Source organism: Saccostrea cucullata, unplaced genomic scaffold (assembly GCF_032062105.1).
Source record: "Saccostrea cucullata isolate Sc308-1 unplaced genomic scaffold, CSIRO_AGI_Scuc_v1 ctg683, whole genome shotgun sequence".
Taxonomy (NCBI): Eukaryota; Metazoa; Mollusca; class Bivalvia; order Ostreida; family Ostreidae; genus Saccostrea; species Saccostrea cuccullata.
This window is the reverse complement of record NW_026930753.1, coordinates 351,663-423,751: the sequence shown is the minus strand read 5'-3', so window position 1 is coordinate 423,751 and position 72,089 is coordinate 351,663. Positions and strand designations below refer to the sequence as shown.

Genomic DNA, 72,089 nt, shown 5'->3' with positions numbered 1-72,089 from the left:
GTCCCTTCTGTCTCGGGTTCCACATGTTAATGTTACTGCATGCTTCAAAATGCGCCCTATAGTCTATCCATGAACCATTTACATCAAATGTAGCCGGTTTCATCACAGTCTTCCCAAACTGTTCACTACTGGTGCTTTGGTTCGGCGTTACTACGGCTCCTCTACTTTGGTATACACTTGCCAGTGGACTACTGTCTTTTGTGAAGCTCCATGTAACACTTGTTGGAGTTGTCGTGGCCTTGGTTTCCGGTAATTCAAAATGTGGCCTAGGTGTAGAAAATCTGTGGTAAAATTGATAATCTTTATCAAGAGAGCCCTTGCTCCAAGTGTCTTTGTGCAGGTCATAACTACCATCCTTTGGTCGATCACCTCGTACCTCTGGATTAACAGACGTATATTTCGGAGTTTCCCATCCTCTGTACTTAGCTGCTGTAGTTCCTGTGTTACGACTGTAGGTACTACTGGTGGGGTAAGACGAACGTAAGTATTTTTGACAAAACTCATCTGCTGTATCGTCTACGTCTTCTTGCTTCATGTCTACACCCGAGTCTCGGATCACAGAAAATGGGGGTTCCTTGGATTTGTGAATGGACGGTGTAGATCTTAAACTCTCTAACGTTTCCCTAAGTTTTTGCCTCTTTTCATCTATCTCCTCGAGATCCCCTAAAATTTCCCTTTCCAATATCGGTATATTCATCTCAATGATAGTACTGGGATTTTCTTAAATCTAACACTTTACACAACAGTTCTGTACACTGTAAACAGATACCCAGTACCCTTAATCATGAAACAGAACACGGTTCCTGATACAAAGTAACCGAGTACACAGGACACAGTACCCTTGAACAAAGTTCTTTCTTCTTTATAGGTACAGTGTCACGGATCCAAAATTGTACGTGGTACCTTCACGGCACTTGGTCTTTTCTGACAGCCTACCCCAAACAAGTAACAATTACAAAAACAAGAATTTTCTACAAAATATCATTAAATCTATAATGAAAATCAAACTAAATTAAATACCCTATCCCTTGACCGGCTGCCAACAAAATGTAACGTGTAAACCTACTGGGTTCTACAAGGGACAAGGGTTCTTTATTAATATATATATATGTTTTTCCTCTTACTCTATCTGAGTTATTATTGATTAGAACTATGTACAATTAATTTCAATGGTAGGCCGTGGTTCATAAGCAAGGTAACCTGCACTGTGTTCCTGGAACAGCCAGAGTTCCTATTGTAAAGTGAAGCACCAGGTTCTTTCACTCTTATGCAGAATTACTTCGCCCTGGTACCTCACCACAATTCCTCTAGACTGTTCTCTTTCCACTACTGCTTCTAACCTTTGCTCTTTTATTTCTCAAATAATGCCTTTATTACCTTGCGCTTTATTCTTCAGTTTTCTTCTGATGATCTCTACAACTGATTCCGTCAGAATAATGCCTTGCAGCTGCGAGCGTCTCATTTATATACCTTTGGAGCATTCTATTTACTCAGAGGGGTGATCAGCCTATTGGAAGAGTCCACTTTCCAATATCCCCTCTGTTTCGACTATAGTAGGCATGGCCAAATACGCTACCTATTGCACAATTACTTCTGACCTTGAGTACGTTTTAAACTTTTAATGCACTTTTAAATATTATTTGTTGAAGCTAATTTATCCAAATATCTGACCTCTGGACACTTCAATACTATTGGTTCTTTCTTCGCCTTAACCAAAAGAATACATTTTTAGACGGTGGCTATATATAGCCACAGGCTATTGCTGCTGCAATCGCATCATCTCGGGTCTTTCCGTTGGAGCTCGGAAAAACAACCTTGAATGTATTAACATCACCGAATGTTAAAAATTTATACATTTCCCTGGTTTATTCAAATACAGGATAGACGGATCTAGAAGCCCCTTCGATAGTATATTCTAAGTAATATCATTACATTGAATAAAGATAAACACCATATTCCACAGATAAAAGGTCTCCATATATTTATTTCAAAGATCGTGAAAAAGGAGGGTTGTCATGGCGGCTACCATATACATTCGAGGTCGTTTTTCCGCTAGTCGGAAAGGCCCGAGAAGTTGCGATTGATTGCTGCTGGTCTGTGTAAACACACGGGGACCCTAGCGGCGAATTTTGCAGAGTCAAAATAATGAAAATGTACATAGTTTACAAATACTTTCAAGTTATTTCAAAGACATTTCGTTGATGGATACAAAGCCTAGTTCATGATATTTGCCGTTATCAATATTTCTCGCCTCATGAATATTCATTGAGTTCAGCCGAACTAAACTAACTCGTACACCAACCGACTCGTATATTCGTATGCAAACTACAGAGGTCAGTTCGTACATTTTTTCCCCGTTTTTTTCTCACATGTTCGAAAAATCCGTTTCGTACGCACATTGTGTTTCTTTAAAATCACCAATGAATTGTTAAAAAATATTTGAAGATTTCATTGTATGATTGTTTCACTTTCTAACTCCGAAATCAAATACTAGTAGTTGCTTAACAACACACGGCTGTTTCTTGAATGCTGCTTTGTGAATTTTTTTTTTTACAATAAAACTTAAAAATAGTTTATTGAAATTTAACAAACTTTGTCTTTTTGTTTGAATTTCTTATATCTGTTTACAATGCTATATTAGTAAAACGAATATATAATGTAATAATATTATGTATTTTAGGAAAGAAGAAAAAAGATCGAGTACCTAGTTACATCTTAATCAGTTAATAAAATGGTTGTTGGAGGTATATGATGCCATAAAATGTGCTAAGTTTATTACAATTCTAGTTTTTAAAAATAAGACTTTGTCTGATTATCTCGGACACAAAAACGACTCAACGGATAAAAAATTGTCAAAGCTCTAATTACAAAGACTATAACGGACAATTTATCCATATATTTCATTCCTATTTAGAAACTCTAAATTACGTGCCTCTAGTAAATTTACCCTTTAAAGGGTGTGCAAAAAAGGTACTCAAATACATGTGCATGAAATAATACTATTGTTAGGATTTTATGCGATTTTAGTGGGCTAAATTCAAGTCAGTCCTCTGGTGTGTTCACAAAGCAGTAAATATGTATTGCGCAATGATTTGCAGGGTTATTGCATAATTATTAGAATATTTAAGGAATGAAGCTAATTTCACCTTATGTTATACGATATAACATAACTTGGGGCAGTTTACGCTTTATAATCCGCGAAGCGGTTTATAAAAAAGCGTAAACTGTCCCAAGTTTTGTTCTATCGTATAACATAAGTTGAAATTAGCTTTATTCTTTATAATTTAATTTCAGTGTAGACAATGAGACAATTTTTCCTCCAGAATAAAGCATTATTATAAAAGTAACGTCAAGCAGAGTAATACGTTTTTGACGTAACTCATTGTGACGTAGGCAAGTTATGTTATACAAAATAGTATATGTTCCTCTGAATGGCTTGATATCAGTGAAATTAAATTATAACGTATGAGAAATACCATCATCGCAAACCTTAGTCAAAATGTACGATCCTCTCCCATTCTGGAGAAAGCTCCGTGCGCATATATACAGACTCCGATCGAGACTTGAGACGACGGAAAATAGAGACAGAAAAATATTTTGTTATTCTTTTTTTCTATCTTTTTTTCTCGAGCAGTATACGAGGGTTGTCGTGTACAAAACGTTTTTCTCGAAAAATAGTAGGCGCTGCAAGTTGACATTTTTCGCAAGTATTTATTTATCAAATTTTAGTGTATATGACTTCTATTGATAAAATATAGACAAAAAATTAATACTTCATTAACATGCGTCAATGTACTTATGCACGGGAAAAAAAACGGTTTTAAAAATAATACATGAGTATTGTTTCGAAATAAAAGTATTAAATAGTAATTTGGAAAACATTATCCTATTTTTTATTCACTATCTATTGTGTCGTCTTTTGGAAAATTTAAGGACATTTGCTTAATTATTTTATCAATTTATCAAACATCCGAAATGGAAAAGTGGTAAATTCAACACACGAAAAACGGCGGCGTTCGATGACGATACTACGCACTGGAAAGCAGTTTAGTTTTTTTCTCTTTAGTGTACTAGAGAAATGCATGGGAGTTTTCTAATTATAAGCGAAACCGTTTTAATCAAATCGAGGGGTAAACAAACAGCTACAGGAATAGCGGAAGGCGTTGTCAATGTTGACAGCCAATATATATATATAAAATTCTTTAGTTGAATTATAGTAAAAATATTGTCCATAACTTTAGTACTTATTAATAAATCTTCACAAGGTCCTATTTGTGCGCGAGATTGATTTCTGGCTGTTATTTGAAGAATTAAGGGAAACTCAACTATGTGCATCAATGAAATTCCTTAATTTAAATTGGAATTAACCAACTTGCTTTTAGCAAAGAGGAAACTTGACGCTGCTTTAGACATTTTAACATCATTATCATCGGTGTGTCGTAAGGCGACATACATATTAAATGAAATCTGATAATTTGCAATTGTTTATTTATGCATATACCTATTTGAAGTTTGCTATGTTTTTTTTAATGAAAATTGTAATAGATAGTTACAAGTGACAATTCATAACACTTTATACTTTTTAGTACAAAAAATATAAATTTATTTATTAAAATACAGGTAGATATATTGTGAAAAATTGAGATAATCTTTCATAATTTCCATATCATTTTACAAAATCTTAAAACTTTTTTTCTTATATACTGCCAGTCGCCATTTGACGAAGCGGGTTTGCTTTGGACTCACGGACCTGAAGAAGTCCATCCTTACCGGCGTCGCGGATTCGACTCCAACTGCGTGACATGGATATCGGCCCTTAATTCAGGTTGAGATCCCGAAAAAATCCTTCGCTGCTAAAACTTTTTATTCTCGAAAGGGGTGTTAAACAAACAAAATCATTCATGCCACCGTCTTTCAGTACTCACAGTACTTTGATTTCATAAACAAGTAGCAGCTGGAATCCCATGATTTCTTCCGTGGGGCCGTCCGGTTTAACAGTTTAATTCCTTTTGATCAGCCTCTTTAATTACTTTTATCTGTAGAGCTCGCGTTCGTTATCTTTTGTCAGACTAAAAGTGCAAACCCATAACATCTGTTTCATTCTTATTTTTACTGCAATTTTTATTTGTTATGATAAATCCTCCTACTGTCAAAAATCTTGTCCCCAAGATTTGTTTAAAGAGCTTATGATTCGGAATAATCTGTCTTGCTGCGAATTTTACATAAAATCGAAAGTTCAACGTGATATTTATTTGATATTATCGCGCCGAATTAAACTTTATTTGAAATTAAAAAAAAAAATCATGTATTTTCAGATGGCTTTAACAAAGGAAATACATATAGACATATATTACTATATATTATGTTATCTAAATGCACACACAAAGACATATTACAAAATACACTTTCTAAAAGAAAAATACAATATTTAAGGACACAAAGGATACGAAAACACTGTGTACAATTGTCTTGTTTTTTTCTCTCTGGACAAAGCAGTGATAACAAGCTTATTCAGAGAATTTGTGTCCCCCGCTTAGGGAAAAAAGTAAACCATGCGCAGGGGGTGGGGGTGTGGGGTGGGGTCGAATCCCCTTGACTGAATTTGTACAATTTTTAAATATATACTGAAGGAAATAAGATATGCCAATATGGATATAAAGGTTTGATTGATTATTCTTTTTTATGTGTGTAGATGATTCTTTTAATATGGAATATTTATCACACTGTAATGATGATTTTATGTGTTTGTACAAGCCAGACCTCATAAATTTTTCATTTCACATGCTGAATACTATCATTTAGTAAAAAAAAAATTGGATTGTTCCGGGATGCGAACCCTGGCCCTCTCAAATGTGAATCGAGTGACGTACCACTAGACCACGGAGCCGCGTTATTAAGGCGAGAATTATATACAAACATTAAGTCACACACATGTAATATATATTCACGTTCGATATATATATTGTCAAAATTTAACACAATGCATGTTGTCTAATTTAACCATTATCAAACAGTTCTAATAGATGGAATAAGAATATAAAGTCCGCCGAGAACCTGTTTTATACGTAACAACTCTCCTTCATTCCCTTGTGCTAACAAGCTAATTCAGAAAATTTGTGTCCCCCGCTTAGGGATAAGTAAACCATGCGCACGGGGTGGGGGTTGGGGTTCGGATCCCTTTGACTGAATTTGTACAATTATTAAATGTATACTGAAGCAACTAAAATATGCCAATATGGATATAAAGGTTTGACTGATTATTCTTTTTAGGTCACCTGAGTAAACTCAGGTGACCTATTGCCATCTGTTTTCGTCCGCCGTCGTGCGTTGTGCGTCGTGCGTTTACATTTGAACATTTTCAGCTTCTCCTCTGCAACCACTATACCAATTTCAACCAAATTTGGCACAAAGCATCTATAGGTAAAGGAAAACAAAAATTGTGAATTTCATGATCCTTGCCCCCCTGGGGCCTGAGGGGTGGGGCCAAAACCACTAAAATTAGTGCAATCTTTGAAAATCTTCTTCTTTACTCATGGACATCAAGCAGTCAAACTGTTTGCATGATTGTAATCAGCATCAAGTCATGTACCAAAATTTTGAAATTCATGGCCCAGGGGTCAAGGGTTCTAGTGCTAGGGCGGGGCTAAATAAGTATATAGTGAAAATGCATTATTTCTTTGAAAATCTTCCTCTCTGGTCCTGGGTATTAAATAAACCAACTAAGTGCATAATTATAATGAGCAAGAGTGCCTCTACCAAAATTGTGAATTTTATGGCCCCAGGGTCAAAGGTTCTGGTGTTAGGGCGGGGCTCTATTGATTATATAGTGAAAATACATGAATTCTTTACAAATCTTTTTCTCTGCTCCTAGGTATTAAATGAATAAACTAAGTGCATAGTTATGATGAGCAAGAGCGCCTCTATCAAAATTGTGAATTTAATGGCCCCAGGGTCAGGGGTTCTGGTGTAAGAGCGGGGGTCTATTGATTATATAGTGAAAATACATGGATTTTTTTATTTTGTTTTCTCTGCTCCTAGGTATTAAATAAACTAAGTATATACTATAGTAATGATGAACAAGAATGCCTCTTCCAAAATTGTGAATTTTATGGCCCCAGGGTCGGGTTTCTGTTGTTAGGGCGGGGCTCTATTGATATTATAGTGAAAATACATGAATTCTTTGAAAATTTTCCTTTCTGCTCCTAGGTATTAAGCAGGTGAACATACCTATATAGTTATGATGAGCAAGGGTCCTAATCTTCTAGAATTGTGAATTTCAAGGCCCCAGGGTCAGGGGTACCATAGACGGGGGGGGGGGGGGTACTTATATACTAAAAATGAATGAATTGTTTGAAATCTGCTCCTTGGTATTAATCAAATATTTTTGAAAAGCAAGGATGCAATTGTGCAATGTTTGGATCTAGGCTAGGCCTAAGGGTCAGGGGTTCACGTGTGAAAGGGGCACTACTGAATAGTTGACATGCATTTTTTGCCTCGATCCCTACCCTGCCTTTGGGTATTCAGTAACCAAACTAAGCAACTTCTAAGTGTATTTTTATAAAGATCAATGGTGCCTCTTTCAAAAATTGTGAATGCCATAGCATCTGGCTTAATACATGAATCAAATTCAGTCACTGGAAAGTTGTTGCATAATGCTCAGGTGACCTATAAGGCCCATGGGCCTCTTGTTTATGTGTGTAGATGATTCTTTTAATATGGAATATTTATCACACTGTAATGATGATTTTATGTGTTTGTAAGCCAGACCTCATACATTTTTCATTTCACATGCTGAATACTATCATTTAGTAAAAAAAAAACAAAAAAAAAAAAACAAAATAAATAGGAATATCCGGGATGCAAACCCTGGCCCTCTCTCATGTGAAGCGAGAGACATACCACTAGACCACGGATCCTCGGTATCATGGCGAAAATTATATATATATATATATATATATTAAGTCACATACATAACATGTATATATTCACTTTCGATATATTGTCAAAATTTAACACAATGCATGTTGTCTAATATAACCTTTATAAAACAGTTCTAATAGATGTAATAAGAATATATGAGAATATGCTTTTTACAGTACCGCTAGGTATACACTTTTATTACAAGACATTATCCCTTTCAAATGCATATAGTCCTACATCTGACGCATACTCTATTGTTTTGTCTGCTTTGAAAAAAAACATCTTTAAGCCTGTATTACTTATGAAAGTAGAAATGATTCTCGTAATTATTTCGGAAGAATGGAAAATAACTTTTTTTCTTCCATTACGATCAATTTCCCTTCAAATTTTTCTCACCAAACCCCTCGTTTCGTTGACTATTAAGTCCTGACTTAACCTTTAACCTGAATGAATGGTATAAGAGTTTCCCTTTACTATCTTTCAAGGCCCTTAAAATTCCCATTTATAGGTTTTAATTAGTTCTCTCGCAAGAGTTTGTGACTTTACTTTCAACCTAAATGAATGGAATCAGGGGTGTTCCTTTACTATCGTTCAAGGCCCTTTCCATGTAGGATTTATTTTTGTAACTTGCTGAACCTGAACAAATGGTCAACGGGGTTTCCTTGACTATCTTTCAAGGCACTTCCAATTTTTAGGTTTTTAACTCTCTCTATAAATCGTTTCATAAATTTAAGAACACTTCATATTATTAGTTACACAGTCAGTTAGTGACCTAATACGGATTCATACAGGGTGTGAAATGGAAATCCTTATTGGGCGAGGCGAAGCCTACGCCTACGGTAGAAAGTATTGTCTTAGGAGTATACCGGTATGGATACCTATGAATCCACTGGACACCTTCTACTTTTATTGTAAACCTGTATTTAACAATCATATAAAAGTGATGATAAAGCAAAGCTTTGTTCTGATATTTGATCATAAACACAATGTAGTGTCAATCTATCTCCGATCCTCGGAATTGTGTTGAGGTGTTTGATAAAAGTAGAAGGTGTCCAGTGGATTCATAGGTATCCATACCGGTATACTCCTAAGACAATACTTTCTTCCGTAGGCGTAGGCTTCGCCTCGCCCAATAAGGATTTCCATTTCACACCCTGTATTAATCCGTATTAGGTCACTAACTGACTGTGTAACTAATGATATGAAGTGTTCTTTTTATGAAACGATTTATAGAGAGAGTTGAAAACCTCGGAATTGTGTTGAGGTGTTTGATAAAAGTAGAAGGTGTCCAGTGGATTCATAGGTATCCATATACTCCTTAGATAATGCTTTCTTCCGTAAGCACATGCTTTCTGGCGAAAAATATCCGTAAAATGAGAAAACGGACAAAGAACATACCTCGGCCCCCTTTCTCTCGCTTCGGAAGCATACACCCCGCGCACAACATAGTATGCACCCCGCATGTTGGGATATACACGGTGTTTTAGGTCCGTCGTCGTGCGTTAACTTTAAGAACATTTTCAGCGTCTTCTCTGCAACCACTTAACCAATTTTAACCAATTTGGCACAAAGCAACTATGGGTGAAGGGGAACAAAAATTGTGAATTTCATGCTTCCTGCCCCCCAGTGCCTGTGGGGTGGGGCCAAAACCACTAAAGTTAATGCAATCTTTAAAAATCCTCTTAATTCTTTACCCCTGGACATCAAGCAGTCAAATTAAACTGTTGGTATGATTGTAATTAGCATTGAGTCCTCTATACCAAAATTGTGAATTTCATGGCCCTGGGATCAGGATTTCTTGTGCTAGGACCGGGCTTAATAGATTATATAGTGAAAATACATGATGTCTTTGAAAATCTTCTTCTTAGCTCCTGGGCATTTAATAAACTATAAAAGTACATAGTTATGTTGATTATCTCTGCCTCTTCCAAACTTGTGAATTTCATGGACCAAGGGTTAGGAGTTCTTAGGTGCTAGGGCGGGACTATATAGATTAAATATTGCATTATTTCTATGAAAATATTCTTCCTTTTTGCCCCTTCGCATCTAATAAACAAACCAAATACGAAGTTTTGTTGAATAAGAGTGCTTTGTCCAAAATTAGGGAACCTCGATGTCCCCGGACCTGATGTTTCTTCGTATATTATCATAAAGTAGGTCTAAAAAAAGGGCCATATCTGGGAAACTAGAGATAGTACCATTACCATTGTTTCAAGGATGTGGTATATACTGACCCCTAGTACCCCAACCTCAAAATTTCAGACCCCGGGGGAGGGGACCTCGATGTCCCCGGATCTGATGTTTATCCGTATAGTATTACATGTATATATAGTAGGGCTAGAAACGGGAGGGCCATTTCTCGGAAACAAGACATGGTACCTTCACCATTGTTTCATAGAAGTGGTAACTGACCCCAAGTACCCCACCCTCAAAATTTCAGACCACGGGGTAGGGGACTTCGTTATCCCCGAGCCCGATGTTTATTCCCAAAGTATTAAATATTAGGGCTATTTATAATAATATATTATAAATTATAAAAATTCAGATCTGGCTTTAAGACCATAAACTCTTAAGTCAAAATTTCAAACCAACATAACATATGAAACAACTTTTATAATCAAACAAAATTGTCATTATATGTTTGAATTTGAATGTTACACAAAATTGCAAATTTTTAAGCAAAAAATTTAGGTGAAATAAAAGATATTTAGAATCAACATTTTGACTTAAGTCCGTTCTCAGTTTATGGTCTTGGGGCCTGGTCACATCCTCTTTTAAGGGTGAAAAATTAATAGTGAAAAATTAATTACAACTTTAAAAAATTTTCTTCTCAAGAACCACTGGGCCAGGAAAGATAATACTTTGGTGGAAGCACCCTTATATTAGGTGGTGTAGAATCAAATTTGTTCTTATCATGACCGCAGGGGGTGGGGGGCACAATGGGGAATCAATTTTTACATAGCAATACATGTCTATAGGAAAAATCTTTAAAATCTTCTTTTGATCCAGTCATGACCCCAAGGGGGTCAGGATGGGGATAGAGCGTAGAGCGGGGCAATATAAAAGAATGGAATTCTTTTTAGAATGTGAAAAATCCTCTTCTGCAGAATGGAAAAGCCAAGTTTAGTTATATTAAAATAGAAGCATCACTATGTATTCACACTTGTTCAAATCATGATTTCAGGGGGTCACAGGGAGGGGCCAAAATGGGGATGAAATTCTTATATATAGGAACAAATAGGACAAGTTCTTATATTAAAGAAAGCCATTGTTATGGATATTGAGGCATACTTTTCAATATGGAACTGATTTGTGCTGATTTTCTAGCCAATATGCGCTGATGAGCGTTGTGACCCATGGGGCTCTTGTAATGATCTTTTTTCTTCATAAAACAAGTCAAAGCTTAAATAATAATATCACAAGAGGCACATCGCTAGCCTGAGAGATTTTTGTGATGTTATTCACCAGATCCCCCTTGTAATATCTATTGTGGTACAGCCCTACCACCACCACCCACCCCAGGCCGGTGTAACGACGAAAAGTGACCCCCGTAGAATATTGACCTGGGGGTCATTTTTCTACGTAGAAAAATGACCCCCGGTCAATATTCTACGACAAGTAGGGTCATTTTTCTACTGTAGAAAAGCATTCCAGACCATTAATTCAACGACTTCACACACGTTGAAAAATGACCCCCATAGAAATTTGACTCCCTACTTTTTTATACTATAACACCTAATATCTGTGTCTCCTGCTATTTTTTTCATACTTTTAAATGCAATTAGAGGGAATTTTTTCTATGTACTTTAATCCTTTCCAACATATATTTGATTGCATATCTTTATAGTAGCATCACAATCAATGTATCTGGTATGGATTTATTTTTGGCTTGCAGAATCACAATAAAAAACTTCAAGAGTACTGTGCAGCAATATATTCAAGAAGTGGTGTGAATCAGATGTGGATATTCAAAAATTCCAAAGAACTTTTGGAAAATTTGAAATCTTAAGATTTTTCAAAAATTAACAGCTTAAAAACTTAAGAATTTTCAAGTTTATACACAACCATTCCCCACTACAAATTAAAGTTCAGGCTTTTGGATATCATTGACAGCTGCTTTTTCAATAAAAATGGAACTCGAATATTTACTTACCTGGTCATTGGTCATTTGCAAAATTATTTTTTTAAAACACATTCTGATTGCACACACTAGTACTCTGAAGTTGACATCAAAGATGCTTGAGTTTCTGATTGACAATATCTACGTGGTTTTCTGAGACCAGGTCTTCCAAATATATAGTGGAATTCCCATGGGTACCGATTGCGCTCCGTATTAGCAGACCTAATTTTGTATTCGTTTGTAGCAAGATTTGTGCAAAATCGTATGCGTGGAAAGAAGAAAACACTTGCTGTGGCCTTCAAATCGACATTTTGATATATCGACGATGCATTGTAAATTAACAGTGGTTATTTACATTCCTAATAGATGTCGATAAGATATATCCTGGTATGCTAGAGATAAAATATACCACAGAGTCTGACATATCTGTTTCATACTTGGATATTTTACTTGAAGAAAGACGTTAATTGTAATCTAACAACCAAGCTATATGATAAACGTGATGACTTGAATATTTCTGTCGTCGACTTCCCTTACTTATACAGCAATATACCTTCATCACCTGCATACAGAGTTTATATATCTCAGTTTTTTTCGATACACAAGAACATATTCTACGTATAAACAATTTCTAAAACGAGGTAAATTATTGACAAGCAAGTCGATGTAACAAGAATATCAGTAGTCTCGTTTAAAGTCATCAATTAGTAAGTTCTATGGCTGATACAATGACCTTGTCAGCAAATACAATTTATCATTGAGTCAAATGCTGACTGACGTTTTTCATACTAATTGTTAGACCATTATTTATACACTGAATTGACGACGGATTTTTCCGTTATTTCCCGATCATGACAAGGAGCACACGGCGGGTGTGAACGGTCAGCAGGGGAGGCACACTCCTCCGTTGTACCTGATCTCACCTCTGATGTTTCAGAGGTCCGTATTTGCTCTGCTCCTATTTTGTATTGTGTAATGGACTTTGATATTGAATACTGTTCGTGGTCTCCATATCCCTTCTTCATTGAGAAGCATACATTTATGATTATATTTTTTGGTGCTTTTTTTATCATTCAAAGGTTTTGTTTCTAAAATGGCGTGATAAGTTTCTGATAACCATAAACGTTTTACAAATCCAAAAGCACTGCATAGAAGTCAGAAAAGAAACGTAATTTAACTATATAAATTCAATTCCCTTAGCTTTACCTTTCAACTTGGATAAACATCTGTATGCTTCTTCTTTAAAATAATACTTTTTAACTACCTTATATAAGGCACTATACTATACCTCTAAAACTAGCAAAAATTTACATCTGAGTGAATCATAGTTCAACCTTCAAAGATATCTATAAATTCAAAAAATACCTTTCCTTTTCAACACTTTTTAGCCCACAGACACGTGTCAAATGGTTGCTGTAACATACCCTTTCTTATAGACAAATTTTATAGACACTAACTTTGCATAGATAAAGTAACTTCGATATCTAAAGCATGTAAAGTCCTAGCACATACCGTCTAAAAGTTAATGTCAAAGTAAAAGTTACTTTACTAGGAATATTTGTGTAAAAGTGTGTCAAACTCCAAGGTAATGGTCAAAAGGTCAAAATTGGTTGTACACAAAAATGGTATTGTAACAAAAATACAACTGAAATATGAAAGTCATAGTCTCATCCAGTCTAAAGTTATGGGCAAGGTTCAAGTTTTTGCGGACATATATACAAACAGACAGACGTACAGGTAAAAAAAAACTATATACCCCCGAAAGCGTATAATATGTATAAAAGTGACAACTTTTTCATCATCCAACATTTGTTTTGTTTTTTCTATTTGTAAAAAACTCCTAAAATCATTATATGTTTGTACATGTGGAACAGTGGAAACGATACTTCATGTGCCAATTTTTGGAAAGACACTCAATCTTTTTTTTTTTTTGTAGTTAATCATGTTTTATGCTACAACCCCATTTTTTAAGGTTTTGTTGACACTAGCAAACGACAAAAGACATTTTACAATTTTGAGCCTACCACTTTTTATATCCTTTGTATCATAGGTCAGAGGCAATTTAATTTCGTACTTATTTTTACAAATTAAACCACCCCTATTTTTTATGAGAAGCTTGAAACTTCAATCAAAGAAAACGATTTTTTTTTTATAAGATCTAATTTTATAAGCTAGCGCCCTTTTTCGCACCAGTTTTAATAGTCTTGTCCCATGATCCCTTGCACAATAACAAAGTCCTGGGACAAGACTACAGTTTTAAAAGTATAGGGATAAAAAACGTTAAACTTTTGAGAAAATAAAACTTTATTTTGAGTTTTGCAAATTATCTATTCAGGGTAAAATCAAAGAGATTTTTAATTAACTAATTATGGAAATTTTCAAACTTTTTTTCAGACTCTAGGGAGAAAATGGCCTTTTTTAAAGATTAAATTGACAACTTTGGAAACTTACTGTATAAAATGTAATAAACGATTTTATGAATGTGTGTATCTTTGCTCTAATAGCCTTAGAACATTTTAATAGATATTGTTTTTCTTTAATGGGGATAAAACGGTTTGTTTTATTAATGTTAGGTATTGTATAACTTTGATTTCGTTATTTAAGCTTAAAAGCTTTCAGAAATCAACACTTCAAAGCATAAGGCAGCTTAATATTACCCGTATGCATTCGCCTAACAAGAATATTCCGTCCAATTCGAAGGTTTTTGCATAAAAAAAAATGACAAGGGGTCATTATTTTACGGGGTCATTTTTCTACAATGCTCACGGACAAAAACGACCCCAAGGCCATAATTTCTACAAAAAAGTGGATCATTTTTCTACGTAGAATATTGACCGGGGGTCAAATTTCTACGTAGAGGGTCACTTTTCGTCGTTACACCGGTTATAATTTAAATAATTTAGAATATATACAATATCCCAGGACGCCTTAACATAACTTTCAGGTTTCTGGCCCAGTGGTTCTTGAGAAGAATATTAAAAAATATTTTCCTTAAATATTTTGGTGTAAGACTTGGATTTCCTATTATGACCCTGCCCTACCTCCAGGAGTTATGATTTTAAGAAATTAGAATCTACACTACTCTAGGCTGCTTCCATATAAGTTTCAGGTTTTCTGACCGAGTGGGTCCTGAGAAGAAGTTGAAAATGTGAGAAGAGGTCAAAGGGTCAAAGTTGCTGATATCCAATAAAATGCCCTGTCAAAAGGATTACATATGAAGTATGAAGCCCTAGCCCTTACCGTTTAAAGTTATGGCCAAGGTTAAACTTTTTTAAAAAGTAGTTCAAACTTCAAGGTCAAGGTGAAAAGGTAGAAATTATTGGTATCCAATGAAAGGTCTTGTATCATGAATTATGTATTTGAAGTATGAAAATCCTAGAACCAAAAGTTCAAAAGTAATAACAAAAGTGAAAGTTTGAAATTTTTGTGGAAAGTGTGTCAAATTCCAAGGTCAAGAAGATTTGGTGGTACCCAGAGAAAGGTCTTGTAAAAAAGAATACACCTGTGAAATATAAGAGAAATGATCCAACCCAGTTAAAAGTTATGGGCGAGGGAAAGTCTTTTGATGACAAACAAACGAACAGACGGATAGACAGACAGACAGCTAGACAGACAGACGGGCAGACATTATAAAAACTCTTAACCTCTGAAACTTCGTTTATGGGGGTATAAAAATAGCATATTTTCACAATTGTGAGATAAAAATTCAAAATCCACGTACATGTCGCCTGTAGATCGAGCAGAGCAATATTTTAGGATCACTTTATCATGCGTTGTTTTCTCTGTAGATCAAACATTATATCTGGAAAACTTTAAAATGAATATTGATTTGATATTTTTCACATTTATTGCTTGACAATATGGCTTGTGTAAATCTACTATAGTTACTGTCGTCATTAGCTGCATATCTATAGCGTTATGGTTTTATATATTTGTCTTTGACCATAACGATACAGATCCCGTAATGCAAAAAAGGTGCAATTTTGAAACTTTTATTTGAGAAAATTACTGCCCTTATATAATGAATGCTAAAGGACCGTAATATCGTTAAAAGCAAGCAAAAGACTCGTATATGTCAAAGAGGTGTCTTTTTCATCAAGGAACCTATTGGCTACTTGAAGACAGATGTTACAACCCCCCCCCCCCTTAAATCGTTTTGGGAAAAGGTAAAGACTAGCAGTTAGATTGTTGATATAAGATTACTGTAACATCTTCGATAATGCTTTCTTATACAACTTATGCCTACCTAATACATCTACATGTACAATGAATCTACAAAGACTTGCCTAGCACGTTTTGTACTGCCACCGTACAAAGAGTTCATTTTCACAATCCCATGGTCCTTACAAATTTCATTCAGAAGTTCGTTTGATGTAAAGATCCAGCAATTGTCTCATAATGTTTTCAAAGACGCAGATAGCAAAAATTTTAACTTTTGCACACGATCTACTTTCTTTCGAGGCATGTCAGTTCATCAACGGTGCTACGTCATCAAGTTATACGTCATCAATTTGAATTGGCAATCATTTATGTAGTTTTGCAGGGGAAGTCTCAAAGTTTTGTTAAAACGAAAGTTGATTGAGATAAATAGAACATCTACATGTATAATTGTGTGATTTGAAATTGGCTTTATCCAACTCGTTGAAATGGTGTAAAATCTTTCGGCAAGCCTCGCGAATACATACACCATTTCAACTCGTTGGACAAAGCCAATATCAAATCACACAATATAGATATCCTCTATATATAAAACTATAACGCTACAGATCTGCAGCTATGGCGTCATGGGCTTTGATGTTTCTTTTTAAAACAGTCCATGGCCATAAGAACCTGGGGGCATGGGGTGTCCATCAATATTTTTGCCGATATACATGTAGAATACGACAGAAAACACTAGGTCCATTGTGCTGTGTTGCAACCACTATTGAAAAAGTAACCACTATTGAAATAATTATTTCAATAGTGGTTGAAAGTCCATTTCAATAACAACTATAGGTTGCTTGCACTATTGAAATACGACCACTATTGAAATAATGTTCACTTTTGAAATTAAGATTTTGATATGGATTAGAATATTGATTTCAATAGTGATTAAAACAATGATTTTAATATATATTAAAGGAATTCTTTTAACAGTTGCTGACAACGATTTTCATACCAAAACCTCATTGCAAGCTTTATAGAAATATCTCATTTTAGTAAAACAAATAAAAGGATGAATTACACATTCGTTTTCAAACACAATAAACGTATTTATTTAGTTTGAAATTTAACTGAATTCGTTTTATGTTTTCTTTTTTTGTAGAAATTTTAATTAATACAAGGACACTTTTAGCTCACCTCAGCCGAAGGCTCACGTGAGCTTTTCTGATCACAATTTGTCCGGCGTACGTCTCTCTAGCTGTCCGTCCATCTGTGTACGTGTCTGTAAACTTTTCACATTTTCGACTTTTTCTCAAAAACCGCTAGGCCAATTTCAACCAAACTTGCCACAAAGCATCCTTGGGGGATTCAAATTTGTTCAAATAAAGGGCCCTCATTCAAGGGGATATAATTGGGAATTAATGAAACTTTGGTGGTATGTTTTAAAAATCTTCTTCTCAAGAACCACTGCGTCAGGAAAGATGAAAATTATGGGAAAACATCCTCAGGTAGTACACTAGATTCAAGTTTGTACAAATAATGCTCCCGGTGTTAGGGCGGGGCCACAATAGCCGACCAAAGTTTTACATAGAAATAAATAGGAAAATTCATTAAAAAACCTTTTTCTCAAGAATAACAAAGCCATAATTGATCATATTTATGTGGAAGCATTCTCAGGTTGTATAGATTCAAGTTTGTTTAACTCATGACCTCCGGGGGTAAGGCGGGGCCACAATGGCCGACCAAAGTTTTATAAAGAAATATATAGGAAAGTTCTTTTACAATCACCTACTCAAGAAAAGCAAAGCCATGATTGATCATGGGACTACTTTTGGATTTAAACTTTTCAATAATAGACCAAGTTTTACTTTTCCTAGCCACAGTGCTCAGGTGAGCGATGTGGCCCATAGGCCTCTTTTTTATTATCAAACTGGTCAACTTATAATTCAAACAGGTATGCAAAAAAAAAAAAAAAAAACCAACAGACAATCAATTAATTAAGATACACCAGAAGCTAAATATATTAACAATTTTAGTACATTATTTAAATTTCAATATTTCATTTATGGTTGCAACAGTCTATAGACTATTTAGCATGTGCACTGTACTTCTGCAAACGTATTAAATGCCAAATTTGATTTTTAATCTGCCTTTATTAAATGACCGATAAATGATGGAAAATATCCGTTAGAAAGGTATGTTCCAATATCATTGTAGTGTCTAACCCAGACGTCATCATCTTTGTTTAGGTGGACCATGGCGGCGCAGTATCCCTGCTGACCGTATGTAGCAGCATGTGCCCGGCAAATCATGTTTCCGTTCTTTACCATCTCAAGATCGACCATGTAAGAGTTGGTATTAGCCTGGCTGGTAAGGACAAATTGATAGAAACCAGACACCGGGGCACGGAAAAGGCCAAAAAATCGGTCGTATCCTCCACCAATATTAAATTGAGTGCTGTCAAATGGAATTACTTGTTTCGGGCTCATTGGATTGTAAGAACTCGTCAGATAAGCAGAAAATAGTATCGGACCTGAAACAATTGAACAAAATATTTCAATACAATACTAGTACACGATAGGCCCAAGGCAAATTAAATATTTAAAATGCCACAGATTTCTAAAAATTATAAGCGAGGAATTTAATATCAGTAGCACTACCCGCAAAAATCCTCTCTTTATTGCCAGACTCATGATAATCAATTCCCGCCTACTCAAAATAGCAATTTAGAAGAAAAAAGACAGTTTGACCATGCATTAAATTTGCTTTAATGGAAAGAAGATTTTATCAGTAATTTTAAAATTATCTGTTTTAAAAAACAGGGTCAAAAAGTTATTAAATATATTCTTATTTAAAGACTTATTCTGCGTGGTGGGTGTAATCTACTAGAATTGAATTTAAATTTAAAGAACTTAAAGAAAATTTGCAATCTCATAAGAAATTGTTATCTAAATGACTCTTTTTCTTTTTATGTAAACATATCACATCCCCTGCCTCCCGTGAAAAAAAAATTATCTTGCCTGTAAGAAAATAACATGCTTTTTTCAAACTGGCATAATTTTCTCTCGTTGTTTCCCACGTTTATATGTTATAAAAATTTAATTTTTTTACATAAATGTAGGAAACTACTATTCAACAAGCTAATTCAGAGAATTTGTGTCCCCCGCTTAGGGAAAAAGTAAACCAGTTCGGGGGGAGGGAGGGGGGGGGGATCGGATCCCCTTGACTGAATTTGTAGAATTATTTAATGTATACATGTATACTGAAGGAAATAAAACATGCCAATATGGATATAAAGGTTTGATTGCTCATTCTTTATTATGTGTATTGAAGAGTCTTTTAGGCCTATATGGAATATTTATCACACTGTAATGATGACTTTTTGAGTTTGTACAAGCCAGACCTCATAAATTTTTCATTTTACATGCTAAATTCTATCATTTGGTAAAAAAAAAACGTATTTCGAAAAAAAAGAGAAAATGGCTCATCCAGGATGCGAACCCGTGCCCTCTCACATGTGAAGCGAGAGACATACTTCTAGACCATGGCGGCCCTTTAATTTAGCGAAAAATATATGCAAACATAAAGTATCATACATGTATATCTTCACGTTGGATATTGTCAAAATTTTACACAATGCATGATGTCTAATTTAACCTTCAGTAAACAGTTCTATTAAATGTAATAAGAATATAAAGTCCACCGACAACCTGTTTTATACGTAATATCTCTCCTCATGCCCCTGTGCTAAAATTAGCGACATGTAATACAATAAATACTAATCAAACAAGCTAATTCAGAGAATTCGTGTCCCCCGCTTAGGGAAAAAGTCGGCTCCCCCCTGACTGAATTTGTAGAATTATTAAATGTATACATGTATACTGAAGGAAATAAAATACATGTATGTCAATATGCATATAAAGATTTGATTGCTTATTCTTTATTATGTGTATAGAAGATTTTTTTATATGGAATATTTATCACACTGTAATGATGATTTTATAACCTCATAAATTTTTCATTTCACATGCTGAATACTATCATTTAGTAAAAAAAAAAAAAAAGTATTTTAAAAAAAAAAAAAAAAAAAAAAAAAGGTTCGCCCGAGTTTCGATCCCGGGACCTCTCACATTTGAAGCGAGAGACATAACCACTAGACCACGGAGTCGCTATACATGGAATGAAGTATATGCAGAACCAAAGTCACGTACATGTATATATTCATGTTTTCATGTTCGGTATTCTTAAAATTATACACAATCCATGGTGTTTGATTTATTTAGCCTTTATTAAATAGTTCTAATAGATGTAATAAGAACATAAAGTCCGCCGAGAACCTGTTTTATACGCAATAACTCTCCTCATGCCCCTGCGCTAAAAATAGCGACATGTAATACTATAAATACTAATAAAACAAACGGGGCGGGGCACTTTGAGAGGGGCGAGAGACGTCCTAGGGAGTTTTGGTATAAAATTACATTGCATAAGCTCAAAATCTTCTTGAAATGTCGCCCGGAAATGATAGTGTTACACACAGACAGAATGTATAAATTTACGACCTTGAACCTTGACCTTTTGACCTCAAAATCAATAGGGGTCTTCTTTAGGCCACAGGGAGTTGTTATGTAAAATTTCATTGCAATAGCTCAAATGGTTCTAGAGATATCGTGTGGAAACGAAAGTGTTTTAACAGACAGAATTTGCTTATTTATGACCTTGACCTTTGACCTTTTGACCTCAAAATCAATAGGGGTCTTCTTTAGTCCATAGGGAGTTGCTATGCTAAATTTCATTGCAAAAGCTCAAAGGGTTCTCGAGATATCGTGTGGAAACGAAAGCGTTACAGACAGACAGAAAGACGGACGGACGGACGGACGGACGGACAGACGGACGGACGGACGGACGGACGGACAAACCCAAATTAATATCCCCCACTTTTCAAGCGGGGGACAACAAGCTGGGCGGGACACTTTGAGGGGGATGAGAGAGGGTCTAGTTTTGGTATAAAATAACATTGCGAAAGCTCAAAATCTTCTTAAAATATCGCCCGGAAAAGATAGTGTTTCATACAGACAGAATGTATAAATTTACGACCTTGAACTTGGACCTTTTGACCTCAAAATCAATAGAGGTTCTTCCTTAGGCCACAGGGAGTTGTTATGTAATATTTCATTGCAAAAGCTCGAAGGATTCTCGAGATATCGTGCGGAAACGAAGTGTTATAACAGACAAAATTTGCGAATTTATGAACTTGACCTTTGACCTTTTGACCTCAAAATCGATAGGGGTCTTCTGTAGCCCATAAGGAGTTGCAATGCAAAATTTCATTGCGAAAGCTCAAAGGGTTCTCGAGAAATCGTGTGGAAACGAAAGCGTTACAGACAGACGGACGGGCGGACAGACCCAAATTCATATCCCCCACTTTTCAAGCGGGGGACAACAAGCGGGGCGGGACACTTTGAGAGGGTGAGAGGGGTTCTAGGGAGTCTTGGTATAAAATTACATTGCAAAAGCTCAAAATCTTCTAAAAATATCGCCCGGAAAAGATAGTGATTCATACAGACAGAATGTATAAATTTACGACCTTGAACTTTGACCTTTTGACCTCAATCTCGATAGAGGTCTTTCTTAGGCCCCAGCGAGTTGTTATGTAAAATTTCATTGCAAAAGCTCAAAGGATTCTCGAGATATCGTGTGGAAACGAAAGCGTTACAGACAGACAGAAAGACGGACGGACGGACAGATCCAAATTAATATTCCCCACTTTTCATGCGGGGGACGTGTGTTTCATACAGACAGAATGTATAAATTTATGACCTTGAACTTGGACCTTTTGACCTCAAAATCAATAGAGGTCTTCCTTAGGCCACAGGGAGTTTTTATGTAATATTTCATTACAAAAGCTCAAAGATATCGTTCTCGAGATATCGTGTGGAAACGAAAGCGTTACAGACAGACAGAAAGACGGACGGACGGACGGACCCAAATTAATATCCCCCACTTTTCAAGCGGGGGACAAAAATAGAAGTAACATTAACAGTTTGTAAGAATCTTGTCATTAAACATCAACAAGTGTCATTTAGTACTCATTTACCATGATTTATTTCCCATACTCGTAACAATAAATCACATATACGGCAATACGTTATATCGCGACTACCAATGAGTACCTCGCAGTTATCTAACTTACTACCGCTCTTTTGCGGGGGAGTCAAGAAAAGTCTACATTTCTGGGGGCAAATGACAATGTTTACAGTAGTGACAATCGAATGATTCGAACAGTTTAATGCCGAAATCACGATGTTTTGCCAGATATTGAACTCCAAGTAGTAGATTGTCAAATAAGGAAAGTTTAGAATATTTTATCTGCTTAAAAATGTGACAATTTTCAATGAAAATTTAACGAGAAGAGTCCGCTTAATTAAAAATATCATTAAAGATGTGACAATTTCGGATTGGCTCCTCCCAAAAATATATTAGGCTGGTTCAGCGATTGTTTAGCCAGGTATTCCATCGGGAATTTTTTCTTATCTGTCCTTGTAAATGCTACAATGATCGATCTTGCATTGTATTGAATAGCACATTGCCCCCACCCAACAGACAATTCCTACCTCCTTCGCGAAAGAGTTCCGCTAAGTTAAGTAATCGCGATATCAAGTATTAATTTTAGGTGTATTTTATTTAGAACGCAACTTTGTAGGCAACGGCAAATGTACACTGAAACACTGAATATTCAATTTTGATTAAATTACATATTAGACAATGTCATGCACCAGAAAGCTAAGTTTTTGTATATTGCATTCTAATAAGTAGGAACACTTACTTTGTATTCTCCTCGATTCTCTGTTTACTGATTTTAATGCACTAACTATTTTCTCTTGGTTTGTTGCTAGGTCTAAGAACAGTTTCTGAACCCGCTTTTCTGTAACGTCATTAGATAGGGGTGAAGGCGAATTCGATCCATATTGAAAAACTAAAAGAGTAGGAATCAGAATTGTGAATTTTAAGACCATTGTGAGCAATATGTGTGTGTCTTCAAAGACACAGAAATTAGAACGGGTTCGAGAATCTCGTGTCGATAACCTGAGTGACATCATCGTGTTTAGGAGATAAGATTTCATTTATTGAATGTTTTCTATTTCGATAAAATTACACTTTACTTATTCAGCATGTCCGTTTATTGTTCTTTACAAATGTATATGTAACACGTGAGGTTATAGGTATTATTATTACGTTTCCTTAGATAACTATACAAGAGATATATCAGATACAAAATGAAAGATCAGATAAATATGTTTTTCATTTGATTGAATAACTTCCATCTCTTTGATTGACTGAGATCCAACAATGTTAGAAAAATACAATGTTATGTTGCCCTGCACGTGACTTTCAAGGTCAATATAAGGAATTAATTATATTATTATATTATACAAAATAGATGATTATATAACAAAACAGTTATATTCAATTTGATGGTTTTTAAGGTCAATACAATGATTTAGACACCTTCGAACTACAATATCCACCTCGTCCTTTGGGCTCTATGAATATTGTATTCCTCAGGTGTCTAAATCTTCGTATTAACCTCAAAAACAGCAATAATTGTATACATGTATTATTAAAGCGGACGAGTCGCTCGCGTGGCGAAGTTTTTTTAAAGCTCAAAACGATGATTTAGCCGTTTGAGGAGTACAATATATATCGAGCCCATATGCATAGAACGAGGTTAATATAATTGCACTTCAAAGATGGCTGAACCATTGCATTAATATTGATTTGAAATACAACAATAAATGCTTTATTATATGATTTGATTGATTAAATGAAACAATTCTATTCAGTATATTTATATAATCAGTGTGGATTTTTATTAAACATTCACTCACTGATTCTTCCACCTCACCCATCAAAGAAAGAATTGATAACGATAAGAGATTCATACTTTTCAATATATGTCGGTATAATAAAACAATTAATTACCCCTTGTAAGTTCAATATGGTGAAATAAGGACCCTCGACCTGGCCCTCTCGTTGACCTGCCCTGACCTCGGCCGCTTCGCGGCCTCGGTCAGGTCAGATCACTTTGTGGGCCAGGTTGACCTCAAAAGTGGTAGTTAATTATAATGTTATATATATTGGTAGCCAGTGAAATAGCTTTACCTAAAGGATTTGTACCAATTTGGAATTTCCCAATTTTTTTAAGACCACTGCAGAGGAAATAAATCCTTATACATGTATATATATTCACCTGGAAGGTCACTTGCAGGTCAATGTTTTTAGTATTTTTGTTAAAGTGTTGGATCCCAGACACTCAGAGATAGAGGATTTATTCAATCATATAATAATTAAAATTGCCTCATCAGTGAAATTTACAATATTTTGATTTTTGCCAATTAATTGCACTTTTAATTTTTTACTGAAGTTTATACGTTGCGAATGTGTTATTCAGATATTGTAAATAGTAAAGTTGAATTTTCAATCTCTCTGTGAAAATTTGCATGAACTCACTTATTATCAAAATATGAAATGAAATGATTCATTTATATACCACAAATAGTTATTCTTTTCATCAAGGACGGAAACAATTTCTAAAAATGTTTAAAGTGCAGCTGATATGTTATATCGTGTGATTTTGGTTCATTTCACTTTCATCGTTATATAGCAATGACTATTTGATTCAAAGTTAATCGATATCCCGTCATGATATATTATATATACATGTTATAAAATTCTAGCACTAGTTTTTGTGAACACCTTTATCATTAGATTCAAAAGGAATTTTTTAAATACAGAAATCAGCAATATTTTTCATAGATTAATGTTCGAAGAGGTAATCCGATTTTTATTTTCCAGGTATTAAAAGTGGTAGAATTTTGTAAGATTTGTCACAATGTCAAAAATACTAGTATGTCAAAAATTTATATAAAATTACAAAGAAAATGATGCAAAGTCGCATATCTAATCACCAAAGAAAACTTACCGTTCAAGGTCTACATTCTATAATGACTAACATCAACATTCTAAATCAAACTTTGATAGGGTAAATTTTAACTATGTTCTAAGTCCGGGGAACTATCTACAGACTTGAAAGTACATGTATTACCTGTTTTCATCACCCTTGACGCCATATGTTAAAGCCATATATGGCGTATGTAGAATGAAAATTATTAGACTAAAATTATAAGAACTTATTATTTGTATCATTACTTTATATAAAGATAGAACTTTTCCCTAAATTACAAAATCTAAGTCAATTGCGTTATAAAGATATCACAATTTAATTTGGATTCTCGGAATTTTCTCCGACTCGGAAGAAAATACAAAAGATTTAAATAACACATTACAGAGAAGATAAAATCGTTTTATTAGATGAAACGAGATTTTCTCCGTGTTCAGAATTGTATAAAAAGCTTTAATTTAAATTATAAACTTTATTTCTTTACTGAATTTTGTATTTTAAAAAAAAAATTTGATCAGTTACGCCATATATGACTTTAAATATGTCTTAAATTCAAAATTTAAATGAGAGAGAGAGAGAGAGATTGGTTAAAATTTTTTATACAATATACGTGTATACTACTTTGTACATGTCGAGAGGTTTTCAAAATTTGTCTTGAACTGAATAGGGAGAGGAAGAGGGGGGGGGGGGCAAAATATGTTTTTACTGTACTTAGATCAAGACGTCATGAAAAAGAAGATAAGAATTTTTCCTTCTCAGTTTAAACGTACTGAAAAGTCAGTGTACTAGGCATGTGGGGTTTAATGACTTTTACTTGTCATATTTTTATGCTAATTGTTTCATCATTTTCAACCGACATTCTAAACTTGGAAAAAAATATAGTTGTTCTCGAAAATGACTTAGCTGTACAAAAAAATCTGAATTCTGTGCTTCGAGATCATGTTACCGAAAAAGGACTTTACCATTCCAGAACCCGGAAAGGTGAGTAATAAACTCTGTTTATTTCTAAAACCTTTTGAAGGACATTAATTTAAGATTTTCACAATCTTTGTTTCCTAGTGTTTTATCTGACAAAGCCAAATTATCGCTAACATAGTTATTGTTAAAACAACTGTCCAAAAGTTCTCACTTTTGTGTTTTCATATTCTATTTTATATTTTAAATAAAGGGTAAAATAAAACTGATTATACTTGAAATGTGGACAATATGTGTATGTTGGACCTCAAAGGTGCAAAGACACAAATTTAAAGTTATACTATAAAGAAAATTTGAGACAATATTAACTTGAAATCTGTGTCTATGCATCTTAAAGGTAAAAATAATGCAAATATTTTTCTTAAATTTCATTTTGGGTGATTTTTTAAAAATAAAATAATCGATCCTTGTATTACATGTAACAACAATGACCTCAAAGAAAATATAATATGAAACAGAAATCCAGTCTTGCAGCTACATAATTTACATTTTCAATTACACATAGCAATAATAGATTTTCTGTTCAATTCTGGGATTTTAAAATTTATTTTTCTTGACTGAAATATCATCTATATCCCTGCATCCTCTATAACATCGTCGGAAACCCACGGGTGATTTCGTCTTTACTTATCACCCGTGGGCAAAATCGCCGAAATATAGCCGTAAAATATCCTAATTTGTTGTTCTCAGAAAGTTAGAACTCTTCAATTTTGAAAAATACGTTTATTACTTTGTTATTGATGGTAAATATTTCAAATTTACGCTCGTTAAAACGTGCGAAGTTTGATTTAAAACAATGAAAATCAATTTAGTAAAGGTCACTGACATTAATATCCGTCAGATCTTATGAAGGAGTACCTCTTTCTAACTGCAAAATGCACCGTTGAGTGGATTTATCAGCTGTGTTAACTACGGAATGAGTTTTTCATGTTTTTTGGCAGTGCCGAACTTGCATACGTAACGTGAACTGTGATTCGTTGTTCACGCATTCTCAATTTATGGTACCAAATCGACTTTGGGAAAAGTCAAATAATTTTGTGAACAGAAACTAACACTTTTATATGTTATTTGAAACATTGAAGTGTATAGTTATTAAAACTCACAATTTGATTTACATACTTCATGCTGTGTTTTGTTGACCTCCTTCGAAATGAATGCGGTTGGAGGGCTAATTTTACACCAAGATATTTACATGATGTTGAAAAGCCATATTTGGAAAGGAAAGAATTTTAGTGAAAAATACAAAATTAAGATAATACACTCCGAATTTTGTTAACTATAAACATTTTTGAAACCGTTTAAGCACATTTGTAAAAGGGTGTGGAACCTTTGATTCAATTATTAGTAAAAACAAAACAGGCATAATTTTCACTTAAATGAAATTATTTTCTTTTTATTTTAAAAAGTTTTTATCAAATCTGACGATAAGCTAAATGATGAAAATATTATTAAAGATTATTATGCTTCCTGTCAGTTTGTCTCTATATAGCCCATACCCTACTATTCTCGCATAGTGGTCTAAGGATTTATATAGCGTAAGCATACTATGCCGAAATAGAGCACGGCTTTACTTTCTGAAGAAAACTCTACTTTAGACATATCGGGAATCGAACTCACGACCGTGAGGTTGCCAGTCCGATGCCTTATCGATTACGCCACAGAGACGATCACTGATTTGGAGAATTTTATTAAATATATAAACTGAATGTATACAATTGACACAAGGAGAAAATAGACAAATATTATTTGAAAACAGTTATATTTATTCTAAGGAATCTGAGATAAATGTGTACAACAAAGTTTCAAACTAATTTTATACAGATCGTTAGATGAATTGATATCATGGGGTCATTAAAACGCTTTTTTATATAGCGCTTGATTGAAGGATGTAAAAGAAAATTATCAATGAGAATCCACTTCTGTAAACAAATCAGTCTTACTAACAAAACAGAAAATAAAGGTGAGTATCTTTGTGACAGAAAATTCTTACTTATTTAGAGAAAATACTAGTAAACAAAATAACTAAGCATGCAACTAATTCTAGCATGAAGATTTTGAATGAGTTTTTGGCTTTTTGCAAGTGCGTTGTGTTACCACCATTATTTTCAGGAAAAAATCAAATGGATTGCCGCATAAATAATAACAACAGTCAGCATAATAATAACAATAGTGTTGCATTATGCATGTACTATGCCTAAATAGTAGGCAGGGTTTGACACATAGTGCACTCGCCTCCGGCTCGTGCACCATGTGTCAAACCCTGCCTACTATTTAGGCATAGTACATGCATAATGCAACACTATTATATAATTATTATTCATTCATTCTTTATGAAATGATTCTTCATTTTTTAAGTCTTTATTAATCTATTCAGAAAAACGCACATTATTTAGAATATCAGCAGGTAAAATATTTCGCCATTACCTGATTACAAAGTGTTTGTTTAATATCACGTAAATATCGCACATAGATAAATCATACAAAATAAAAGTATATTCGGGGAAAAATAAATATATTATTTCAAATTATTGAATTTAATGAATTTTCTTATCTGTGTTCTTGACAAAGGGTTGAATTGAAAATTCAAGTTATTACTTATCTGTAGAGGAATCATTTAATTTATGACACCCCCCTTCCATCATTCAATCCGTTGATTTTTTCAAATGCTTTATTGCTTGTGTAAACTTAATCGTCAAATCTCTAAAACAAAACAAAGTTACCCCCACCACCCTTAAAAAGGTTTGTTAATAATTACATTTGCAAATAATATGTACTCTATAGAGCAATATATGTACATTCTACATTAATATAACGTAAATTGAATTTTCAGTACCATTAAAGCATAGATGCATATGTTCTAAGTTCTACATGTATGTCTAAGCAACAATTTAAATGGGAAAAATCAGGTGCACAATTTAATACATTTAATACATGTATTTCTTATGCAAAGCAACTAAAATGGAAATGGATTCAATATCGACCAGTTTCTTGACACCCAACACTCACAGCCGTATTTTTTCTTTAACTCGATGTGGAAGCCCCCCCCCCCCCCCCCCCCATGCAGCGCAGCCCCTTTTCTGTGGCATTATATTTCCTACGAAAAATGATAGTTTCTTCTTCAAAATGTTTAGCTTGGTATACAATTTAAGTGTATACTACGATTTTTTAAGTTGATGATACACTATCAGTTCAAACAATCAGCAAAATACAAACTTTAAGAAAGTTTTGTTTCCGATGTATGTTCTGAATGATAACGTGCATTACACTTAAAACTATGCAATATTAACCAATTTCTCACATTGGAAACATTCGATCATTAAACCACAATTTTACTTGTGAGTAATATTACTCGTATGTCAATTCAATTTTCAAATCACACGGATGCACAATATATTGTGTAAAAAGGTTCACCTTTGCATGTGCACTTCCATTTGCATTTCTGCACTCTTGTTACAAAAAATAATGCCATTTTAAGAAAGAGTGTATTTCTTCATGTTTTTTTCTTTTAAATAATTAAAATTCACTTGAAAATCTGTTCAAACAGCTTAAGATTTTAATTTTAATTTACTTAAAACATGGTAACGTAAATATTGGTAACGTAAATATCGGTAACGTAAATATCTTTCTGAGATTTATCGTAACTTTTAATGCTGTTGTTTAATTATTCCACTTTTAAATAAAGGCATATTCTAGTGCTTGAGTGTAAGGCAATTTGACCCATAGGAAACAGTGAAGTTCTCTTACTTAATTTGTGAATAAATACTAACACGTAAATATCGATGAATTAAAAGTTACGATAAATCTCAGAAAGATATTTACAAAAAACATTAAAATGGCATTATTTTTTGTAACAAGAGTGCAGAAATGCAAATGGAAGTGCACATGCAAAGGTGAACCTTTTTACACAATATATTGTGCATCCGTGTGATTTGAAAATTGAATTGACATACGAGTAATATTACTCACAAGTAAAATTGTGGTTAAATGATCGAATGTTTCCAATGTGAGCAATTGGTTAATATTGCATAGTTTTAAGTGTAATGCACGTTATCATTCAGAACATAAATCGGAAACAAAACTTTCTTAAAGTTTGTATTTTGCTGGTTGTTTGAACTGATAGTGTATCATCAACTTAAAAAAATCGTAGTATACACTTAAATTGTATACCAAGCTAAACATTTTGAAGAAGAAACTATCATTTTTCGTAGGAAATATAATGCCACAGAAAAGGCGATGAGCTGCATGGGGGGGGGGGGGAGGGGGGGGGCTTCCACATCGGGTTAAAGAAAAAATACGGCTGTGAGTGTTGGGTGTCAAGAAGCTGGTCGATATTGAATCCATTTCCATTTTTGTTGCTTTGCATAAGAAATACATGTATTAAATTGTGCACCTGATTTTTCCAATTTAAGTTGTTGCTTAGACATACATGTAGAACTTAGAACATATGCATCTATGCTTTAATGGTACTGAAAATTCAATTTACGTTATATTAATGTAGAATGTACATATATTGCTCTATAGAGCACATATTATTTGCAAATGTAATTATTAACAAACCTTTTTAAGGGTGGTGGGGGTAACTTTGTATTGTTTTAGAGATTTGACGATAAAGTTTTCACAAGCAGTTAAGCAATTGAAATAATCAACAGATTAAATGATGGAAGGGGGTGTCATAAATTAAATGATTCCTCTACAGATAAGTAATAACTTGAATTTTCAATTCAACCCTTTGTCAAGAACACAGATAAGAAAATTCATAAAATTCAATAATTTGAAATAATATATTCATTTTCCCCGAATATACTTTTATTTTTGTATGATATCTATGTGCGATATTTACGTGATATTTAACAAACACTTCGTAATCAGGTAATGGCGAAATATTTTACCTGCTGATATTTTAAATAATGTGCGTTTTTCTGAATAGATTGATAAAGAATTAAATAATGAAGAATCATTTCATAAAGAATGAATGAATAATAATTTTAGGTAATGTTGTCATCATTTAGCTTATCGTCAGATTTGATAAAAACTTTTTAAAATAAAAAGAAAATAATTCCATTTAAGTGAAAATTATGCCTGTTTTGTTTTTACTAATAATTGAATCAAAGGTTCCACACCCTTTTACAAATGTGCTTAAACGGTTTCAAAAATGTTTATAGTTAACAAAATTCGGAGTGTATTATCTTAATTTTGTATTTTTCACTAAAATTCTTTCCTTTCCAAATATGGCTTTTCAACATCATGTAAATATCTTGGTGTAAAATTAGCCCTCCAACCACATTCATTTCGAAGGAGGTCAACAAAACACAGCATGAAGTATGTAAATCAAATTGTGATTTTTAATAACTATACACTTCAATGTTTCAAATGACATATAAAAGTGTTAGTTTCTGTTCACAAAATTATTTGACTTTTCCCAAAGTCGATTTGGCACTATAAATTGAGAATGCGTGAACAACGAATCACAGTTCACGCTACGTTTGCAAGTTCGGCACTGCCAAAAAACATGAAAAACTCATTCCGTAGTTAACACAGCTGATAAATCCACTCAACGGTGCATTTTGCAGTTAGAAAGAGGTACTCCTTCATAAGATCTGACGGATATTAATGTCAGTGACCTGTTCATGCTGTACTTGTTTTAAATCAAACTTCGCACGTTTTAACGAGCGTCAATTTGTAATATTTACCATCAATAGCAAAGTAATAAACGTATCTTTCTGATAACAACAAATTAGCATATTTTACGGCTATATTTCAGCGAGTTTGCCCACGGGTGATAAGTAAAGACGAAATCACCCGTGGGTTTCCGACGATGGACTCTGTAATGCGACCAATCAAATGACCCATGCATATTTAATTACATACGACGAAATTTCGGCGAGTTTGCCCACGGGTGATAAGTAAAGACGAGATCACCCGTGGGTTTCTGACGATGCTTCTGTAATTGAATTGATCACTTATTTGCAGCTGTAAATTGTTCCATACAGCCAGTTGTATTCCATGCACGATTGGTATCAAACATTTACCCGCTAGGCTCCAATCAAATCATTGCTTACGACTCCGTCATCACGAACGAGGGGAATACATATGACACGCTCACGGGAATGTTTGAAGCCACATCTACTGGGGTATACCAGTTTATAGCAACCATGTGGTCAACTGAAGGCCGAAATCTGGATTTCCAAATGATATTTAATGGCGGCGAGGTATGTGCTGGACGCACTACAACAACTAACCAGTCGATGGGCATCTGTTCCGCTATTCTCCAGGTTCCAGATGGAGGGAGGGTTTTTGTAAGGCATAAAAGCACCAACGGTAACGATGCCAAGGGAAATAATTATGCAGTATTCACTGGTCATTTGATTTTGTAAATATTGAAGGAATTAAAGATAGTTATTTTATTGATCTCCTTTTTTACGTGTAGACAAACAACCTATTTCTTATATATATATCAAGAGCTCTTATTAAAACTGAAAAAAAAACAATTACTTGTCATAAGAAACCACTAAAGCCATTCTACAAAAACGACTGATCTAGAGAATGTTTAAGGGAATTGTCTAACGAAGAAGTATCATAATCCACATCTTTTAAATATGGTTCTTAGGGAACACAGAAGGTATGTTTAGATCTGCATTGTAAATATTTCGAATAGATATACGTTTGTATTCTTGCCCAATATTTACATTTGACGATGCGGAATTCTGGGAAAAAATCAAAGTATGATTTTAAAGCGTTAATGTTTCTGTATTCATATCAAATAACTTAATTGTAATTTTTCTTTCAATCCCTTTTTAAAAACCACAATTCTAGAAAGTTCTTTACTGAAAAATCTTTATAACCATTTCTGACTCATTGCTAAAATAAAATTTCGTTTTTTTAAATTTTTTTTTTCGAATCATGTGGTCAATTTTTTACATTTTCCACCCCTAGTAAATTCAAAGTTTACATCATGACATTTGCTTGATTTTTTCTTTCAATTTTGGTTTGTTTATTAGTTGGTTTGTTTCTTTTCATTTGTTGTTGTTATTTTCTTATTTCTTTTTCATTTTGTTTATTTCTTTTTGTTTGTGTGTTTCTTTCATTCTTTCTCTCTGTCTTTCAAGTTTCATTTCTTTTAAAGGGAGAGAGGCTTTCCTTGCTTCTTTTTATTTATCTGCTTAAGGACTTTTAGATTTCTTCATAGAATTAATTGATAATAACATTTTACTCCGTGAATTATTTTAGTTTAACATGTCAAGGTACCTTTGCCCTGGTTTATGTAAGAGATAAGGGGTCTGACAATTTTAATACAGACTTCGAATTGCTGCAGAATGTTACGTGTGTGTGTTCTTGTGTGCGCTCTTGTATTCTGTAATGGAAACGACGCATCAAAATTTGAGGACTTAGAAAAAAGAATCAATAGACTTGAAAAAGAACACAGGACTTGCTTAGTAAAGGAAACAGAAAAACGAGCAAGTGTGTGGTATTTTTATTTTTTATTGTTTAGTAACATCAAAAATATTGTCAATGGGTTTTCAGTTGACTTTTATTTACTTTTTTTAAATAAAATCCTTTGCGATTAAAAAAAAACACATTAAAATAGAAAACTAACATAAATATTGATTTTTTATTTGATAAGAGGCCCTTTAGCAATGTAAGAAAGAAAATAATTTGCTCTGTAGTTTTATAAAAGTAATAAGATTAGAAAATATTTTCCCTTGTATTTTCGTAAAATATATGTTACATTCGAGTAAATATATCTCCTTAATCACATGGCTACAATATAGAAGGAAAATATAAGATACATGTGTAATACAATTTGAGTATCTTTAAAACAATGAACGTTACACATTAGGTAATCCTGCCAGTCCCGCAGTTGCTTTTTCTGCCTACTTGTCGAGTGATGTGCATCCTGTTGCTTACAATGAAGCCATTATCTATAACGCAGTTAAACTTAATGAAGGGGATGCTTATAATGCTCATGTTGGACGGTTTAAGGCACCAATCGCAGGTATTTATCACTTTGTTGCAAGTGTCCAGTCTTATTCTAGCGACTACATAGACTTTGAACTGGTACGGGATGGATCCTATCTTTGTCGTGGTAGAGGCTCTAGGACTTATGAGTCCACTGGAACGTGTGCTTCTACAGTTCATCTGAACGTCGGCTCCGATGTCTGGGTTCGCCATTACAGCACTAACGGGAACTTTATAAAAGGATCGGGCTACTCTTCTTTCACTGGACATTTAGTTCATGCAGATTAATATGTTTACTAAATAAAGAATATATCACTGAATTCATCTTAATTTATTGAATTATAAAATGTATGCATCATGGTGCTAAATGAAAAAAAAATCAATATTAATTATGAAATAAGAAACAAGTAGGATGTGTTTCTTTCTGTGGATTGAAGCAAAAAACATTACATTTAATGATTTAAAGAGTTATCTAATATCTTACTGATTTGACTCATAGAACAATAATATAATGAATTAAAAATATTCCGGTTTTTGAAAGAGAGTATTCTCAGTTTTTCTGATTGCACGAACTATTCGGTTAATGATAGAAAAACTGAAGCTGAAGATTCCATAAAAAATAAAACTGGTTTAATTAGAACTTTTATGATCATATTCATTTGAATGTGTGGAAATTTGAGGACGCAAACGACAGAATACCGGTAATACCAAGTATGGGTTTTATAGAGAAACGTCAATCATACCGTCCTAGTATATGGCTTTTAAAGTCTATTTCCTACAGAACTGTTTCAAGTCAAGTTTTCAAGTTTATTTCAATGATGTGTTTGCTGTAAACGTGTTTTGATTTCTGTATCCATAAATAAAAATTGCGAGAACAAATGATTGACCGATTTCAAAAAATTGCAACTGGAGTATTGCAGTGTAATGCTTCAAGGCGCTAATGCAAGGTTTGATAGAGTTTTCTATCTGATGGGGTGATTAAAAACACACAATGATTATAGATCACGAGGTATTGCAGATGTATTTACGTCATTTCAGTGATGCTTTTCCGCGGCTTCCTTATGCAGTATAAGAAAATGGATAAGTTTATGGTCTTTTCTATTCTTACAAAAGACAAAACGCAAATATATATTTGCCGACTAGCCCAGGAAGCATATCGGGGAGCCGGAAATTTATTATAACACATACATTCAAACACAATATACATGAAAACAAAAGTCATATAACTTCCTTTTTAATACAGATGTATCAATAGAAAAACCCCTTATTTAGTGTGGTATAGATCTATACAAAACTTGGATGGCCAGGATGAAAACCAGAGATAAAAAACTTTTGACTTTTTCAAAGTAGAAAAACCTCTGGAAACCTTTTGCCCTATAATATAATATGACAGCCTCTAAAAAATATATATATGATAAACGATTATCTAGCATATTATTACAATAATATTATAATAAAATTTGACTTGTCTTCTTCAGAAGACGGGCTAGAACTGATTTCTCGTGCTATTCGAACACATCTCATAGACTCACGTCACGTGAGTTTAAACCTCTAATTTCATTGGATAACTTTATTTCCGAATCAATAAGACAATTATTTTCCGCTAATCTCCGTACCGCGGAAAATATTAATTATTTATATAATGAGGGCTTTGAATACAAAAGTATTGAATCATACATAATTAATATAAAAGATTTCCATTAACTGAAAAATAGATGATGAACAGTTTTTCCAAGTAATCTCCATGTGGTTTTCCTTATTTTACTTCGACTGTTCTGCTAAAATCCCAGAGATATGTTGAGGTAGCTGGAAACTCACGCACACAGTCATAATGAGTACATGTATAAAACTGCTGATCTATCATTACGATTAAAAAAAAAAAAATCTTTACATATAATAACATTTACTTATTATAACGTACCTAACCCAAACTCTAGTGGATCTCTGAATCCGCACAACAGATTGTTCTTCAATATCAATATTGCTAACATAGCCTTTAGGTTCGGCAAAGAAAATTGTTTTCCCTTAAACTCATGCATAGCATAAGATGTGATCTTGATTTTAACCAGTTCTAAAAAAACGTCTATAATTTGAAGAAATATGAATATGAATTAATACAACTTTGATATCATTGGAAATTTAAAATACATTAAATTTAGTGCTTGAGAAATATTTTAAATTCTTCTTGTTAAGTTCAATGTAAAACTTCTGTCCATTATTGTGGACTCACCCTACAAATCCGCAATAAGGGCTATGAAATGATTGATTGTTTATTGTTTAACGCCCCTTTCACTTATATGGAAACTCCACCATTTGGTCGTGGAGAGCTACGTATATTGTCCTATACTCACACTAAGGGCTACTCAGCAGGGGCCTCGGTTTATAAGGTCTCATCCGAAGGACCGGTCTACAAATCCAATGGTAGGATTCTGATACGTAAGGATCATCTACTTACTTTGCAACTCTTGAGCAGATGCTCCAACCACTGCGCCATGCAATAACCAGCTATGATATGAAAAAAATTCTACATGACCTCAGAAAGCTTATGGTAAACTTTAAATCCCCGTTGTGGCACATCCTTCCTGAAAGGATCATGCTTTAAACAATATTGAATCAACGTGTTCTTATTAGGAGAGGAGAGGACATGCAGTCTTAGTTGGAAAACATGTATCTAATATGTTTATATTTCAATATTTACATTTCCAATGTCTTTGTCCGAGATAAAATTATAAATTGTAAATGTACTTTATTTCCCCATCAATGTATTGGCGCGGTTCCAAAAAACCCACATGCAGGGCTGGACAAACAGCTAGACAGAAGCAGGGCTTGGAGCCCGTGGATTGGCGGAATCAAAGCATGTAAATATAAGGAATAACTGTCAGATTTTTCAATTTCATGACGATGATCAATCGATTGGCTTGCGTGATAATTTTATGCAAATTATCACGCAACCCAATCGATTGATCACATCATGAAATCGAAAAATAAGGCAGTTATTCCTTAAATATGTTTAAATTAAATTTACGGTCTATTGTTTTCCTTTAGTGGATGTAGAAAGATTTGTCACATTTATTTCAATATAAGCCTTCCATCCTATAATTAGCCTCAATCACACAAGTCCCTGGGAATCTGATTTAAACAACTAAAACTTAACACTGCCTCAAGCTGCATTTACATTAACTTTTTTTCTGGTACAGTGATTTTTCTCGGAAGATGAATTACATATAATTCTGAAAGGTTTTTTAAAACATTGGTTTTATTAAAAATTCAAGGTATCTTATTTCCCTATTAAGGCTTACCTACCCCTAGGGTCATAATTTGAACAATTTATTACTACCCTATCTTAGACAGCGCAAGTTTAACTTTCTGGCATAGTCGTTACTGAGAAAAAGATTTCGTTATGAATGTACCATAATATTGCAATTTCCTTGATTGTCTCCCTTTCAAAAGATTATTAGTCCCTCATTTAAACACTTTCTCATTACTTCGTTTCTTTGAAGATTTTTACTGAGAAAAAAAAGACACACTTCTTAAATCAAATATGAAGTTGTTAATTTCAGAATATTACCTTTTACCCTAAATATATTTATAACAAGAGGCCCATGGGCCACATCACTCACCTGAGAAGCTTTGACCATTCTGTTCTTTACCAGATTTCCTTCTTATAATACACAATGCATCCCCACCTAACCCCACTGATAATAATTTAGACATTTTGAAATTTACACTACCCAAGGATCCTTCTATAAAGTTTCAGCTTTTCTGGCCCAGTGGTTCTTAAGAAGAAGATTTTCAAAGATTTTTCCTATATATTTCTATGTAAAACTTTGATTCCCCATTGTTACCCCACCCTTCCCCCGGGGGTCATGATTTGAACAATTTAGAATCTATACTACCCAAGGATGCTTCCACATAAGTTTCAGCTTTTCTGGCCAAGTGGTTCTTGAGAAGAAGATTTTCAAAGATTTTTCCTATATATTTCTATGTAAAACTTTGATTTACCATTGTAGCCCCGCCCTTCCCACGGGGGTCATGATTTGAACAATTTAGAATCTACCCTACCCCAGGATGCTTCCACATAAGTTTCAGCTTTTCTGGCCCAGTAGTTCTTGAGAAGAAGATTTTCAAAGATTTTTCCTATATATTTCTATGTAAAACTTTGATTCCCCATTGTGGCCCCGCCCTTCCCCCGGGGGTCATGATTTGAACAATTTATAATATACATTATACAAGGAAGCTTCAACATAAGTATCAGCTTTACTGGACCGGTGTTTCTTGAGAAAAAGATTTTTTAATGACCCCACCCTATTTTTGTCTTTTCTTGATTATCTCCCCTTGTGAGGGGACTTGGCCCTTTATTTTAAGAACATAAATTTCCCTTCACCCTAGGATGCTTTGTACCAAGTTTGGTCAAAATTGGCCCAGTGGTTCTTGAGAAGAAGTCGAAAATGTGAAAAGTTTACAGACGGACGGACAGACGGACAGACGACGGACAAAATGTGAGCCTTCGGCTCAGGTGAGCTAAAAATCTAAAAATATTTTTCATCGATGTATAAAGGTTTTAAAATACTCTTTTGTTTCCCCACCCTTTTCTCGTTCACATTTCTTTTTTTTTGAGACATCAAATATCTAATACTTCATTAGTAAAATTTCACAGAATACTTTAAAATTATCCTTAAGTTACCAATAATGATTTGTAACAACGTTAACGTTGTTTAAGTTTGTCCATCAGTTTACTGAGAAGAAATGTGAAACGTTTACAGACAGACGGGGAACGCCTGGCAACGAATATCGAATATAAAAATTAAAATTTTATTCATTGAAATACATTTGGATCTTTCAAAAAAAGCTGTATATATCTTCATACACTTTTGAAGCTTTAAAATAGATTTGATGTATTTGTTTTGTCTGTCTTTTTAAATTGTAAATCTTTCACTGAATTTAAAACGTTGTGCCGCCGTAAAAAAATACGAATGTCTTTTTTCCTGTTCTCTATGGATCATTCCTCCATATTGTCAATGAAAGATAACTCCTAAATGTATAGTTACTTGACTTACTTCATGGTTGTACCTATATTGTTGTATGGTGTAGAAGTATGGGGTTTTGAAAACTGTAACATTTTAGAATCCTTTCATATGGAATTTTGTAAAAAAATTTTGAAAGTTAAAAAGACTACTCCTCATTGTATTGTTTATGGAGAGCTGGGTAGAATACCACTTAGTATTTTAGTAAAGTCTAGAATGGTTAGCTTCTGGAAAAGGATTCTGTGTGGTAAAAATGAGAAAATTTCCTTCACATTGTACTCAATTTTGTATCAATTTAGTCTAAAAGGTTTTTATCATTCAAAATGGCTTATGGAAATTAAGAATATTTTACATGATTGTAATTTGGACCTAATGTGGAATGCTCAGTATGTTGATAAATCATGCAAAATTGGTGTGCTAGTAAAGAATACATTAAAAAATAAATTTATCCAAGACTGGAATGTAAATGTATTAAATTCTCCAAAATGCCTCAACTATAGAATGTACAAGTGTAATTTTGGTTTTGAAAATTATTTAAACATGTTACCAAATGATCTTAGATTATATTTAAGTAAATTTAGTTGTGTTAGTCATAACTTGCCAATTGAAGCTGGTAGATTTTATAGTATTGATAGATCTGAGAGACATTGTAACCTCTGCAATAACAATGAACTTGGTGATGAGTTTCATTATATATTCAAGTGTCCTTTTTTTAAGACTGAAAGACAGAAATTTATACCTAAAAATATTTACATGAACCCAAACACATTATCTTTTTCTGATTTGATGAATACTTCTAATGTATATGAACTAATAGGTTTAGCTAAGTTTTGTAAAACTGTTCTTAAAACATTTAGTGCCTGAACTTCCTACAATGTAAACTTTATTTTTTAATTTTAATTTTTTACATCCTTCAGTACTGTCCATATCAAAGATCTTTTTCTTGTTCATCATGTTAACTGTTCACATGTTTCCTTGTTCATTTGTTAAATTCTTGTTGTACTAACATACCCCATGTGGGGGCTTTAGTGAAATAAAAAGTTTCAAGTTTCATGTTCAACAAGATTAATATTCCCTGAGAATCTAACTTTCTACATATAAAATTTAATTTAAAAATTCATAAAAATAGATACTTAATTAAGTGATATTTTCATTTTATTACACCTTATGCAAAATAATGTTTTAAAACATTGTTTTTTATATAATCAGGGACCTATAAGTATACAGGTCCCTGATATAATGAAAGAATTGTAGAACTATTATGGGAACGCCAAGATCTGCGATTTCTAAGTACTAATAGAAATTGGTTAAACTAATGAAACCTTACTAGGTCAATATATATATGAACCAAAGAAAGAATCTTATGGGTCGATTTTTTTTAAAGTTTGAAAACTTTTATTAGTTTGAATTTTATAATTCAACATAGTAAAACGGGACTTATATTTCTTCAAGGGTATCATGAAAAAAAAATTAATAAATAAACATGCACCTAGCATGAAAAATATGCATTTCAAATATTACCACAGTAAAAAAGATTTAAACTAAAAAATAAGAAACATTTAGGGTAGATAATAAAAAAACTGGTTGTTTTTCGTTTTGAAGGACAAGAAGGGTTCCCTATTCTCTGGGAGTACAATAGAGATCTCTAGTCCAAACCCTGAAATACTGAGGTGGATCCAGGATCGTATGGAGCGTATTGTCAGACAACAGATCTAATGAGTAAGTAACAAAGTCTCTCCTTCAAAGTTTTTGTGTAAAAAATGATTCAGTGTCTGTATAAAGTAAAGTAAACTATACAAAGCAAATTAAATACCTTCATGTAATTGATATTTCATAGGTCTTACAATATTTTTATGATTCTTTATTTTCCAGGTTTTCATACAGAGCTACATGAACAATTTGGCTGTGTATATTGACTTTACATTTCAGTAGCATATAACTGTGTATAATGCTGAATGTAGGTTGACATCTCATAATTCACCGAATTGCCATGTGTTGCTGGGGGCTATCTATTCTTTTTGCCATAAGTACACCATGTACATATTATATGTAAATGTTATTAAAGGGAAGCCCTTGGTTTATAAACGGGACGTGCTTGAAATATTAGTATCAATATATTGTGATATATACACTCAATATGTGCAATACCTTTTAACAGCATTTTACAGTTTGTTTGACTTGTTTATTCTTTGTACATGTATGTATAATTATAGATAAGCCATTCCATGATTACATTCTGTGTGTATTGGAATTATTTGTAACTAAGATATTGTTTGTAGAGGATATTTTATGTTTTGTAGAGTGAAATAAATTCCATTTCCAACTGCAAAACATTAAATTCTCTGTTTCTCTACATTTTAATTTTCCTTGATATTCCTTTTGCCTCTGATTTTTCGTTACACAATGGTGTAGACTGTGACATCATAGTGAGCAGCTGAGACATCATACATGTATGTTGCTAACATGATAAACATTATTTGGAGAAACTTTACTGTTTAAGTCTCTTTAAGTTTACTTACTCTATTGATCTTATAGCACTGAGACTTTTTCAGAACTTCTGATATTTTTTTTCACACCTTGACAGACTATTTTTTTTATTTAATTGTAATATTACAGTATTTTTTTACAATTGATATGTAATAAATTGTAATATTTTGACAGAGTTTGTCATGGAATGAGCACAGATAATTTTGATTTTATTATGTTTAACTTATATGTTTGTGGATTTATAAGAATAGGGATATAAAATCATTTACTTCAAAAGCAGCATATATGAAGAAAAGACTTTTAACTGGGAATATTAAGCTTAAAATCACTTAATTTATTGCTTTAATTGTAGAGGCAAACTCAATTTAGGGTTAAAAACAGGATACGAAGGGAACAAAAATTTATACAAACCTCAGGAATTATTTATCAACAAAAAAGATTACACCAAGAGTGGTGTAATGCATTAGTTATACTGTACCTCATTTAGAATATTTTATACTTCTGTTTTTTTTTTCATATTACATGGACATGACTTCTTAATCATAGAAAATTGTACCTTGACTTTTCGTTCTTTACACTATAAGGAGTTGAGTGAATATAAAAGCATTCATTTGGCTTATACAGACTTTTCTATATTTGTTGTATACATGGGTTACATGATATAGCCATTGAATGAATTGTAATGTAGAGAAATATTCTATGTTGAGTCAAATATTTTTTTTCTTCTAATTTTGATCATATAAACTAATTGTATTGGAAATTTGCTTTAAACAACAAAAATTATGTGTGCAAAATATATCTCCCTTTTACATGTTTTAGTTTTACCTGAGCTGAAAACTCGAACTTTTGACTGATCACCTGTTGTCTGGCGCTTATCCTTCAGTCTTCAGGCCATCTCTAATTTTTCGCATTTCAAACCCGTTATCAACAAATAATGGGCCAATTTTAGCTATAATTGGCACAAATCATTCCAAATCAAAGACGTTTACGTTGAAATATGTAAAAGAAAAAAAGAAATCTTATAAATCTTCTCAAGAACCCCAAGAACAGCTAGAAGAGATGAATCATGATCGACACTAATCTCAGTGAGATGGGTAGTGGACGACAGACCAAATTTTCAGTCTTTACCCATCTCACTGAGATAAGATCGACACTATAGCTAGTGGATCTATTAGCACTTCCCCCTCTCTGTAATTTTTGGCCTCTGAAAATCCCTGATTATTAACTTGTACAATTTACTCTCGACGCAGAATTAATGCAGCTCAGCAAGGTTATCATTTTAAAGATCACTTCTTTCTTCTTGTAAAATTAAAAACGCTTTTAAGATTTAAAATGCACCGTAAGATTTAAATATTTAAAGATACAATGTCACGTACATGTTGTAGTTCCCTTTTGGGACCTCTCCTCATTAAGTCATTATGAAAACCTAGCTAGTTTCGTTTTTATTTTTTTTTAATTGATCGATTTGTGTTTAAAGGTCAAAAGAGAGAATTAAATTATCAGCGAACAAGGGTTATAGAACAGTGATATGAACAAAATATACATACTGTTGGAGTCAACTTCAATAAAATATGTGTTTTAAGAAAAATGAATTTAATTTCCCCTCAGATTGCCCCAAATGCATGACTGGAAAGAATAGACTGATATTGCCTGTCTTTACCGTACGCAGGAAAATGTATATCGAATATCAGACAGGCAGACCAGTCTATAGAAAGAAGGGATTTTCCACTAATACAATGGCGTGAGGTGGACTTTCTTCCAATTTAGGTGATTATAACTTTTCTTTCATATACTTTGTAACATTGGTGCATCAATTATGGCCCATGATTTGAATGAGACAGTATAAACCGAGGTCCCGTGTAGGAGTAGGACCTGGTACGAAAAGGATCCCTCTATCAGTGCTCAATTGCCCTAGGTGCCGAGCATAGATTTTCGTCAGCAAAGGGGCGTCTCCATATGAGTGAAAAATTATCAAAAGGAATGGTACAAAACATTCAAACAAGAAAAAAAAATACATTGCATATTTTTAAAAACGTCTTTGAAAATAGACTAAGGATAACCTATGAGAAAACACTTTTCTTTGGAATAATAGCTGAGGAGATATTTTATCCTATAAAACCAGAATACTTTGTCAAATATTAAAGTGTTTGATGAAACATTTTCTGGCAAATTTATGATAGCTTAATTAGTGTTCTTTTTTAAATCAATAAAAGCTGTCGATTTTTTTTCTAAAAATATTGGATACACATTCCCGATATTTAAAGGGCACGACGATGTCCTTTGTAAGGCATATTTAAATCATTATTTTATTTAACGCGCGTTACTCAATTTGTTTGCACACTGCTTTGCAGTTATGAGACTATTTCTTTCGAAAAGTAATGATTCATTGCTTATATTTACATTTCTAAACTTTCTACATTAACTGTAAATGTGATTGTTATTTAAGAACATACTAGACTAAGAATGCATATTATCCTTCGTGTAAGCTAGAGTTAATGGTTTGCTTGTGACGTTGTACTTTCTCGGCGTTCAACGGTCATGACGACAAACTAAAAAGCATGCTTTCATAATCTGTTGGCACCCTGTCTATGTTATGGTGTTTTGAATTCGATATATTTCTATTCATTTTATACATGTTATATGCGAAAAACATATGTAATGTAAATATGCCGAGAACAACTTACAATAAGGAAAATCTTGAAGTGTTTACTTTCCCTCGGAAAATGGCCATTGTCAGTCTTTCTCTTACTTGAACCATGCTTTTCATTTTCATATCCAGAATGTTTTACGTTTAATATTTTTTAGGTAAAGCTTTAAGTCTTATCTACATGTATAATTACATGAATAACATTTGTAATTATAGATATGTTTATGGAGTTTCCAGTACCTTCCTGTCCATGGCACCCTGACTCCTGGCGGGAAGCTGGTGTCAAGTTAAATTGTTCAAGAGATCAATTTGGCAGGATCCTCTACCAATGTGCACCAAACGAAGGGAAAACATCACTTGTCGAGTTTTGCCTCAAAGGATCTGTAGCGAGAATTGAAAAAGGTGTTTCCGCTTTTTACGATGTTTACAATGTTTATAAAGCATTTTGCTTACAATTTGCTAAACATAATATTATCTCTCAAATTTCTGCAACAAATCCAAATTAAAATAACAAATATGCATCTACTTTCCTAAATTAATAATGTTATAGAATGAGAGGATATTTCTGACCCCTATCAGATACAAATCATGTTAAAATCAGATTCTCTAAAACATAATGGGTACAGAAACTTGCATTTTAAAACAGTGACTATTTTCTGAATTTGAACATAATTACCTTGCTAGTTTACATATTTTATCTCACATGTAGAGGGCTGAAACATACCAACATATTATAGAGAGAATGATAATCCTTTTGAAGTGAGTTTTACGAGGGTTGTTCGGAAAGTTCGTTGCCCATGTCATGCAATCTTCGTTATATTTCTCACCAGAAATTTAAGACAAGCGCAAAATAAAACGCAAAAAATTGTTTTGGTGATGTGTATTTATAAAGTTTCATTCCATTCGATTTAACAAAAATCAATTTACTTCATTTTAAAATCAACATGTTTACCCGCGGAGCACACTTAACGGCAATAGAACGTCAAAACATGGCGTCAAGAATCAATAAAAAAAATACTATCCCTAGGCTATACATTTCACACTGTATTTTCCAACAGCCACTCATTTAAAACCTTTTTCTAATACTTGTCATTTAGGTATTAACAATTGTTCTCGATGTATAATTGCGTGGACCCTGCGGTCCACGCAGTAAATATATAAGCGAAGTTAAACCGGATGCCCTGGGCAAACGACAGGCTACGCATGCGCGCGAATGCTAGAGAGTTCGCACCTTAGGTAACTTGCCCGTAGAATAATTCGCCCTATTCGAATTAAAATATATATGCCATTCATTGGCAAATCGCGCTTTTAAATCTGCATATCGCATTTACATTTTCATTGGCAGATCCGATTTCCTCTCTTTTACATATACTTTTTTTACTAAACATTGATTCTATGGTACAAACATTTCAAGAAGTTACAGTATATAGATACATGTAACTTAACAACTTGAATGAGAAACGTCACTCAACGAACAGAGATACATGTAGCTTTTAAAACTTTTAAAGTAGAGCAAGTTTTCACCGGCATTAGTTTTGTGCATCAAGACTCGCAAAATAATTTAATAAATTTGTAATAATAATCATTCATAAAATTTTACAATCTAATTATTGTTTGATAAAGGTCTGTAGCAAGGGCTTTTAACAGTGGCGTAGCATCGTTTTTGAAAAGGGGCAGCCAGAGAAAAAAATTCACTACTTACCTGAAAAAGTTGACAAGCAAAAAAAAAGGGGGGGGATTAAGTTGCCAAAAGTCGAAAATCCTATTTCGTGGGGGGTTGGGGGGGGGGGGGCAGTAGATAAACTTTTTCTCAGCGTCAGTTACTTTCAGTACCTATTGTAATACTACATTTTTTGGTAAATCACTATAAATCTATAAGTTAAGGGGGGGGGGGGGGCGGACAAGGCTTTCAATTAATATTTTCTATAGTATAAGTAAGGCTGGCAAAAAAAAATTGCTGTTGCTACGCCCCTGTTTAATGTGTGTGTGTGTTGGGGGGTGGGGGCTCCGACAAAATAAAAAAAAACAAATCTGCGTTCTACAGAGGTGTGCAACACGTGAAACAGCGAATCTCCATTTTTCCCATGATAAATTTCTTCCGTATAAATCCAGAACAGGTGTCAATTCCCAGCCAATATGTGTTACACGTGTCAAAATAACCCGATTTTTTAAACAAAACTAAAGATCGCTAATCGGTGATAAAATTTCACATTTGTGCTTTGAGACTACGATCAGTTATAAATGGCAGATAATTTTAGAATAAGTGAACAAACCTTAATACATGAATATTCCCTACACCTAGAAATTTTCTAAATTGAATTTCAGTCAGAAAAAAACACGCATATGGTCCACGTATTGCAGTCCTTTTTTAAAGGACAGCAACTTGTTTCTATTATTACCTAACTCTGCTTTCACAGGATGAACAACTCTAAATCGATTTTTCCAACAGTTTCAAGTTTTTGCTCAGATTTTTACAGTTAAACCGTTCGTTTACAGATTGTCCTAATCCGATGCATATTCTCTTTTGCTCAAATACTGCCTGTGTAAAGACGAATAATGACCCCCATCGAATAATGACCGGGGGTCATTTTTCGACAGCAAACAATGACCCCCGGTCATTATTCGACGTAGAAAAATGACCCTTTTGCCCGTAGAAAAAGTGTCACCACCCTAAAAATTTGCAGAGCCCACGTGAAGAAAAATGACCCCCGTAGAAAAATGACCCCATGTAGATTAAAGCTAAAATTTTTAGGGGGCAAAAAAATGAAAGAAGCATATTGGCCAAAATGCTCACCTGAGCGATGATATGTTGATCTCATAACATTATACAATTATTTTTAAGGTCAATGCAATGATTCAGAATCCAAAGGAGTAAAAGATTTATCAAGCCTTAAGGGTTAGGTAAACATTGTTTTTTGATGGTGGAAATCATCGAAATGACAGAAAAAAAAATCAGCAGTATTATATATTATTATATCCTCCGCTTGAAAAGCGGGAGGGTATATAGTGATCGGGATGTCCGTCCGTCCGTCTGTTACGCTTTCAGGTATCCATCTCTTATCTGCAAATCCTCATATAAAAAAAGATGTGTTTGTGAAACAGCTATGCCCCTGTATGGCAACAGAGCGAAGATTAAAATTTTCTTAAATGCATTTTAAATATATTCTTACACAAAGTAGGGTCTTCTCACAAGAAATACAACTGCAAAATAGGAAAGCCCTAGCACCACTTGTTCAAAAGTAATGGCTAAGGATAAGTTTTGGAAGGTAGGTCAAACTCAAAGGTCAAAGTTGATGATTTCTTAAGAAAATGTTTAATGTAACAAGGATTACATATGTGAGGTATGAATACCCTTGCCCTTACCGTTCAAAAGTTATGGCCAAGGTAAAAAAAAATCATAAGGACGGAAATCTCCAAGGTCATGGTCAAAAGGTCAAAGTTTTTAGTATCCAATGAAAGGTAATGCCAAAAAACTACATATTTAAAGTATGAGAGAACTTGTATCTATCGTTTAAAAGTTATGGCCAAAGTAAAAATTTGGCATTTCTGTGTAAAATGGGACAAACTATAAGGTAAAGGTCAAAAGGTCAAATTTGGTGGTACCCAAAGTAAGGTCTCGTCACAAGGAATACACATATTGAATATGAAAGTCATAACTCCAATAAATGAAAAGTTATGGTCAAGGTTAAGGTTTTTGCGGACAAACAAACCAGACGAACATACGATAAAACTATATACCCCCGAATCTTCGATTACGGGGACATAAAAAGAAATGGTCTTCAATTAACTTTTCATATTATGATACATTATAAAGAAGACGTTACAACAATGAAAATATTTGTTCTGATTTTCATATTAAATTCTCTGAAAAATATATTCAGAACTGAGTAAAAGGGTGGAGTAAATCAAAAATTAAGGTAGAACCTATGTCGGAAAAGTCTTTGTCACAAGATTTTCAAACTTTTCAAAATGATAAATTAGTACTTGCTTATCAATCAGTTAAAATATCATGATATGTTTCCCTGTTTTTTAATCTAGAACAGGCTGTGAAACTTGGTATAGTATTTACATACTGCGACTTCACATTTTCAAATATTTTTAGGGGTACTTGTCATAAAGAGAATATGAAAAATCACAAACATACTTCTTCAAACATCGTCGTTTATAAACTTTATTAACTGAATAATATTTAACAATATTTTATCAAGAATAATTTCTTTTTTATTCAATTAACATAAAAGATAAGTTCACCATTAAAAAAAATAGTCAAATGAACTCTATTATTTTTAGTCAATTATGCACCCTACATTTGTAAATATTTTTAGAAGTCTTTGTCACAATGTTTTCAATCTTTAATATGATGAAGAACACAGCCAAATGATTACAAAAAGTGATTAAAATATATACCTTTCCCCTCTAACTTGTGAAAGATAGACTTTTTACCGATTCTCATATTCTTGACCTTTTTGCACTTACGCGGAATTTAATAATTAAATGACTGTTTGGGGTTACTCTCAGTTTAAATATTTATCATAAATTGTACCTTTACTTAAAAAAGATCAGGTCTACATCTAGTTAAATAAAAGGTGCCTAGATATTTTCTCTTATTCCAGAAATATATTGCCATTAAGCATTATAAACCAAAAATATATGAATTGAATTAAGATTATGATCGCATGATTGAATTCTGTGAATTTCAAAATGCAGTATTTTCTACCATTTCTATTGAAGCTGTTGAGTATGGGAAAAAGTGGCATTGAATTAATTATGACGTCTTAATGGGTTAGCACAGGTTAAACACATTTACCAGTTATTATGTCATACGTTAAAAGAAATGTAATGAATACTGTGTGCTAAATCAAAAGTTTATGTCTACATGTATAGTTTTTGCATTAGAATGACTGTGTATTTTACACTAGCCCATAGCTTTACAGAGCATATTTTTATACTTACCCCACCCCCTTTCTTATTTAGGAGGAAGTCGATATTGAACAAAAGCCAAAAAAAAAAAAACAACAAAAAACAAAAAAACAAAAAAACAAAAAAAAAAAAAAAACCACCCTACCTTTATTTTTCTATAAGAAGGAATTAAAAATAAGCTTAAAATAATCTACTATTCTACTAATTTTTAACTGTTACTTTGCCACAATACTTTCAAGTATACCTCCACCAACATTTAAAGTATGCTTTAATCATGGCGAAGTAAATTATGATATGAAAGTACTTGTGTGAAGGCTTAACTTCATTTCAATATTTTATCTAGAACCTCTTTCAGAAGTATTGAAAGGTATAGAGTTTTATTTATATTTTTGCTTTTCATTTATTATTATTTTTTTGTTTTGATTTAACGTAATGTTCTTTTTTTTTTGGGGGGGGGGGGGTAAAAATTTACTCCTCTTTCATTGTCAAATAGGATTTGCCAAACTTAAACAAGCTAAAAGTTGAAATGACGGAAAATTTAATTTTTCCTATTAAAGAGTATTTAAACCTGATTTCTGCATGGTTTGATTTCTAAAAATAAGTGGAATATCATTCTTTAAGCAAACATTATAAGGAGGAATATTAAAAAGAAATTTTATTTACTTGACAATTAAAGAATCTCCTTTCAAACACAATTTTAGCATTGAAAGACTACGTGAATCTCTTAATTATTTCATACGACTTTTTGTATTTTTCTGGTTACAGAAAATGTAAAAATTAGTTTCGCTGTAAAAAATATATCAAAGAGTGTATATTTTGTATCACTTTAAAGGGGGTCATTTTTCAATGGGGGTCATTATTTTATAGGACTAACATATAAAATAATGACCCCCTAGGACTCTTTTTCTGCAAAAATTGATTTTTTTTCTACGGTTGGGGATCATTTTTTGTCGTTGAAAAATGAACCCCCGGTCATTATTCGATGGGGGTCATTATTCGTTTTACACCTGCACTGTATGTCCACACATGTACAACTCCCTTGTGGCATGTTTTTTTTAGTCCTCCAACATTTTAAGAGTTAATTCATGATTTTTCCTGAGTAATACACAAAATTGCATCGTTATCTGCTGTTCCGTGACGTTCTAAAACGTCGTCGTTTTTGTTGTTTTCAATGAGGACTATTTATCTTCAAAAGTTGGTTTCTTTTCAACGAAGCAAAAAATGGATTACAAATCGAAATAACAATTCTTTGTTTGAGTTTTTGGTTGTTTTTTTCGTTTTTGCTCACCGTTCACGGTAGCTCAGTCGGTAGAGCGCCCGCTCAGTGATCGGGAGGTCGTGAGCTCGTATCTCGGCCGCGACTGACCTAGTCATTAAAATGGGTAGCGGCTGTTCCTTTGCCATGCGCTCGGCACTTTGAAGTGAAAGTTGCGGGTCCTTCGGATGAGACCTTAAAAACCCAGGCCCCGTGTCAGCGGCAATTATTGGCACGATAAAGATCCCTCACTGCTCAATGGCCCTCCGTGCCGAGTAAAGGTCAAAATTTGAAGCCCTTCACCGGCATACGGTGACGTCTCCACATGAGTGAAAAATTTTCGAGGGGGACGTTAAAAAATATACAATCAATCAATCAATCAATCGTTCTTGCTCCATTTTTACGGAGAATATGACATAATTTTGTGTATTTTTGTAGCTTACTAATTTTTACCTGCTCCGCGACCCAAATTTGCATTTTGTTAAAACCCAGATAAGATTTAAATAAATCATTATATATATTATATTATGTATACCTATATTTAAAAAAAATTTTAAACCAATCATTTGCATTTATTGATTAAATATTTCTAACAAATGTGGATAAAGTCGAATTAAAAAAAAATATGACAAAAGCGAACTTTTCGAGCAACCCTCGTACATTTACGATATTATATTTTTGTCCCCTACACGCACGATAATATATTTTGTTAAATGCAACATAATATGTAGACATATGCTACTAATTTTTTCAACATGTAAAGCAATAATGTTAACATGAAAGTTACCATTTTGTTAAAGAATAATCTGATGTTTATTAGTAAATATATTTACGTATGCCAGAACATGACAGATGCCACTACTTATATTAACACGCTGCTTATTCAGGTCAACATGCAGGATATATTTTATCATACTTTCATGTTAAATACTAAAATCTGATTGGTTTAGACGCAGTTAAGAATCCTTTCTATTACCGTCAGTCTTAGCAACACAGGTGACAACGGGTAACACAACGGTAATTTGTTAAATACTAAAATTTGATTGGTTTAGACACTTAGAGTATCAAACAAACAATAAAGTGGACAGTTAATCTTTTTCGCAGTAGCGGGGAGTTTGAAAGCTTTCTAAACTTGAACGTAAAGACGATTGACGATTTTTTTTTGCTGACATCTTAAATCAATAAGACATTCACTATATATAAAATACATGGTTACTCTCTTGAACTACAAACGATATTTCGGCGAGGGTAAGAAAACGTGATAGAGGGCGAGACTTGTTAATTATACCTTAAAAATTCCTATATACTTCTATACGAGAGAAAGTTTTACATTCCTAATGTTTTGCTGAGCGAACATAAAAGAATTGATGTTAGATTGCTTAGAGAGATATTGGACCGGTCGATGAGATGTTGGACCGCTTACGTCACAGAGTGTGTGGATTTTAATCCAATTTTCATTCGTTAGTGTTCAAAAGTGATTGACATGAAGTTAAATCACAGATTGAGAAGACATAACAAAATATGTGTATGTCAAAAAAAAAAAAACAATAATGGGTATAACAAAACATTTATTGACTTTGTTCTTGGGCAAATTGCGTTTTGTCAACCCTTGTACCAAACTATCTGCCTTCGGCCTAATAACGGCCTCAGGCAGACAGTTTTGTTCATGCGTTCGACAAAACCCATGTTGTCCTCGAACTCAGTCAATAAATGCATGATGTTGGCATGTGCCCAAAATCTAAAGAAATAAAGTAAAATAAAAAAAAAATTACGCCTAAAGTCGTATGTTTTGACGATTATCTACAAATTTACATTACTGACCCCATCTTTAAAAAGATGTTACAATCAACCAATTAGCACTAAATAATATAAATCTTGATACAGGAAATATTCTATTTCCTTCATATCTTTAATTGTCCTTTAAACCTGTAGTTTTGTTTCCTATTTTCACTTAAACTGGACCATTTATTATCATAAAGGCATTTGATATTTTGTAAGGAGGTTGTGAAAACAGATATAAATTTTCTCAATATTTTCAAGCAGACACTCAGGTAATTATTTTTAACTTTTTTACCAGGTTTGTGTGTGGATTCCTTATCAAATGGTTTCCTAGGTGTGCAGAATTGTAGCCACTTTGATTACGGATGTCCTAATAGGTCCTACATCAATAATGAAATATACAAGTGTAAGCATACGAGGGCCGTTCAAAAATTACGCGGACTTGTTGCGCAGAAAAAATATTTGACGACATAATCGGGCAAAATGTCACACATAATATAAAAGAATCTATACTTATATGGTCTTTAAAATTTCATATCAAAATGTTGTTAATTGGTATCAATTTTGAGTGATTTTTCAGGACATATCATAAAGTCACGGAGCAGCAAATTAAAATCTTCGACGTCACAGGCATTATAAAAATATGTGATTAAGCTATCATTTTTTCAACATTTTCCCAAGAGTACCTCTATAGTTTGAGTTACCTTATCTACTATCCAAGCACCATTTCTTGTCAAGCTTAAAATCTATAAAACAAGTAAAGAATATTCTTTTTTTTTGTTTTAAAACCAAAAAACTAGAGGTAGTTATGAAATATAGTGTGGTATTCGTGACTCTCAATCATGTTCTTTACAGTCCGGACAAAGTTTTCGTATATAATCTACTTCCTGTCCTCCCGTGTAGCATTTTTACAGAGGTCTAACGGTCTGAAATTTCAATTTTGCTATTTGTGGACGAATGTCACGAATACCCTAGTTTACTACATATTTCATTGTGCATATTTTGGATCTATGCTGGGGATATCTCGAGCATTACACATAATTTAACAAAAGTGTGTTGCGCCGTCAATTCAGGAGACGTCATTTTCATAGTCGTTTTAACGGGAATCGCAGCAGAGAAAAATCACTATATTTCTCTTAGTACTTCAAATATCACGTCAGAAATCTAAATATATAATAATAATACAATTTAAAGGTTCATTTGAGAAAATTGTGGGAAAATATCGCGAATTTTAGAAAATTAATGAGTTAAAATGTTTGAATCCGCTTGCTTTTGCTTCAAATTTTTTGTCGTGCTCCGTACCTCTCCATCAGCGATATCAACATACCGATAATTTTAGTAGAATTTTTTTTAAATACAGAAATTTTGTCCAAAATGTATTGGAATCTTTAAGATACATATTTCTGTGAAATTTCATAACTGTATGACGTCTGCAAGGGTAAATAATAGCACAGTCCGCGTAATTTTTGAACGGCCCTCGTATATACATGTATAAGATACATTATGAACGTGTTTCTTTATAATTATATTATTTCCGCAAGACTGCCATTTTTTCTTTCCTATATTTTAAGAGGGATAAAAAATATGATAAATGTGATTAAACTGAAGTCATCGATAAAAAATGTGTTACTATGTACTAATATTATCCCATATTTCCATGGTTACAAACACAAATGCTAATTAAAATAATTCCAAAATTAAAGATATGTAAAGTTTGTTACTAGTAACTGGCTACTTGTAGCTGGGTACGATAGGTAGATAAATTTGACTACAGTACTATAGTAACTGGCTACTAGAAAATGACTTGAACCTTCTAGTACCTTTTATGTGAAATTGTGATCTTTTGGGATACAAATATTAATATTATTAAAGTAGCTGTATTTTTACATCGGTGTTATCTACTCATCTTGCTGATAACATGTCGAAGCTTTTTTTTTTACATGATTTGGCACTGATGTAACTAAGATATCGTAAGAAACAAGCTACTAGTACTTTTTGTGTTAAATTTAAAAATTAGGGATACAAATGTCGGTATTCTGAAAGTAACATGATTTTTATATCGCTGATATTCACTGACGTAGCTAATAAAATCAATCTCGTAACGTTTAAGCTATTTAAGATATCGTTAGAAATAAACTCAGCTACTATTACCTTTTGTGTAAAATTGTGCAATTTTGGGATACTATTGTTGATATTCTTGTCAGATTTTTACATCGCTGTTATCTTTTAATTTATTGCTAATAAAACAATCTCTTAGCTTTTCCACATGATCTGGCACTGATGTGACTAAGATATCGTAAGAAACAAATTTTAGTATTATTGAAGTAGCTGGATTTTAACATCGCTGATATCCACTAACATTGCTGATAAAAACAATCGTTTAGCTTTTTCACATGATTTGGCACTGAAGTTACCAAGATATCGTTAGTAATAAACTCAGGTACTACGAGATTACCTTTTGTGTAAATCTGCGAAATTTTGCGAAACAAATCTTGATATTATTGAAGTTGCCGGATTTTTAATGAGCTAATATCTTGGTACCTTTAGTGGCAGATGATGTGGAAAAGCTAAGAGATTGTTTTATTAGCAATATGGGTGGATATCAGCGATGTAAAAATCCAGCTACCTGTATAATATAACTATTTCTATTCCACAATTGCACAATTTATACAAAAGGCACTAGTAGCTAAGTCTATCACTAACGATATCTTGGTAACTCCAGTGCCAAATTATGTGAAAAGGAAAGACATTGTTTTTATCAGCAATATTGATAGATATCAACTAATTAAAAATCCAGCCGCTTCACGAATTTCAACATGTGTATCTTTAAATTGCACACTTTTACACAAAAGGTTCTAGTAACTGAGTTTATTACTTAAGATATCTTGGTAACTTTCGTGCAAAATCATGTGGAAAGCTAAGACATTATTTTTATCAGCATTTTTGATAGATATCAGCTAAATAAAAATACGGCTCCTTCAATAATATCAATAATTGTACCCAGAAATCCCAAAAATTTTGAGAAAAGGTACTAGTATCTCGGTTTATTACTGAAGATATATTGGTACATGTAACCTCAGTGCCAAATCATGTGGAAAAGCTAAGACAGTGCTTTTATCAGCAATATTTATAGATATCAGCTTAATAAAAATCCGACTACTTCAACAATAATAACATTTGTATTCTAAAATTTCACAATTTTACACAAAACGTACTAGTACCTGAGTTTATTTCTAACAATATTTTGATAACTTTTGTTCAAGATTATGTGGAAAAGCTTAGAGATTGTTTTTACTAGCAACTTAAGTGTATATCAGCTAAGCAAAAATCCAGCTACTTCAAGAATATCAACATATGTTTTCCCAAATTGCAAAATTATACACATAAGATACTTAGTAGCTGAATTTATTTCTAACGATATCTTGGTTGCTTTAATACCAGATAATATGAAAAAGCTGAGAGATTGTTTTATCAGCAATATCAGTGGATATCAGCGATGTTTAAATCCAGCTACTTCAAGAATATCAACATTTGTATCCCAAAATTGCATAACTATACACAAAAGGTACTAGAAGGTTCAAGTCGTTTAATAGTAGCCAGTTACTAGTAGCCAACTTTACTTACATCTCGTAGAAAGCTACTAGTAGCCAAATTTACTCACATCTAGTAGCCAGCTACTACAAGCCTACTTTACCCACGTGTCGTAGCCAGCTACTAGTTGCCAGTTACTAGTAGCAAACCTTACTCACTTCTCGTAGCCAGTTACTAGTAGCCAACTTACATATCTCAAAATTAATTGGTTTTAATACCATTCGGTTTTGCATCTGTATTCTTTTGTTGTATAGAAGTACACAATTACATGTTCCAGGTGAATTCCCTGATAAAAGACAAATATCACAGGCGTATTGTAATAAAATAATAAAAAATAATTTGGTAAATGCTACTGATATTACTAAATGATATGAAAAGCGTCATTTTATTCAAAACATTCTATACATTCAACAAACTACATTTCATAATGTACTAGTGTACATTATATAACTTTGAATATTTGGTCAACATTCAATAACAGAAAATGACAAACAAAAAAGTTGTCAAATGATAACCAAACTGTTTTAATGATACAGATACATATTTTCTAATCTTTGTTTTTTTTTCTCTCGAAGAGATCGGTCTGCAAAATCAAATCTAGAATCAGAAATTGTCAAGAAAATTATTTACAATCTTTTTTAACACCGGAAAATGTTTTGAATGGTGAAAAGATGCTCTTCAGGTAGCCACAAGGTGATTAAATTGTAAAGGTGTTTAAGTATCTAAAGGTCTAGCTTAAAGATGACTTAAAGTCGGATTTTAAAGACGTACAACACACTGGGGGAGATAACTCTTGCAATTTCAATTGAACGTTTGACGTGACGTCAAATTTAACGTCAAAAATAAAGCGTCAAAATGACGAGTAAAACGATCCCGATGTATATCAATTATAAAAGAAAAATGGGATATGGGGCTTGGCTGTGATTATGAGTACCATACTCAATCAATAAGTTTTTTTTTATTAACCCGATTAAACTCCGTAAAAATCAAGACATAAAATACCATCCCTTAATGTTTATTTCATTTCATTTCATATACAATAAATTGTATTCTTGATCAAAGCGCAGCATTTTCTTTTATTCTGAAAATTTTATTTTGCCCAAATTGGTTATAGGGCATTTAACATTCCGATTAATGGTCTTCATTACAATTTGTGCATTTACGATATAAATATTGTTTTTCTTCTTTAATTAAATAAAACAACAATAAACAAACAAAAAAACTTTTTACAATGTAAAATCGATGTTGTTCTCAGACCCTTACTGATCAAAGAGGAACAACTCTGAAAATGTAGGAGATGTTTATTTTCCTCCCTTTTATTCACGGTTTTCCACAGAATCAGATACATTTACAGCACTACCTGATAATTGAATAATAAAGACCTCATATACACAATGTAAGTATAGACTTGGAAAGAATTGTTCACTAGTACTGAAATTATCTGCATTTATGAATATCCTATTGCAGCAAATCTTTTGACTTTCTGTCACTGTTCACAGTGTCGGTTCGCATTTCCTCGAATCAAAAAAAAAAAAAAACGTAGCCTATAAGATTTTTAAAAATATCAATGTGCGATTTGATATAAATTGAAATAGATGAAGAGTTTAATGTTTGATATTTTGAAGTTAATGTGGAGTAGGACGAATACGGAATTTTCATTTTAACTTTAGAATCAACGACACTGAAAGAATGCGTCAGTATTATGAGGGGTGTATATCTATGCAAATGTCGATGTATCCCCACGGCCACATACTGTATCGTTTGAAATAATGACATGAAAGAAACTACAATTATTCCATTTATATTACAGGAGAGTTGAACATACACCATTTTTTGATAGATAAAATTAAGAATCAACATATTTAAGTTCAACATAACTTGAATTCGTATCTAGGTTTCATGTGATATGGAATGCATAACGCATACATATATGGACTAAACACTAAAGTCCTTCGGTAATTTTTTCCTGATACATATAAAAACAGTAGTCAATATTTATTCTACATTTCATGATTTTAAAAACAAATGCATACCTCCGGGATTCAAATGACGAAATACTAGTATATTTGCACTGTAAACGACGTTTCGTCAAACGCTAGTGGTCTGCGACGCAAAAATGGAAGGGGTGGGGGTGGTAGGAGTATTCAAAAATTGCCTAAAAATCTACATTCAAATTCGCTTTACATTTAAGAACTTTTAAATTTGTAAGTTAGTATATTTTTGAAGCAAAAGCAATATTTCAAATTTGATTTTTTTTCATGTGTATTTGTAGATTCTTAGCAAAATGATCGACCCCCGTCTGAAAGAAGCGCGGGAACATGATTTATTGAGAGAGGGGGAGGGGGTAATTTATCGCTAATAAATCAAAACTGGTCGTACAAAAATTATACAAAAAATTATGAAGATTATTTTTACTACCAGCTACCTAAAGAAAGTTTTTTTTACCAAAATTAAACAACAGCTTTTTTCACAAAAAAAAAAAATAATAAAATAAAATTGAATTTGAAAAATACACAATTTTCAAGGCTTAGATAATTCAAAGTTTTTCAGTTTAAGGTCTTTAAAAATTGTTTAGTTGATATGTATATCAAAAAGATGACTATGTTTTTGTGTTAAATGGTTAAAGGTATAAGTCAATGAAATTTGACATTTATATCTAACCTGGCTTTTTTGAAAATCAAGGCTTGAGTAGTTCTTTGATGAAAAATTTTCTCTCCTTGTAAACAAATAAAGGGGTGTAACTTTTGGAATTTCCTGTCCAAAAACCACTCGAACGATTTTGTCCAAAATGTGCATACATGCAGTAGATAATAGATATAGTCATGTAATAAATATACAAATATAACGAAAATTAAACGACAGGAATTTTTGGGGGTAGGTGTGTTGTACATCCTTAAAAGCCATCTTTTAACACATTTATTCCACTTTGAAGCCAATAGCCTTTAATAAATTTCACAGAAGTTTAAGATGACTTGAGAATGCTAGTACCGTATTCTTTAATTGAAGTAAAGTTAAATTAAAGGGATCCATCTTCTTATAGATCTGAAAAAATTACTTTCAAGTAACGATCAATCAGTACAGTGCGTACATTACCACTGTTATTCCTTTGAGTAGTTTTTCCTTGCTTTCATAACAGATCCGGCATGCTTAGAAATAAATACGGATGAACATTGTTATGTAGCGGATCCATCTTGTCCAAATATTTTCAGGTACGTTTTAATATTGCTTTTGACTCCGACTTTTAAAGATATACATGCAGAGACATGTATATGTTAAACATGCCCGATAATTCAGTTGATTGAGCGCTCGCTACATTTTTAGCTCACCTGAGCTGAAGGTTCAAGTGAGTTTTTCTGATTACATTTTGTCCGTCGTCCGTGTCCGTCCGTCTGTAAACTTTTCACATGTTCGACTTCTTCTCAGAAACCACTGGACCAATTTTCATCAAACTTGGTACAAAACATCCTTGGTTATAGGGAAAGTTATATTGTTAAAATGAAGTAACAAGTTCCTCTTCAAGGGGAGATAATCAAGAAAAGAAAAAAATAGGGCAAGTTCATTACGAAATTCTCAAGAATCACTGGATCGGAAAAGCTGAAACTTATGTGGAAGCATCCTGGGGGTGTAGATTCTAAATTGTTCAAATCATGAACAACAGGGGTAGCGCGGGGCCAAATAGGGAATCAAAGTTTTACACAGAAATATATAGGAAAAAAACTTGAGGTGAGCGATGTTGCCCATGAACCTCTTGTTTATGTAAAATTCTTGTGTAAGCAATTGGCCCTAGAAATCTGGTCTCTTGAGTATAATGCAACAGTCTATAGAATGAACGAAAAGATTAATAATTATATAGAGCACAAAATAATCTGCATATTAAGAGAAAACTGATAAACGGAGGTTATTTTAACTGCAATTTGATATGAAAAGTTCTCCATTTTTCTTTTCTTTTTTTTGAGAAAAGTACCAATGCTGTATAAAACATTTGTGATCGCAAAGTTTCTTTGAGTAAAGTTATGTACGAGGGTTGTCCGGTAAAATTGTGGACAAAGCGTATTTCTCGAAAATTTATGGGCGTACTAAACTGAAATTTTCAGTAAAGGTTTATTTATCATATTTAAGTGCATCATAATGTTTTTGTCAATTCATAGACAAAAAATAAAAATATTATTATGCTTGAATGTGCACATGGTACTGTGGTCCTATGGCACACGATAAAAATAAACAAGGTTATATTAGACAATACACATGTATTACAGACCCTAAACCGTGTTATTACATCTCAGAAGCGAACCGAACCCTTCCGTGTATAAAGCGTACCGTGCTGTTCACAAAGCGTACCGTTCCGTGCACAAAGCCTACCGTGCCGTTCATTAAGCGAACCGTTCCGTGCACAAAGCGTACCCTTCCGTTCACAAAGCGTACCCTTCCGTTCACAAAGCGTACCCTTCCGTGCAAGAAACGAACCGTACCCCTCTTTGGTTAATTATGCAAACTACACCCCCAATGATCTTTGAATCGTGCGTCTGTGAAAGTAGGACGGAGGTTGTGTCTGACCGTTCGAAACACCATTATCAAGCATCATGTTGTTGAGCTTTCAACTGTAAAAATAAGGAAACTACTCGAAGCTAACTACAACTTCAAAACAACTAGACAGAGTGTGAGACAATTTCTGATTTGCTATAAATTAGATCAACTGGTTGTGTTTGTTGTCAAAGGTACAGTGCAGGCCACGGGTTTTTACCGCAAATCATATACTGGGCACTCTGCACCTCAAACAATTTCGGTGTCTTTGAAGTCATTCATTTTCTTTATATAAGCAAATAAAATCAATTTCCTTTTGAAATAATAGTTGTACTTAAATATTTCTAGTTTAACTATACAGATATTTAAACTAATATTATAAGATGTCCCAAACTTCAATATAATCGTGCTCGTGCCCGGGAAGAAAAACCCCTCTTTAAATGTGTACATGTACATTCATGTTTTATAATCCTATAATTATATTAGACATAAAAAAAGGTTCGATGGACTATTATAACACAAAGATATAACACGCTTTCATGAAATAATTCCCTGGTTGTCTCTTCTTTCGATTTTAATTTTGCTCATTTAAATTTTTGAATCTTATCAGATACAAAATCGTTTTTGCCGTAAGTATGCATTCATGTGTAGTACATATCAGATGAGTGATGATGTTACTAATGAATCATTTTGTAATAATTTTAAAACATATATAAATTGTCTAGGGTTAAAAAAACGTATTAGACTGGCAAATTAATTTTACTTAGATTATTGCTATCCGAATCTTTAGTGCAGTTAGACTTACACTGAAAATCTGAAATCATGTAAAATATGGATTAAAATATTACATGCGGTAAATATAAAGATTTCTTCTGAAAAGACAGAGATGATAATCTGACTAATTAACACTACTGAATTTAATATCCCCGTAGATTCCAAAAAATCCCCTGTTGTCCCCCTGTCAGTCCCTGACATTTTCCTGTCTCTCCCTGACTTTCTCCTATGATCCCCTGTCGTTGCCCCTGCTCTCCCTGTCCAGTCCCTGTCGTCCCCTGTCGTTGTCCCGGCCTTCCCTGTCTACTCCCTGTAGTCCCCTGACATTCTCTGATCTCCCTGTCCAGTCCCTGTCGTCCCCTGTCGTTGTCCCTGCCTTCCCTGTCTACTCCCTGTCGTCCCCTGACATTTATTTTGTCCAAGAAAAGAAGTTTAAAAAATATTTTTGTTGCTTCTAAGAGTGAAAAATGATACAGTCTTGAAAACTTTTAGTTTTTTTCGAAAATATAGACTTAGTAAAAAGTTATCACTTTTTTAATGCCTTAACTAAATCCCCTGTAATTTAGTTTCTATCACTTGTATCAATGTGATTTTTTTAGCTTGGTAGCATTGCGGGGGAAGAACGGCAGAGAATTGCATCATTCTAAAGAAGAAATAAATTAGCAATTTATTTCATCTTGTGGTGGTAGACGGCATATACATTGTGCTTTATGAACCTTTTATATATATATATTGATAAACTTTTTCATTTTTTATTTGATCTACTTTGAAACATCTTTAAGCGTAATAACTGTCTTTGTAAAAGAATTAGATTTAAGCATTTAGGAATACATTATCAAATCCATGCATGGGATATTTTGTTTTCCCAAAGAATTAAATGAATAAAAGTTAATTGAAAGGAATGATATATGAATGCATTAATAAACTAAATGCCTAATAAATAAATAAAAATTATTAAATAAACTAAAAATCTATTTTATTCATTTATTTTCTTATATGAATAAATCTATAAATCGACTGAATTAAGAATGAATGAATAAATAGATAGATAGATAGATAGATAAATAAATAAATAAATAAATAAATAAATAAATAAATAAATAAATAAATAAATAAATAAATAAATAATGAGAATTCTATAAATTTATTCATATATATGTTTATTTTTTATCATTCATTTATATCCCCAAAATTTGTTTTATTAGTTTCATTTTATTTATTTCCTGAAATATGATCCAAAGTATTTTATTAGCATATTTAAACGACTTTTTATCACTTTAAGTCCATGATGGATATCAAAATAATCGTCTCATTATGCACAATATTATTCTGTCAATTAAATCTTTGATACATTTATTTGATTAAAAAATCAGTTTTCAAAACCCAAACACGATTCTGAAAGAACATCAAAGCCATTGATGTTTACCAGTAATTAACTCGGGGTACACGGTCATGACACCAATTACATTTTTCACTGACTGCTATACCCTGTTTATGTTGTGGCAGGACGACCGTGTGTAATTTGCAGCTGTTTGAAATAACATTTTCTCTTTGTATGAGAACTGATTTTTTCAATCAAAACGAAATAAAAGTATCAAAGAAACTATTGACGGGTAACGATTGTGCATAATGAGACGATTATTTTGATATCCATCATGGAAATAAAATAATTAAAAGTAGTTTAAATATGCTTCAAAAATACTTTGATACATATTTATCGTAAATCAGTTTACATAGAATATGCCAAACAAATCCCATTTTCGGGTGTATGATCATTTAGTTTGCTTGTATCGTCAATTTTGAAAATAAAAACATTGTTTTTATAATGATTAAATACATGCAGTTAATTAGTTTATTTATTTTTTATTTACTAACTATTTAAAATCAATTATTGTATTGATTTTAAAAACTAAAATATTCTAAAATGCGCTAGTACCCCTACTGTCTTTTCTTTTTTTTCTTACAAAAGGTAGAAAGTCACTCCATTATTAAATGAATAAAACATGAATAAAATAAAACTAAAGAAACACATTTTTTTTTTACGGATATAAATGATTGACTAATTTCTTGTATTTTCAATTTCAAAAATAAATAAATAAATGGATATTTTATTTTTAATTAATTCATTATTTCTTGTTTTTTCATTTTATTTATTTACTATGTATTTATTTCTTTGCAATCTGTTTTATTCATTAAATACTGGTTTGACTTTGTACAATTTGTAAGAAAAAACGTCAGCAGGGGGTATTGGTGCTTTTTAGAATATTTTATTGTTTAAAACCAACACAATAATTGATTTTAAATAGTTAGTAAATAAAAAAAAAATAAACTTATTAACTGCATGTATTTAATCATTATCAAAACAATGTTTTTATTTTTAAAATTGACGATACAAGCAAACTAAATAATTATATACCTGAAAAAGGAATTTGTTTGGCATATTCTATGTAAAAGGATTTACGATAAATATGCATCAAAGTATTTTTGAAGCATATTAAATCTGCTTTTAATTATTTTATTTCCATGATGGATATCAAAATAATCGTCTCATTATGCACGATCTTAACCCGTCAATAGCTTCTTTCATACTTTTATTTTGTTTTGATTAAAAAAAAAAATAAAATAAGTTCTCATACAAACAGAAGATGTTATTTCAAACAGTTGCTAACTGTACACGGTCACTCTAAACACCACATAAACAAGGTATAGCGGTCAGTGAGAAAGACAATAGGTGTCATGACTGTGTACCCCGAGTTAATTACTGGTAAACATCAATGGCTTTGATGTTCTATCAGAATCGTGTTAGGGTTTTGAAAACCGATTTTTTAATCAAAACAAAGTATCAAAAATCTAATTGACAAATAAATATTGTGCATAATGAGACGATTATTTTGATATCCATCATGTACTTAAAATAATAAAAAGTCGTTTTAATATGCTTATAAAACACTTTGTAGCACATCTACTGATGCAAGTGTTTATATAAAATAAAACTAAAGAAACACAATTTCTTGCAGATATAAATGATTCATTAACTTGTTGTATTTTCAATTTCAAAAATAAATAGATTGATATTTTATTAATATTTTTTTTCATTATTCATTTATTTTATTTTATTCATTTACTATGAATGTATTTCGCTTCAATCTGAAAGAAAGAAAGAAAGAAAGAAAGAAAGAAAGAAAGAAAGAAAGAAAGAAAGAAAGAAAGAAAGAAAGAGAGACAGCAGGGGATATTAGTGCATTTTGGAATAATTAAGTTTTTAATTTCAATATAATAATTGATTTTAAAATAGTTAGTAAACAACAACAACAACAAAATAAAAAACTTATTAACTGCATGTATTTATTTATTATAAAAAGAATATTTTTTATTTTCAAAATTGACGATACAAATTAAATAGTCAAATACCCGAAAATGGGAATTTTTTGGCTTATTTTATGTAAAACTATTTACAAAAAAATATGTGTCAAAGTATTTTTAAAGCGTATTAAAACTGATTTTAATTATTTTATTTCCATGACGGATATCAAAATAATCGTCTCAATATGCACAATCTTAACCCGTCAATAGCTTCTTTCATACTTTTATTTTGTTTTGATTGAAAAAAAAATTAAGTTCTCATACAAAGAGAAAATATGTTATTTCAAACAGCTACAAACTACACACGTTCGTCCTGCCATAACATAAACTAGGTATAGCGGTCAGTGAAAAAGATAATAGGTGTAATGACTGTGTATCCCGAGTTAATTACTGGTAAACATCAATGGCTTTGATGTTCTTTCAGAATCGTGTTAGGGTTTTGAAAACAGATATTTTAATCAAAACAAAGTATCAAAAATCAAATTGACAGATTAATATTGTGCATAATGAGACGATTATTTTGATATCCATCATGTACTTAAAATAATAAAAAGTCGTTTTAATATGCTTTTAAAATACTTTGTAGCACATCTACGGATGCAAGTGTTTATATAAAACAAAACTAAATAAACTAAATTTCTTGCAGATATAAATGATTTATTAATTTGTTGTATTTTCACTTTCAAAAATAAATAGATTGCCATTTTATTAATATTTTTTTCATTATTCATTTATTTTATTTTATTAATTTACTACGAATTATTTCGCTTTAATCTGTTTTATTCGTTAAATACTGGTTTGACTTTGTACCATTTGTAAAAAAAAAACGAAGAAAAAAAAGAAAGAAAAAATAGAGAGACAACAGGGGGTATTGGAGCATTTTGGAATAATTAAGTTTTTAAAATCAATATAATAATTGATTTTGAATAGTTAGTAAACACAAAAGAAAGAAAAATAAACTTATTAACTGCGTGTATTTATGTAATATAAAAACAACCTTTTTATTTTTAAAATTGAAGATACAAACAAATTAAGTAATCAAATACCCGAAGATGGGATTTTTTGGCTTATTCTATGTAAAACTATTTATAATTACGAAAAAAAATATGTGTCAAAGTATCTTTGAAGCATATTAAATCTGCTTTTAATTATTTAACTTTCATGATGGATATCAAAATAATCGCCTCATTATGCACATTCTTTACCCGTCAATAGCTTCTTTCATACTTTTATTTTGTTTTGATTGAAAAAAAAATTAAGTTCTCATACAAAGAGAAAATATGTTATTTCAAACAGCTACAAACTACACACGTTCGTCCTGCCATAACATAAACTAGGTATAGCGGTCAGTGAAAAAGATAATAGGTGTAATGACTGTGCATCCCGAGTTAATTACTGGTAAACATCAATGGCTTTGATGTTCTTTCAGAATCGTGTTAGGGTTTTGAAAACCGATATTTTAATCAAAACAAAGTATCAAAAATCAAATTGACAGATTAATATTGTGCATAATGAGACGATTATTTTGATATCCATCATGTACTTAAAATAATAAAAAGTCGTTTTAATATGCTTTTAAAATACTTTGTAGCACATCTACGGATGCAAGTGTTTATATAAAACAAAACTAAATAAACTAAATTTCTTGCAGATATAAATGATTTATTAATTTGTTGTATTTTCAATTTCAAAAATAAATAGATTGCCATTTTATTAATATTTTTTTCATTATTCATTTATTTTATTTTATTAATTTACTACGAATTATTTCGCTTTAATCTGTTTTATTCGTTAAATACTGGTTTGACTTTGTACCATTTGTAAAAAAAAAACGAAGAAAAAAAAGAAAGAAAAAATAGAGAGACAACAGGGGGTATTGGAGCATTTTGGAATAATTAAGTTTTTAAAATCAATATAATAATTGATTTTGAATAGTTAGTAAACACAAAAGAAAGAAAAATAAACTTATTAACTGCGTGTATTTATGTAATATAAAAACAACCTTTTTATTTTTAAAATTGACGATACAAACAAATTAAGTAATCAAATACCCGAAGATGGGATTTTTTGGCTTATTCTATGTAAAACTATTTATAATTACGAAAAAAAATATGTGTCAAAGTATCTTTGAAGCATATTAAATCTGCTTTTAATTATTTAACTTTCATGATGGATATCAAAATAATCGCCTCATTATGCACATTCTTTACCCGTCAACTGCTTCTTTCATACTTTTATTTTGTTTTGATTAAAAAAAAAATAAGTTCTCATACAAAGAGAAAAAATGTTATTTCAAACAGCTGCAAACTACACACGGTCGTCCTGCCACAACATAAACAAGGTATAGCGGTCAGTGAAAAAGATAATAGGTGTCATGACTGTGTACCCCGAGTTAATTACTGGTAAACATCAATGGCTTTGATGTTCTTTCAGAACCGTGTTAGGGTTTTGAAAACCAATTTTTAAATCAACACAAAGTATCAAAAATCTAATTGATAGATTAATATTGTGCATAATGAGACGATTATTTTGATATCCATCATGGACTTGAAGTAATAGAAAGTCGTTTAAATGTGCTAATAAAATACTTTGTAGCATATTTCAGCGAATAAATAAAATAAAACAAATATATAAAATTTTGGGAATATAAATGAGTGATAAATTAAAACATAAACAAATAAATGAATAAATTTATGTATTATTTTTATTTATTTATTTATTTATTTATTGATTTATTTACTTATTTATTTTTTCTTTCTTTCTTTCTTTGGGGAATCAAAATATCCCATACATGGATTTGATAATGCATTCCCAAATGTTTAAATCTAGTTCTTGTACAAAGACAGTCATTACGCTTAAAAGTGTTTTAAAGTAGATCAAATAAAAAATAAAAAAAAAAAGTGTATAAATATATATAAAAGGTTAAAAAAGTTCAATGTATATGCTGTCTAGCAACACAAGATGAAATAAATTGGTAATTCATTTCTTCTTTAGAATCGACGCAATTCTCTGCCGTTCTCCCCCCGAAATGCTACTAAACTAAAAAAAATCACATTGATACAAGTGATAGAGACTAAATTACAGGGGATTAAGTTAAGGCATTTAAAAATGTGTTAACTTTTTACTAAGTCTATATTTTCAAAAAAATTGCTTAAAGTTTTCAAGACTATATCAATTTCCACTCTTAAATGCAACAAAAATATTTTTAAACCCCGTTTCTTGGCCAAAATAAATGTCAGGGGACGACAGGGAGTAGACAGGGAAGGCAGGGACAACGACAGGGGACGACAGGAACTGGACAGGGAGATCAGAGAATGTCAGGGGACGACAGGGAGTAGACAGGGAAGGCAGGGACAACGACAGGGGACGACAGGGACTGGACATGGAGAGCAGGGCAACGACAGGGGATCATAGGAGAAAGTCAGGGAGAGACAGGAAAATGTCAGGGACTAACAGGGGGACAACAGGGGATTTTTTGGAATCTAAGGGGATATTTAATTCAGTAGTGTAAACTGTGATCAACTTATACCCTGCATACAAAAATCGCCAGCCGAATTTCTTGCAAACGTGCAAACTGCACAAAGCGGACATGTACCGAACCGTACCGTTCAAGTGGTGTAGTAGCACGGTTTAGGGTCTGTAATTCGTAATAAAAGTTTTCAATACATAAGATTGAGATAAAAATTATCCTAATTCGATAGCTTAATAAACTTTTTCGTCTTTTTAAAAATTTCAAGACATTTAGTTAATTTTTGGCAGTTTACCGAGCATTCGAAATGGGAAAGTGGTAAACACAATACACAAAAAATGGCGACTATTTGTGACGTTACGGCACATTGAAGAGCAATCAGTTCGATTAAGATGTTATAAGGAAACGTTAAAAGAGTTTAAATGAATGCAGAAGAGAGAAAATATGAAAAATATTACCAGGTCTTTAGCATAAAAATAAAATGAAAGTTTTGTTAGCGAAATCTTTTTGTCGACTCCTCAGGTAATGAAAACATACGGTAAAACTGCTATTGTACAAGCAAAAGACGCTGTCACTGTCAACTGTCGATCTGAGATTAACTGTTTGTTGTATTATGCCGAGAATACTGTCATGAACTTGCTAATAAATCTTCAGAAGATCGCATGTGTATGCCGGATTGGTTCCTTAACTGGTTATGGACACTCACGTATGTTGATCAATGGAATTTCTAAATTTAAGTGGGACTTACCCAACTTTAATTTTAGTAAAGATGAAACGTGACGCTTTTTTAAACACTTTGACGTTATCATCCGTGCGCCGTAGGGCGATACAATACATAACATATATATCGCAATTTGCTTATTCATGCATATATCTATAAGAAATTTAATTTGCTCTGTATAGTCATAATATGTGTTCAAAATAGTTGTGAAAATTTCAGAAAGCAGTGATGATTACTTTTCAAACTAGACAACTTGTCAACGATTTTTACCGGACAACCCTTGTACATAGCATTAAAAGGTTTTATTTCTAGGGTGCAAGAAAATACCACAGACTATTTTACGAAAATAAATGGTCCAACTACAGCTAGTACAGCAACAGCTCTCCAGATGTCGATCAATTTATTGGCAGTGTTTGGATCAACGATCGTAGTCCTGGGAATCCTGATTGGCTTAATTCTATTCTACAGGAGGAGAGGGCACATATCTAAACAAGTTACAACAGGTTAATCGAGTAGTTATTTCAAATATATTTCATAGAGCTGTATCCCAGTTATACCATATAACCTGTATTGGGACAATTTAGGCCTAATCATCCAAGAAGCAATAAAATAGCAGAAAGGATTTTTATAGAATATCTAAAAGAAATCAATAAAAATGAAGATGAAAACATTCAACGTGTGAAATTAATTCCATATTTAACCACAAAACATGAAGATTCCTCAATATATAAAATGAGAAACACGAATTTCTGCGCCTGGGTATTAAACCAATGTACAAATTTATGAGAAGGAAGGTTGCCCTTTTTAGCTCACCTGATCCGAAGGCTTAAGGACAGACGAGACGTTCCTCAATAATACATAATTTTTTCTAAGACTTTGTCATTGAACATATACTATCGGGAAAAAAAATACTTTTTCGAAATCAAATTTTTAGTGTTTCAACTTTTTAAAAACAATTAGGAACAGGTTTAGAAATCGGAAAATATCTAAAATTTTTATATATTTTTGATACATTATGAAGATGTACAAAACAGAAATTTGGGGAACGTCTCGTCTGACCTTAAGTATGCTTTTCTGGTCAAAATGGGTCGTTGTCTATCGTCGTTGTTGTTGTCGTCCTAAACTTTTCACATTTTCATCTTTTTCTCAAGAACCACTGGGCCAATTTCAATCAAACTTGCCACAAAGTATCCTTTTATAAAGGGAATTCAACTTTGTTCAAATGAATGGTCAAGCTCTATTCCAAGGGAAAATAATTATGAATTAATGAAAAATTAATAGTATCACTTAAAAATCTTCTTTTTCTTAACCACTGTGCCAAGAAAGATTAAACTCATGTGGAAGCATCCTAAGGAATTGTAGATTCAAGTTTGTTCAAATCATGACCCCCGGGGATAAGACGGGACAAAATGGCTGTTCTCAGTTTTACATAGGAATATATAAGCAAAATTTTCAAAAATCTTCTCCAGAACCATTGGGCCAGGGATTATGAAACTCATGTGGAAGCATCCTCAGGTAGTGTAGATGCAAGTTTGTTGATGACCCCTGTAGTTGGGCGGGGCCATAATGGCTGGTCATAATTTTACATAGAAATGTATAGAAAAAAAAAACTTTTCCAGAACCATTGGGCCAGAAATAATATAAATCATGAGGAAGAATACTCAGGTAGTGTAGATTCATGTTTGTTCAAATCATAACCTCCGGGGGTTGGGGGCACAATGGCTGCTCAAAGTTTAACATAGGAATTTATAGGAAAAATCTTTTTAAAAATCCTTCTTTAGAATCATTGGACCGGGAAGAGTGAAAGTGGAAGTCTCCACAGGTAGCGTAGATTCAAGTTTGTTCAAATCATGACCCTCAGGGTTAGGGCGGGGCCACAGTGAGGGATCAAAGTTTTCTAGAAGGGTATAAGAAAAATATCTTCTCCAGAAAAGACAAGTGTTGATAAGTCAAATTGACATGTAAGCATCTGCAAGTAATGAACGTTTAAATTTAATCAAATAATGTCCATGGGGGTGTTAGCCAGGGTCTGGGAGATTAAGTAATATGTCGGAAAAATCTTTAAAAATCTTCTTTTCAAGTATTGCTAAATTATACATGTATGCTTTATTGATTTTTTATAGTTAAGTTATAGAAAACTCAAATCCCCCTCCCCCAACAAGAAAACTTGTCAATTCTGAGCTTATTTGTGTTTTTAAATAGCCCATGTGCTCAGATGAGCGATGATAACCTTGGAACTCTAGTTAAATTTTGTGAATTTCAGGGTTCCTGGGTCAGGGCTTCTTGTGTTAGGGCGGGGCTCTAATGATTATATAATGAGAATGCATGAATTCCTTGAAAATCTTTTCCTTTGCTCCTGTGTATTATGCTAATGATCTAAGTACATATTTTTGATGATGAAAGCTGCCTATTTCAAAGTAGTTAATTTATGGGCCCCTGGTTCAGAGGTATTTGGAGGGGGTATATAGTTTGAAAATAAAATGCTTTGAAATATCCATTTTGATATTATCAACGTTTTATAATAAAATAAAATTCCTGATAAAATTTCCAAATTTTGAAATATGTAGCCCCAGGGTCAGTGGTTCCTGTGGGATGGCGTGCACAACTTTTTACAAAGTGAAATGCATTTTCTCTTTGTTACGGTGATCTACTTCTGGGCATCAAGTAACCAAAATAAGCATGCTAAGTGTGTAATTTTGATAAGCAATGGTGCCTCATTCAAATTCAATTGTTCGAAAGTTGTTACGGACACTCAGGTGACCAATAAAACCCGTGGGCCTCTTATTTTAACAGTTGTAATCAATGTTATACAAATATAACTAGGATGACTATTAAATATATTCCTTATAATAAGTTTTTCCATTATTAAGTGTCGACAAGGAGACAAATCTAGCAATTAGGCATGTTTTACGATGTTAACTTACGTCGAGCGCAATCAATAATTTGTGTCTTACGCAAGTTATGTTATGCGATTAAAACGTAATCTTTTAACCAATGAATTCACGTGTTACAAAGAAAATTTATTTTTCCATGATGGTTGAAAATCACAATTGGGTGCATCGGTAAAGTGTCTGATGTAGTTAATTTTTTTTAAATGGCTTCTCTTACTTTGTTTTCAAATATGCGTCCATGATTCAACGACTATATAAAGTTGTCATTTATTTGTATCTTTTTTAACGTCCCATTCGAGAATTTTTGAATTTTTAAGGATGCCTTACATTCTTATCTATAGTATTTAGTAGACCTATTTTTGAATTCCTATGATTTTCTATGACAAAACTTACACAAGTCAGAAGGGGACGGGTGATTCCATCAACGCAACATTGAGATGTATCGACAACTTTTTATCAAATATCAATAGTTTCTACCATTAATATGTCGGCACGATATATTCCTGTGATCTTGAAATTGAAGATACAATGGAGTATAACATATCTGCTTCGTATTTTAATATTTTACTAAACT

General features: G+C 32.7%; 3 protein-coding genes across 3 annotated transcripts; all 3 read left to right on the top strand.

Annotated features, from left to right (window-relative positions):
* Nucleotides 1–25,891: 25,891 nt before the first annotated feature.
* Nucleotides 25,892–32,526, top strand: LOC134229962 (C1q-related factor-like). Its single transcript, XM_062711738.1, has 2 exons — nt 25,892–26,123; nt 32,088–32,526. Exons 1-2 carry the CDS (start codon nt 25,934–25,936, stop codon nt 32,489–32,491), a joined length of 594 nt encoding a protein of 197 aa, XP_062567722.1. The 5' UTR covers nt 25,892–25,933; the 3' UTR covers nt 32,492–32,526.
* Nucleotides 32,527–33,390: 864 nt separating this feature from the next.
* On the top strand, nt 33,391–34,367 carry LOC134229959 (complement C1q tumor necrosis factor-related protein 2-like). Its single transcript, XM_062711737.1, has 2 exons — nt 33,391–33,575; nt 33,955–34,367. Exons 1-2 carry the CDS (start codon nt 33,431–33,433, stop codon nt 34,359–34,361), a joined length of 552 nt encoding a protein of 183 aa, XP_062567721.1. The 5' UTR covers nt 33,391–33,430; the 3' UTR covers nt 34,362–34,367.
* A 10,082-nt stretch (nt 34,368–44,449) lies between these two features.
* On the top strand, nt 44,450–69,132 carry LOC134229980 (uncharacterized). Its single transcript, XM_062711754.1, has 4 exons — nt 44,450–44,633; nt 52,484–52,591; nt 58,913–58,985; nt 68,937–69,132. The coding sequence occupies exons 1-4, from the start codon at nt 44,450–44,452 to the stop codon at nt 69,130–69,132; spliced, it is 561 nt and encodes a 186-aa protein (XP_062567738.1).
* Nucleotides 69,133–72,089: the final 2,957 nt, after the last annotated feature.

Bases quoted from the DNA above. Each gene is read 5' to 3' on its own strand.
- LOC134229959 (XM_062711737.1), top strand. From the start codon at position 33,431: ATGTTACGTGTGTGTGTTCTTGTGTGCGCTCTTGTATTCTGTAATGGA. The intron at 33,576-33,954 runs GTGTGTGGTATT...GTTACACATTAG, and splicing joins GGAAACAGAAAAACGAGCAA to GTAATCCTGCCAGTCCCGCA.
- LOC134229980 (XM_062711754.1), top strand. From the start codon at position 44,450: ATGTTTATGGAGTTTCCAGTACCTTCCTGTCCATGGCACCCTGACTCC. The intron at 44,634-52,483 runs GTGTTTCCGCTT...CTTTTTTACCAG, and splicing joins TGTAGCGAGAATTGAAAAAG to GTTTGTGTGTGGATTCCTTA. The intron at 52,592-58,912 runs GTAAGCATACGA...CTTTCATAACAG, and splicing joins CAATAATGAAATATACAAGT to ATCCGGCATGCTTAGAAATA.
- LOC134229962 (XM_062711738.1), top strand. From the start codon at position 25,934: ATGTGGGGTTTAATGACTTTTACTTGTCATATTTTTATGCTAATTGTT. The intron at 26,124-32,087 runs GTGAGTAATAAA...ACTTATTTGCAG, and splicing joins CCATTCCAGAACCCGGAAAG to CTGTAAATTGTTCCATACAG.